At 40.3% G+C, this 70,864-nt stretch overlaps 4 protein-coding genes and 1 pseudogene across 9 annotated transcripts in view; 4 read left to right on the top strand and 1 right to left on the bottom strand.

Moving 5' to 3' along the window:
* Entpd7 (ectonucleoside triphosphate diphosphohydrolase 7) overlaps positions 1-20,659 on the top strand; it is a 31,265-nt gene extending 10,606 nt beyond the window's left edge. Inside the window, exons 6-13 of the mRNA XM_048338493.1 lie at positions 4,439-4,542; positions 5,920-5,976; positions 8,677-8,810; positions 12,442-12,608; positions 14,957-15,281; positions 16,435-16,520; positions 17,572-17,733; positions 19,242-20,659. Of these exons, the coding sequence (XP_048194450.1) occupies positions 4,439-4,542; positions 5,920-5,976; positions 8,677-8,810; positions 12,442-12,608; positions 14,957-15,281; positions 16,435-16,520; positions 17,572-17,733; positions 19,242-19,473 (1,267 nt within the window). The 3' untranslated portion in view covers positions 19,474-20,659. The remainder of the gene's footprint in view (positions 1-4,438; positions 4,543-5,919; positions 5,977-8,676; positions 8,811-12,441; positions 12,609-14,956; positions 15,282-16,434; positions 16,521-17,571; positions 17,734-19,241) is intronic.
* Positions 20,660-26,427: 5,768 nt separating this feature from the next.
* Positions 26,428-60,935, bottom strand: LOC125346174 (cytochrome c oxidase assembly protein COX15 homolog). Of its 4 annotated transcripts, XR_007209878.1 has the most exons (11): positions 60,321-60,935; positions 43,741-43,859; positions 42,331-42,521; positions 38,734-38,856; positions 38,302-38,488; positions 35,021-35,188; positions 33,598-33,679; positions 31,257-31,411; positions 29,999-30,112; positions 27,987-28,294; positions 26,428-26,632 (listed from the first exon to the last, which is right to left on the bottom strand). XR_007209878.1 is itself a non-coding variant. In XM_048338494.1 (10 exons), exons 1-10 carry the CDS (start codon positions 60,346-60,348, stop codon positions 28,163-28,165), a joined length of 1,299 nt encoding a protein of 432 aa, XP_048194451.1. In that variant the 5' UTR covers positions 60,349-60,935; the 3' UTR covers positions 26,428-28,162. The 4 variants fall into 4 exon arrangements, 3 of the variants coding, with proteins under 3 accessions (XP_048194451.1, XP_048194453.1, XP_048194452.1); XM_048338494.1 differs by having other exon boundaries at positions 26,428-28,294; XM_048338496.1 differs by lacking the exon at positions 60,321-60,935 and adding an exon at positions 58,687-58,905 and having other exon boundaries at positions 26,428-28,294.
* LOC125346176 (ribosome biogenesis protein NSA2 homolog) lies at positions 40,841-41,855 on the top strand. Its single transcript, XM_048338501.1, has one exon. The coding sequence runs from the start codon at positions 40,925-40,927 to the stop codon at positions 41,705-41,707; it is 783 nt and encodes a 260-aa protein (XP_048194458.1). The 5' UTR covers positions 40,841-40,924; the 3' UTR covers positions 41,708-41,855.
* Cutc (cutC copper transporter) lies at positions 44,046-67,101 on the top strand. 3 transcript variants are annotated; one of them, XM_048338497.1, is made up of 9 exons: positions 44,046-44,190; positions 46,524-46,595; positions 47,297-47,356; positions 50,146-50,355; positions 51,290-51,325; positions 53,565-53,698; positions 59,100-59,127; positions 65,174-65,279; positions 66,607-67,101. In XM_048338497.1, exons 1-9 carry the CDS (start codon positions 44,130-44,132, stop codon positions 66,719-66,721), a joined length of 822 nt encoding a protein of 273 aa, XP_048194454.1. In that variant the 5' UTR covers positions 44,046-44,129; the 3' UTR covers positions 66,722-67,101. The 3 variants fall into 3 exon arrangements, with proteins under 3 accessions (XP_048194454.1, XP_048194455.1, XP_048194456.1); XM_048338499.1 differs by having other exon boundaries at positions 44,082-44,207; XM_048338498.1 differs by lacking the exon at positions 51,290-51,325.
* A 202-nt stretch (positions 67,102-67,303) lies between these two features.
* LOC125343831 lies at positions 67,304-70,604 on the top strand (annotated as a pseudogene).
* The last annotated feature ends 260 nt before the right edge of the window (positions 70,605-70,864 follow it).

Below are 70,864 nucleotides of genomic sequence, written 5' to 3'. Positions count from 1 at the left end.
TATACCTGCTTCACCATTTGGCAGAATTCCACATCCTTGTCAGCAAGGATTTTCTTGATAGAAACCTTCCTGCCAGATGTGAGGTGGTATCTCATTGCACGATAGTATTAATTTGCACTTCCCTGATGACTAGTGACCATTAGGATTTTTTTTCATCTACCAGTTGAATATTTTGCTTATCTTTGGAGTAATGTCTGATCCAGCCTTTTTTTTTTCTTTTTGTCAGTTGTGGGGCTTGAACTCAGGGCCTGGGTGCTGTCCCTAAGCTCTTGTGCTCAAGGCTAGTGCTCTACCACTTTGAATCACAGTGCCACTTCCTCTTTTCTAGTGGTTAATTAGAGATTAAAGTCTCATGGAATTTCCTGTATGGGCTGGCTTTGAACCACAATCCTCAGATCTGTCTCCTGAGTAACTACGATTACAAGCATGAGCAACTAGCGCCCAGCTGATCAAGTCTTTAACATCATATTATTATTTATATCATATTATTATTACTACTGCTATAAAGCTGTAAGTTTCTTTTAGGTTTTGAAGATTAACCTCTCATTGGAAATGTGGTTTGTTATTTTCATTTATTCTTTGACTTGTCTTTTTGCTCTGTTGATCATTTTATATTGTTGTTCAGAAGCTTTTTGGTGTGATAACCTACTTTTTAGGTCTGCGCTTTTTTTTAACTGTATTTTTTTTTTTTGGTCTTTTCTTTTTTTGGTATTGGAGATTAAACCCAGGATGTTGCACTTGCTAGGCAAGTGCCTTGCCACTGAGCTACATCCCACCCTTGTATGTGCTTTTGATGTCATATTAATGAGATCATTGCCAACATTAATTTTAGTTTTTTGGTGTGTTTTTTTTTGGCCAGTCCTGGGGCTTGGACTCAGGGCCTGAGCACTGTCCCTGGCTTCTTTTTGCTCAAGGCTAGCACTCTGCCACTTGAGCCACAGTGCCACTTCTGGCCGTTTTCTGTATATATGTGGTGCTGAGGAATTGAACCCAGGGCCTCATGTATACGAGACAAGCACTCTTGCCACTAGGCCATATCCCCAGACCCCAACATTAATTTTAGAATCCTGCCTCCAAGAACAGTCATCATCTCATAGGCATTGAGTATTTCTTATTACTTTAAATATGTTCCCTTGGTAAATAATAGTTCCCTTTTCCACAAATTTTAATTTCCATATTTGGCCTTTCCTTAAAACAGTAACATAAATCCCATTCATGTATGTAAGACTTCATGCTTTTAAACCAGTCATATCTGATGAGATACCATTTGACAGTACTGCTTTCAATGGACCTCTTTCCTTTCATGTAGCCACTTGTCAACATGAGATTCTTGCTTATTTCCTCATACATCTTGGTCCTTTATGAAGTCTCATTTTATTTTTAAAACCAAACCTTAAGTACTAAGATTTCAACCTCATTACATCACTGAAGGAAATCTTAAAGGTAAACTAGACCACATTTTACATTCCTACTCCTCAGTCAAAACTGCATCATGATTTTTACTTCTCTTCTGATCTCCTCTCAATAACACATACCCTTATTCTGGGTTTATTGAAATTATTGCTGCCCTAAGGACAAGTGAGTTGTTGATATACATGTGACTATCACTGCAAGAACCTGTTTTATATGATTAATGCTTTACTACCTTCTTAGCATTCGTGAATAATACTTAATATGTGGTTGAGTCACCCAGACTGTATTTTGAGTTTATTTGAACTTGATCTTTTTTCTCTGCCAACAGCCAAGTAGAATTTTCCTACTCTTTGTTTAGTTTTGTAATAGAAACACCCTTCTATTATTCTATTCACAGGATAGTATTTCACTACCCCAAACTTATGATAACTTCAATAGTTATCAATATTTTGCCTCTAAAAGTTTGAAGAATAAATCACATTGAATTTTAAAAATTCAATATGAAGTACATGAAGTTTTGTTTTTACATACTGCAATCATATTATAATACTATTTTGTGACCAGTAGCATTCAACAAAGTATATTGAACATCTTTTTAACTCAACATGTAGATATAAATTGACCTCATTTCTTTTATATTATTTCTGGTTTTCCAATGTTATAGTAAATAATATTGTAGTATTCCTTCTCTTCATTCCTTGGAATGAATTTCTGAAAGTTTAATAGCTGAATCAAATGTTAATAAGCACATTTAACATTTTGAAGCAGTCCTGGAGTATTGCTCTTTAGAAAGGTGGTATTGGTCATTTTCATTGCAAACAGCAATGAAGGCTGGTGACCATTCTTCCCTGTCCTCGTCAGAGTGAACCAAGGTCTCCTGTGTAGGTATTTTGGAAGTACATCTTATCAGAGAGAACACACCCTCTTGTAAGAACTTCTTACAAGACATTAGTCTATGTAACAATGAACTCTTTTAGACACTGTACATGACATATTGGGAAATTATTGCCCCAAGTACAGTTCTCTACTTATAAATGCTAACAACATACTCCACTAAGTCATAGTCACCACTATCTGAGTCAGTAGATTTTTTTTTCCGCTATCAAGACTTTAACCCTCTTGTTCTTGCTCATACATGGCTGGCACTCTACCACTTGAGCCATCCTCTAGTCCAGCTTTATTGCTGGTTAATTGGAAAAAGACTTGGAGTTTCTTGCCTCAAACTACAATCTTCAGATCTCAGACTTCTAAGTAGCTAGGATTATTGGTATGAGCCACTAGTGACTGGCTCCTATAGAATATTTTATAGTGAATAATTTTTTAAATATAAGTAAGTGGTCCTCTCAGGGCCTGAGCACTAACCCTTAGTTTTTTCACACAAAATTGGAACTCTCCCACTTGAGCCACACCACCACTTTTGGCTTTTGGCTGGTTAATTGGAGATGAGAGTTTCAGACTTCATTGCCCGTGCTGGCTTCAAACTATGATCCTCAGATGTCAGACTCCTGAGTAGCTAGGATTATAGACATGAACCACTGGTGCCTGGATGGGGGGAAGAAAAGAAAAAAAATTATTTATTCATTAATTCATTCATTTTTTTGCCAGTCCTGGGGCTTGGACTCAGGGCCTGAGCACTGTCCCTGAGCTTCTTTTGCTCATGCACGCTACCTCTTGAGCCACAGCGCCACTTCCAGCTTTTTCTGTTTATGTGGTACTGAGGAATTGAACCCAGGGCTTTATGCATACAAGGCAAGCACTCTACCACTAAGCCACATTCCCAGCCCAAGGAAACTTATTTCTTATTTGACTAGCTAAACTAATTACTTAATTCATTTATTTAGAATCAAGATCTTATTATGAACCCAGGGTGGCCTAGAGCTCACAATTTTGCCTTAGCCTCCCCAGAGTGCTGGAATTACAACAGGCATGAGCTACCATCACCAGTACTTACTTACTTACTTTATTTATTTATTTGTCAGTCCTGGGACTTGGAACTCAACTCAGGGCCTGGGCACTGTCCCTGGCTTCTTTTTGCTCAAGGCTTGCACTCTACCATTTGAGCCACAGCGCCACTTCTGGCTTTTTCTGTATATATGGTACTGAGGAATCAAACCTAGGGCTTCATGCATGCTAGGCAAGCACTCTACCACTGAGCCACATTCCCAGCCCACCAGTACATTTTCAATTACCATTTCCTCTAGATTCACATTGATACTTGCAGTTTTATTTCTCTGGTTTTTTTTATAATACTGTTAACATACTTAAGACATTAAGAGAAAAACAACCTTAGATACTGTATTTTAGATGTCATCTCTAAATTAGAAATGTTGTTATGCCCTTTGGATTTTGAACCTAATCCGAGTTTTTTTTTAATGATAAGATTTTATTAAGGAAAAAAACAGCTTGAAATACAGAGAGATTAAGAAGTTAATTGTTAGCTTATGTAAAGGATATAGACCTAACAGCACTGTTCCTTGATGGTCATATAAGGCATTGTTAGTGCCTTGTAGAAAATCTGAGGGTGAGATTGTGTGCTTTAGCTTACATCTTTCTTCTGTAGTAGTTAAAGTAGTCACATGTGTTTTGTAGATTATTAATCTGTGCTATAATTTTCTATGGTTTATTCATACCCTCTGAGAGGCACGGAACCATCTCATATTTTAACAGTTTGTATAAGGGGAAAGTATACTCCTATTACCATATTACTCTTTACATAGAAGGTAGTTTAAACCTTTGAAGTCAGAGGAGATACTAAAAAGTAGTAGGGCTAGACAAGTAGATGAGATAGATGAACAATTACATAATAAGAACAAGAGGAAGGACAAGTGAGGCAATTTTTGAGAAGAGAAGTTTTTCTTCTTCATCTTTTTCTTTATGAGATGGGGTCTCCCTGTGTTACATATGTTTAAGCAATCCTACTGCCTCAGCCTCCTGAGTAGCTGGGACTATGGGCTAACTACTTGGTGAGAAATCAGTTAATGATTAACTTGGTTTTCTTTTTCTTTTCTTCCTTTTTTTTTTTCAGGAAGCAGTTGGCTATCTTGGCTGACTTAGTGAAAGATTTACCGCTGGAGTTTGACTTCCTCTTTTCACAGTCTCAGGCTGAAGTGATCTCTGGGAAGCAGGAAGGTACTGGGCCTGGAGAGGGACCTGGGTCACCTCTGAGCCAGCATAGTCTAGCCTCATTAATGGATTTGTGTGTGTGTGTGTGTGTGTGTGTGTGCATGCGTGCACACATATATACCCATAAATATATATATATATATATATAATTTTTAAAAATTTTTCTGCAGGGATTTTTCTTGATTCTGCTTTGCAGTTTCTTTGTATATTCTGCATTGGTACCTGTCAAATCAGCCAAAAAGACTTCTGCTTCAGGATTTAAATGAATTTTTAACAACACTAAGCATCATATTTAGAATATATTAATATTTAGTGACAATTCCAAATAGATTTTTGGTTAGCTGATTGTACTTTTGTAAGTTTAGTAGTTGTATCAAGTTTACCAAGTTCAAGTGTGAGACAAGTTATTAAACTAAGGGAAACTAGTTTCAGGGAATGTTTAGGACTTTGTCATGTCCTGGGCTCTCACTTTATTGTAATTCCTGTGAAGCTTTGATGCTTCCCTAAACACTGACACTATTGGGTTTGTACTTTGGAGTAGACTTGAGTATGTGTTCTCTCATGGCTCAGCTGTGGCCAATATGATGAATCTGAGCTCTTCCAGATTTCAACCTCGTGAGAAGCTGGGATTACAGATGTAAGCCACTAGTGCCCAGCTCCATTTTCTTCTTCAAGTTGTTTTTCTTCTCTCATTCTATCTGTGATTGCTTCCTGTGGTTGCTTCTGTATCCAGGGCCCAGTGGTAGGATGACAGAGAGAAGAAAGCAGGCAGCGTGAGTTGGCTCTCCACACTTGAGGCTATAGCTCCTGTGACCAGAGAGAAGATTTCACACACATCCTTTAGAGTTCGAGGTACCTGACCAGGCTGCACCTCTGGCTTGCCGTAGGCCTGCCTGAATAGAAGGGAACACAGTGAAGGGTTAGAGAGGGGTTTTCCTTCTTTCCTCTAAACCTTTGGAGTCTCCTTTACTGCTCCTTAAGACAAAAAGGAAAGGTCTTAAAAGTTTTTCTTCTTTTTTTTTCCTTTTCTTTTTGCCAGTCCTGGGGCTTGAACTCAGGGCCTGTGCACTGTCCCTGAGCTTCTTTTGTTCAAAGCCAGCCTCTTGAGCCACACACAGCACTACGTCTGGCTTTTTCTGTTTGTGTGGTACTGAGGAATTGCATCCTGGGCCTCATCAACGTTAGACAAGCAGTCTACCACTAAGCCACATTTCCAGCCCAACACAAAGATTTAAAATCCATACACTGAGAATATAAAATAGAATACTGTAATTTCTTTTTTTCCCCCTAGGAGAAAAGAGAAAAAGATTGACCTAGGAGAACGATGTAAATATGATACAGCAGTTGAGAATTAAGAGAGGTTTTTTCTTATTCCTTCCTTAGGAGTTTATGCATGGATTGGAATCAACTTTGTTTTGGGAAGATTTGACCATGAAGATGGTGAGTAATATTGCTACAATTCCTTAAAGATTACAGGTTTAAGTCAGAATCTATCAGTAGTGTTTAAGTGCTGGTTTGGGGATGCTTTTATTTTTTATTTTTAAAAACTTACACTCCTTCATTTCCAGTTCCAGTTTGTTATTTCTTTTACCATTTTTTTTTTCTTTTGGCCAGTCCTGCGGCTTGGACTCAGGGCCTGAGCACTGTCCCTGGCTTCTTTTTGCTCAAGGCTAGCACTCTGCCACTTGAGCCACAGTGCCACTTCTGGCCATTTTCTGTATATGTGGTGCTGGGGAATTGAACTCAGGGCCTCATGTATACGAGGCAAGCATTCTTGCCACTAGGCCATATGCCCAGCCCCTCTTTTACCATTTTGTTTTTTAAAATGTTCTTTTAATATGGAAAGTTTTGCATATTACAAAAGCAAATAGTGAAATGAAATGTATGGATTCGTTACCCAGACTCAACAATTATTAACATTTGCCTTTTTAAAAATCTCTACTACACATTTCCCACCCCCAACTGTACTTCCTCCCTCCCTCTCTCCCTCCCTCCCTTCTTTCTTTCCTTCCTTCCTTCCTTCCTTCCTTCCTTCCTTCCTTCCTTCCTTCCTTCTTTTCTCCTTTCTTCCCTCTTTCCCTCACATCTTTCTTTCCCTCCTTTCTTGTTTCATAGCGTAACCCATGTTGGCCACTTGAAATTCCCTGCCACACCCTGGATAGTACTGGGATTGCAGAATGTGCCAGCATGCCCAGAGTTTCAAAACAAAGGGAAAAAAACCCACAGTGCCATTAAAAAAGTGTATCAGAATTAAAGCAGGGTACTGGTGGCTTACACCTTTATTTCTAGGTACTTAGGCCAAGATCTGAGGATTGAAGTTCAAAGTCAGTGTGGGAAGGTAAGAGTCCATGAGGTTATTATCTCTGACCACCAGAAAGCCAGAAGTAGAGTACAGTTCAAGTGGCACAGTGCTAGCCTTGAGGGGAAAAAGAAAAAGCTGAGGGACAGTGCCCAGACCCTGAGTTCAAGCCCTGGGATTATCGCAAAAAGCAAGTCATATCAGTCTTATATAGGGCTACATGCTTATAATCCCAGTGCTCAGGAAGTTGAAGAAGGATTGTGAAGTCAAGGCTAGTCTGGGCTATGTAGAGAGATCCTGTCTTAAAACATACACATATGCACATGTACCTGCACACACAAAACTAGGTCATTGGATAGACTTAATTAACCACATTCTGGGTTTTGTATATAGGATCTGAGGGTATATTATAGATATGTCCTGCATACTGAAAGTGAGATATAGACGCTTAGTTAGATTTGGACTCCTTTCCTTCCTCCCTCCCTTCTTTCCTTCTTCCTCCCTCCCTCCCTCCCTCCCTCCCTCCCTCCCTCCCTTCCATATTGGAGATTGAACCTGGGTTTCTCACATATTAGGTAAATACTCTACCACCGAGCCATACCCCTAGGTCTCATTGTTGTCTTTAAGAATACCTTTAGGCTCACACCTATCATCCTAGCTACTAAGGAGGCTGAGTCTGAGGATCACAGTTCAAAGCCAGCCTGGGCAGGAAAGTCCATGAGACTCTTATCTCCAGTTAACCAGCAAAAAAGAAAAAACAAAAACAAAAACAAAAAAAACAGAAATGGAGCTGTGGCTCAAAGTGATAAAGTGCTAGCCTTGAGCAAAAACGTTCAGGAACAGGGCCCAGGCCTTGAGCTCAAGCCCCATGACAAAATAAATAAATAAATAAAAAGGAATACCTTTAAGTTTGTTCCTGTACCTTTAACACAATCCCAGTACTCTTGTAGCTTCCCTGCTGGTGACATACGAAAGTATTCCATCGTATCTCACATACTTTCTACCCGAATCCTAGCACCAGCCGTTTTGTAAAGGAAGCCTGGTTCCTTTTCATGGAAAACAACATTTAAAGATCTTGGCTTAGATGCCAGTGATGTTCTTTGCCTCCTTGTGTCATTACTTATGAATTTTTCAACGAACAGAGCTAGAAAACATGTACTTTTTATTAAGGAAGAGAAAAAAATCATGAGTTTATAGTCATATTTTAATCTCATATTTAAGATGATAAAGTTTATTTCACATAAATTTTTTGTGTTTTGTATCCTCTTTTTGCTTAATCTTTGTTCCTAAATGTATTAACGTACTATTTTATTCTAATACATATGTTTAATAATTTAAGAATAATAATACCAATAAGATTAACAATATGACTATTAGAATTTAAGGTATTTGCTATTTTTGTCTTTTGAATATTTCCCACAATGGATATCGATATATCATGTTTAAGTTGCTTGAAATAATTCTCTACTTAGTATATAGCCAATACAATTATGTTGACTTGTTTCTTTTTTTTTTCTTTTTCTTTTTCTTTTTTGTGATCCTGGGGCTGAATTCAGGGCCTTAGCACTGTCCCTGAGCTTTTTTGTTCAAGGCTAGCACTCTGCCATTGAACCACACCTACCACTGGCACCTAAGTCTCATGGACTTTCCTGACCAGGCTGGCTTTGAGCCAGATCTTTAATTCTCACCCTCTTGAGTAGCTAGGCTTATAGGCATGAGTCACTAGCACTCCACTTCTTTTCTGTTTTTTAAGGAAATACTTTAGATTTGGGTTTTTGTTGTTGTTGGAGTTAATTTTGGTTTTTTATTCCTAGAGTCCTTTTGCTCCCTTATCATTTCAGAATCAGATGTTGAGACTTCACAGGAATCGGCAGCAGGACGCAGAAGGACAGTAGGGATCCTGGATATGGGGGGAGCTTCTCTCCAGATTGCTTATGAAGTTCCCACCTCTGCTGCTCTCCTGCCTCCAAAACAGGTATTTTGCCATTTATGGAGATTCAATTAGAAATTTGAGGGGAAAAAAATACATTCAAGAAAGAAAACCACATGTCTTTGGGTTTAGACAAATCTTCCAGAGTCCAAATATTTGTTCAGATATTTGCTGAGGTGGTTTATCTTGAATATGTCTTCTTTCTGAGCTTCAGTATTCTCTAGTGTAAAAAAGGCATAGGAATAATATTTGTCTCATAATGTTTAATAATGAGGTAATACCATGGAGTCTGAAGCACCCACTTAGCCACTTGCCAGTTCATACTAGGTATTTGATACATTTTAGTGGTCACAGTCAATACTATGTATCTCTTTGAGGTGCCTGGAGAGTAAATATGATACTGTAAATCATGGAGCACACTATTTGATACATACTTACTGTTTAGCAAATGATATTGCCTTTTCCTACACTCTTCCTTTGCCAGGCTTCTAATACTCCTCACTTATTAGAACATGAAGAATGTATTTCAAGAAACAAGTATCACTGTGGAGTGAAAAGAAATATTTGAATATCTAGTATGTGCAGGAAATAAGACCTGTTAGGTTTACTGTCTCTCAAAGCTTATAATCTATCAATGGAGACAACCATGACCTCAGGCAGACCATGATAGAGTTGTCATTTGAGCCAAACCGGGATTTTTCAACCTTAGCACCACTGGTATTTGAGGCTTGATAATTTTGTTTGTTTGTTTGCAGATAATCCCCCACTTTTATAGTTATGCCCCCTTTTACTTCAGCTATTTTTTTGGATAGGGCTTCTCATGTGGTTTTTTGGATAGACTCTCATGTGGTTGGGATTACTGACATGAACCACCACTCCTGACCTGTTGGTCGAGGTGAGGCCTTGCTAATGTTTTGCCTGTGTTGGCCATCAATTGCAATACTCTTAATTTCTACCTCTACAATTACCTTGAATTGCAGGCTTGTGGTACCCGGGCTTGGCCAGGAGCCTAATAATTCTTTATTGTGAGTGGCTGTTTATCTTATGATGTTTATCAGCATTCCTAGGCTTTACCAAATGCCCCCACTGCCTCCATTTGCAACATTCAAAAATTTGTCTAACCAGAACAATTCCCACCATACCCACTAAAATGTCCACCTTTCATGCAAGGTGGGGCATATACTGGGCCTAAGATGATAGTAGGAGCTGGCCACTGGTGGCTCATGCCCAAATCTAGTTACTCAGTAGACAGAGATCTGAGGATTGATGTTTGAAGCCATCCTGGACAAATTTATGAAACTGTTATTATCACCACTTAAACAGCAAAAAAGCAGGAAATGGAAATGTGCATTTGCTCAAGTGGAAGAGTGCCAGCCATAAACAAAAAAGCAGAGAGCAAAAGGCCCCAAGTTCAAGTTTAAGTCCCAGTACTAACATGCACACATACAGACAGAAAGAGAGAGAGAGATGCATTTTATGCTTAGTAACATAAGAAAGGAATTGTTTGACATTTTTTTTTTTTTTTTTTTTTTGGCCAGTCCTGGGCCTTGGACTCAGGGCCTGAGCACTGTCCCTGGCTTCTTCCCGCTCAAGGCTAGCACTCTGCCACTTGAGCCACAGCGCCACTTCTGGCCGTTTTCTGTATATGTGGTGCTGGGGAATCGAACCTAGGGCCTCGTGTATCCGAGGCAGGCACTCTTGCCACTAGGCTATATCCCCAGCCCCTGTTTGACATTTTTAAAAAGGATTTAAAAAATTTGGGTAATTCCTGAATACCTAATATATTTTTTGTACCATTCACAGTTGTATAACTATCAGTTTTGAATTCCAGAACATTTTCATTCCACAAAGAAAGTCCATATTCCATAGCAATTATTTTCCCTTCTCCCACCTTTCCATCCCTGACCATAAGTCTGTGTTTTACCTCCATGGATTTACCTACACTGTCTTTCATATCAATGAAGTCATACAATGTGGCCATTTATGTCTGCTTCTTATGTAGCAAAATGATTCCAAGATTCATTGATGTTTAGCATATATCAATACTTTATTGCTCTTGATGTCTAAATCACATTCCATGTGTGATCATGCCATGTTTCTCCTATACACTCATCAGTTGATAGGCAACTAAGCCACTTCCAGTTTTTGTTTTGTTTTGTTTTGTTTTTTGACCAGTCCTGGGCCTTGGACTCAGGCCCTGAGCACCATCCCTGGCTTCTTCCCGCTCAAGGCTAGCACTCTGCCACCTGAGCCACAGCACCCCTTCTGGCCATATATGTGGTGCTGAGGAATCAAACCAAGAGCTTCATGTGTAGGAGGCAAGCACTCTTGCCACTAGGCCATATTCCCAGCCCCCACTTCCAGTTTTTGACTATTATGGATAATACCAACATGAACAACTTTTGTGTAAACAATACATTTTCAGTTCTCTTGGGTAGATACCTAAGAGTGACATTGCACAATTACATTTTTACAAATTAGAAATAAATAGTAGCTGGGCACTGGTAGTTCATGTCTATAACCCTAGCTTCTCAGGAGGCTGAGATCTGAGGATTGGGTTTTGAAGCCAACCCAGGCAGAAAAGTCCCAGTGAGACTCTTATTTCTAATTAACCACTCAAAAACTGGAAGTAGAGCTGTAGCTCAAAGTGGTAGAGCACTAGCCTTGAGCACAAGAGCTCAAGGACAGCACCCAGGCCCTAAGTTCAAGCCCCACAACTGCTATAAAACAAATAAATGAGTAGCTAAGGGGATAAAAATTAAAAGGGCTGGGAATGTGGCTTAGCAGTAGAGTGCTTACCTAACATTCATGAAGCTCTGGGTTCCATTCTTCAGCACCACATACACAGAAAAAGCCAGAAATGGCGCTGTGGCTCAAGAGATAGAGTGCTAGCTTGAGCAGAAAGAAGCCAGGACAGTGCTCAGGCCCTGGGTCCCAAGCCCCAGGACTGGCAAAAACACAAAACAAAAAAAAAAACAGTAATTTTGCAATAATCTATATAGACCAAAGCTGCATATTGCACAAATGAGAATGGTTATGTGGATAAACAGGAATAAACAAACAAATTGAACTTTCCTACTGCTCAAACCTGTCATAAGGAATATTGAAACCTCTAAAATAGTTTTTGGAACTTCTTGAATAGTTTGAGAAAAGACCATAGAATACATCTCAAAATAATGCCTCAAATTGCTTTTGTACTAAAGGAGTTTTGCCCATAATTATGAAAATAGCACATACCCATTGTAGAGAACTGGAAAATAAAGAGAAGTACATGCCAAAAAATGACATCAACTGTAATAATTCTACCTCCTGTAACTATAATGTTTGAACTCTTAATTTTGTGTTTGGTCTCTAACTTGGCCTCTTATTTGTACTTTTTGGTGCAGTCTTATTATATGCCTTGTAAAGTAAAGCTATGAAGTTGAAAGGAAGCTCCTAGGCATTTTAAAGAAGAGTCAGGAAATGAGGGTGTGTTAGAATGCCATAGCCTTCTAGATATCAGTGAAAACCAAAATTTCTTTAATCTTGTACTTTTTTTTTGCCCATCCTGGGGCTTGAACTTAGGGCCTGGGCATTGTCCCTGAGCTTTCTTTTCTCAAGGCTAGCACTCTATCACTAGAGTAACTTCTAGCTTTTTTTTTTTTAATTCCTTTTTTGTACTGACATTATATAACAGGAGGAAGCTGCCAAGATCTTGCTAGCTGAGTTCAACCTGGGCTGTGATGTGCAGCACACTGAACATGTTTACAGGGTTTATGTCACCACCTTTCTGGGGTTTGGTGGCAACTTTGCCCGGCAGCGCTATGAAGACCTTGTGCTGAATGAAACTCTTCACAAAAACAGGTATATTTAACATGGGATCTAAGTTTCTAAAATTGAATGTCATCATACTACAGGTATTAGGAATGAATATTCACATCCAATTAAAGTAGATAAGTCTTTGCATTCACTTTGTTTCTGACAACCATCAAGCTAGTGGGTTAGCATCTCTCTCTTGGAGACCTTCTGTCAGGACCTGCCCGGGCAAGGGTGTATCCTGCTCTTGTTATTAGGACTTGTATAAAGTTATAGCAGTTTATTGTGATCTCTTGCTGGGTCCTACATCCAGACATGGCATAAGGCAAACTAATGAATATCTGATTTTAAAATATGCAGTATAACACCACACCTGGTAGTTCCTTCTTGACAGTAGTGCTCAAAACATGCCTGTTGACTTGTAGTAGAATAAGTCATCTTATACAAGAGTTATGTTAAAATATAATACAAGGCTGGAGGTATGTTCAAGTGGTAAAGCACTTACACAGAAAGTGTGAAACTCTTAAGTTCAAGACCCAATACTACCCCTAAAATCAAGAGCACTTGCTTAGCATGCACAAGACCCTGGGTTCAATCTCTGTTATCGCCACCCCCCCCACCGCCACACACACATACACACACACAGAAAGCATCTGCAAATCTGTAATTTACCTTTGAGGGGCTGAGCATGGTGATGTGCAATTGCCAGCCTGGGCAAAAAGATAAAGAGACCCCCCAACTCAACCAACAAGCTAGATACGCTAGATAGGAGGATCATGGTATAAAGCTAATCCCAGGCAAAATTGTGAGAACCTATCCAAATATAAGTGAGTAGAGCACCTGCCTAGCAAGCACAAGGCCCTGAGTAGTTCAACCCTACAGTATTGTTGAAAGAAACCAGTGACAACAAACACTTTTGTTTATTTATTTAGCCAGTCCTGGGGTTTGGACTCAGGGCCTGAGCACTGTCCTTGGCTTCCTTTTGCTCAATGCTAGCACTCTGCCACTTGAGCCACATTGCCACATTTTGTTGCTTTCTCCTTAGCCACTGTGCTTCCTTTTCCATTTTCTTCCTTTGGTGTTCTACTGTTCTTTTTCTGCCTGTTATTAGGTGCTACCTGCAGGCTTCATGCCAGCCTGCATCATCTTCTCATGCACTGGTATTTTCTGGCTAAGAGTCTAATTCGCCTACTTCAGGAGATTGAGGGGTAAATGGTGAAGCTTGTGTAGCTGCCAATTGACTAGAGAAACCTATACTCCCAGGCATGGTTCTCTCTTAAAAGGATTTTCCAAGTTTTCCTTGTAGTCCATGACATATCCTTAAAACCTTCAGATTGTAGTTGTCCCAAAGCATTCTGTTGAGTTGCTGTCTTCTTATTCCCTCTGCTTCCAGGTATATTTTCATCTCAGGAAGCCCAGACTTCCACAGCTGTTTAGGAGTGGATGAATAATTAACTGCAGTTGCAAATTTATTTGCTCTCCATGTAATTTCCATTGTTGGCTAGATCTTCATATTAATCTCTTTAGTAATGAACATATGAGTACTTGACAAGTGTAGAGTGAAGAACCAGAACCGTGTGATGGCTATGGAGGGAATCAGATCCTGTCTGTCTCCTGCCCACTCAGAGCCTCCGGGTCACCACTCTCCCTGGGGGCAGGTGCTCCATGTGTTCTAACTGGCACTGTTCATTCAAAGTCTGGCATCACTGCTATGCTAGATGTGTTGACTAAGGGGCTAAGTACAGTAGACCACTGACATAGTTCTCTTCTTTGAAAATATTTTCTTATTATTAGGTGAGGTACGGAAGGGTTACAGTTATGTAAGTCAGGTAAAGAGTACATTTCTTTTTCCACACTTCCTCACTCCCAGTTTTCCCCCCTTCCCACCCAAAAGTTTCTAAAGTTTCTAGTGAATACCACTGCTGCATTTGTTCACCCTTTTTCCCTCCATTTTTGTGCCCTCTTGCCTTCCCAAAGACAAATAAATAAACAGACAAGACAAAAACAAAAGAAAACAAAAGCAGCAATGGAGTAAAACCCTCTTGTTTCCATTTCTTGGAATTCATTTTGATAAATATTTTATATAATCATATGCACATAGGTATCACCAGTGCTTTTGTGTTCCTCTCCTACGAATAATCTTTTTCTTCTTGGGGTTTGAACTCAAAACTTTGCACTCACTAGTTAGGTGTTCTACCAACTTGAACTATGCCCCCAGTCCTCTTCTTTCTAAATAGAATTTAAGTTAAATGTGCATATGGTATAACTGCATAGTGACACCTTGTTTCTGGAGATGCCATGAAAAATAGAAACAAGATATATGTGCAAAGCATTATAGTTCCCAAATGAGGTTCAATTCAGTAATCTCATGTTTTGTTTGTTTTTAATTGTGACAGATTGCTGGGCCAGAAGACAGGCCTGAGTCCCGACAATCCATTTCTGGATCCCTGTCTGCCCGTGGGACTCACAGATGTGGTAGAGAGGAACAGCCAGGTCCTGCATGTCCGAGGAAAGGGAGACTGGACCACTTGTGGGGCCATGCTGGGCCCCCTGCTGGCTCGCTCCAACACCAGCCAGGCCTCATTGAATGGCATTTACCAGTCACCAATTGACTTTAACAACAGCGAGTTCTATGGCTTCTCTGAGTTCTTTTACTGCACAGAGGATGTGTTGCGCATTGGAGGCCGCTACCACGGGCCAACATTTGCTAAGGCTGCTCAGGTAACTCAGTAATATAAAGATGATTCATGCTGGCAGCAGCTACTTCTTAGATGCCTAACTTTGTGCCAGGCACTGGACAGAAGGTTTCGAATGCATGATCTCACTCAATTCTTTGCAGGGGTTCTATGAGCCAGTATTTTACAGATGAGAAAGCAGATTTAGACAAGTTAAGGAACCTGATTTGCCAAACTGCCTTCTAATTAAATTAGATTTCCATGGTTGTCGTATCACCCAGGTGTAAACTTGTAATGGCAAGTGGTTTTCCCACTGGCTTTCTAGTAGTCTTGTTTAATGTTTGTGGCCAAAAATTGTCATCTTGTTTTTTTTCTTTGCTGGGTGTCTTAGGTGTAATGGGTTCTTGGAGTTGGCATGTAGGTGGACAAGTTCATTTTCCTTCTCTTGGTTATTAAGAGGCCAGAGTGCTATAGAATCACTTAGAATAGTAGAACCATGATATAGAAAGCAATCATGATAGAAATACTTTTTAAATTTAAAATGGAGGGGTAAAAATTCACTTTGCATGTATGTTGGACTTAACATAGGCTTAAGCCATTAGTTACTTGGACAGGCAAAAATTTAGCCACTTTTCTGAAGCTCCTTGCCTTTAGAGTTTGTTAGTCAAATTTTATTATGAGGCAATAAACACAACACATATGTATACACAACATGTACAATAACATAAATGTTAAATGGGAAAAAAAGCAGGAAAAAGCAATATTTAATATGGGAAGGGTTGTAAGTTTGGATGAGTGTCCATAGCTCAAGCTTGTAATCCTAGCTACTGAGGAGGTTGAGATCTGAGGACTGCAGTTCAAAGGTAGCCTGGGCAGGAAAATTTGTGAGACTCTTATCTCCTGTTAATTACTAAAAAGCCAGAAATGGTACTGTGGTTCAAAGTGGTAGAATGCTACTAGCATTGAGCACAAAAGCTCAAAGACAGTGCTCAGGCCCTGAATTCAAGTTTCAAGACCAGCATAATAAATAAATAAAAAATAAAGAGGCATATGGGACAGTGCTTACTGAATGAATGTGCCATTTCTATTTCCTTGGTCAGCTAATAGCCCACAAACAGCATGGAATAGAGCAGTTGTGACTGAGGGATAGTTAGAGTTTGCTTCTGATTTGGTGTTGTACTGCTCTCTGGTTGTTCCAGGACTACTGTGGCATGGCTTGGTCAGTTCTAACGCAGAGATTCAAAAATGGACTCTTTTCTTCACATGCAGATGAGCATCGACTCAAGTAAGTAGCTTCCTTTGCTATCTTACATGGCCCTCATATGTGGATGGCAAAGTCTACTGGAGAATGTTGGAGCAAGTAGCACACACTAGATTTCATATTGAAGGAGAATTTGATTATTCAGATTTTGAGTTTCCAAGAGAACAGGACAAAAACAGTGAACCAATTTTAGTGAAGCCAACGCAAACCAGTAATTACTTAAGAAAGTTCTCTCCAAGTGATTTCACATTAAGAAAAATAATGTCCTTTAAAAAATTGTAAGCATTGGGCTGGGAATATGGCCTAGTGGCAAGAGTGCTTGCTTTGTATACGAAGCCCTGGGTTCGATTCCTCAGCACCACATATACAGAAAATGGCCAGAGGTGGCGCTGTGGCTCAAGTGGTAGAGTGCTAGCCTTGAGCAAAAAAGAAGCCAGGGACAGTGCTCAGGCCCTGAGGTCAAGCCCCAGGACTGGCCAAAAAAAAAAAAAAAAAATTGTAAGCATTTATATCAAACATGGAAAGTAAATAGAAGAGTAACATATACCTATTGCCCAACTTCAACTCCTTTCTTTGCCAGTAAACCGTAAGTTTTCCTGTTTTGTACATGTACAAAAAAAATAGAACCTGTGTACCTATCACCTAGCTTCTTTACTAACAGTTATTAAATGTTGGCACTTAACCCACATAACCCACAACTGGGTTATGTTGAATTGTATCCCAGACATCATGTAATTACATTTGTAGATATTCTCAGGATACATTTATAGATATTCTCAGGATATTCTCTAAAGACAGATACTATTGGGGGGAAAAAGGAGGGAAAGAAGGAGGAAGGGAAGGAAGGAAGTAAAAAAGAAAGTTATACTCACAATATCATTATTGCTAAAAGATAATCTTTATTTTTTTTTGTTAAGATAAAGTAGACTCAAATTTGGCTCTATCTAGAAGTGAGGGAGATGAAATGGGAAGAGGCAGGTCTTTTGACATCTTGTGAGAATCTGTGGCTTACTGCAAAGTAAAGCATTGGAATTCTTTTTTCTTATTTTTTTAAAATGAATTTGTCGCAACACAGATATCAGTGTTTTAAGTCAGCTTGGATGTACCAAGTGCTACATGAAGGATTCCACTTTCCCTACGACTATCCAAACCTGCGCACAGCCCAGCTGGTGTATGACCGAGAGGTTCAGTGGACACTGGGAGCTATACTGTATAAAACCCGATTCTTACCACTCAGGTAAAGTAAGACTAAGCTGGTCCCTTGAGTTCAGAGGATATTCCCAAATAGACTTTTGAAGTAACCCCTCTATACCCCACAAAGCTAACAGAATCCCATTACTACTTCCATGTGAAACACTACTTGAATGAGGCATGTTGAACCAGAAGGTTGACAATTAGTCTGGAGCCTGTTCATCAGCTTTGCCATTTCAGAGAGTCAGCTTTACTCATTCACCTGTCACCAGTCCATATTTAGGATCAGGCTCATACTAACCACTTCTTTTTTTTTTTTTTTTTTTTGGCCAGTCCTGGGCCTTGGACTCAGGGCCTGAGCACTGTCCCTGGCTTCTTCCCGCTCAAGGCTAGCACTCTGCCTCTTGAGCCACAGCGCCACTTCTGGCCGTTTTCTGTATATGTGGTGCTGGGGGATCGAACCTAGGGCCTCGTGTATCCGAGGCAGGCACTCTTGCCACTAGGCTATATCCCCAGCCCTCATACTAACCACTTCTAAGATGCTGACTGATGGGCTAAAATATCCTTCATTTACTCTGGAAGACATATTTGACTAGAGAGGAGGGTACTTAGGCTCTCCAGATAAATTAAGCTTTTCTAAGGAGTAGAGCCACTCCAGAAATGATTATCAATGTGGGAGGGTTTTTTGGTGGTGCAAAATTAGAACAAAAGACAAGAGATAATTTTTGGTGTGGAGTGTGCTGCCTGATACCTTTTTCTATTTTTAATGTGCTGTAAGATATTTGAGACAAAAAAAATTTTAGATCTTCATTCCCTGGACTCGTACAGATAAATTAAGAAAAATTCTCAGTCGTTGCTGCCTGTTCCTCTAAGCTCATGGCCGTTAGAAGCCTGGCAGGTGAAAGAAATGAGAAGTAGGCTGTTGTGGGGTTGAGGGGAACCGGAAAGCGAGCACCAACTACAGGGCACAAGTGCTGGCCCAGCATTTACCAATTCTCATTCGTCCAGAGAAGGCAATAATACATATTTTATATGAGTGTGGAGATTCACACATTTGAAAAACACTGCAGCGCAAACAAAAGAAAACAGAAATAGACCTAGTGACATGTGTCCTAGCCAGGCCCCTTGAATAACATTTCTCTGTTGCTTCCCAGGTTGTAATACAATTGAGGAAATGCAGCAACTTAAAGAAATATCTGTTCTGATTTCTTGGTTGTTGAATTCAGGGACCATCCTATTTTTATTAGTACTATATAAACTGCATTTTCAGGTTTATGTGAGAGATGATTAGTCTTATTTTCCTGGGTTTTTGTTTTGTTGGCTTTTGTTTCAAAAACCTTTTGATTGCATTGCTAGATTCTGGAGTGTCTGAGCATGCAAGGCTCCTTCTATGGAGGGAAGAATTGCCCATCATCCTTAGCACTGGAAACATTCTTCAGCTGCCTAGCTGCTGTGTTAGAATGTCTTCATGGAAAGATTAGATGGGCCCCTTTAGATCGGAGGAAGTGTTTCTCTCTGAAACTCACCGTTCTTTCCAAACCCCCTTCCTCCCAGGGATCTTCGGCAGGAAGGTGTCCGACCAGCCCATGGCAGCTGGCTCCGTCTCTCCTTTGTCTACAACCACTATCTCTTCTTTGCCTGTATCTTGGTGGTGCTACTGGCCATCATCTTGTACCTTCTGCGAATCCGCCGAATTCATCGCCGACAAACTCGCACCTCAGCTCCATTAGACTTGCTGTGGATTGAAGAAGTGGTGCCAATGATTGGGGTACAGGTGGGGCCATGAGGTTGGACCAGGAATGGAGAAACTCCAGTACCCCCAGAGTTGCTGCTCAATGAATCCCTCCCCATTTTTGACTGGCCTCAGATGCTGCTTTGGCCTTGAAATTTCTAGTTTAATTTCCATGGTTAATTCCTTTAGAGCATCAAGGACCTCTTCTCAGAGAGAAGTTGTAATTTAATCTGTGAGGAACTGAATGGTGAGAGACTGGGACACCGCAGTTCAGTTGAAGCATGCTTCTTGCGCGTATCTCATCTGGTGTGTTCCTGGGATTCCACCGTTTTCCCCTTGCCGAAGCATGATGTTGGCATTGGGCAAACTGGAAGCCTGTCTGAAACCAAACATGGAGCATCCGATACAAAGCCAGAGGCATTCTAGCAAATGCAGAAGCCTCTTCTTTCTCTGTAACAGAGATATTATTTATGTGGAGATCCACAACCTTTAATAGGGATCCAAGATCTTTGCACTTAGGTGGACCAGATATGAATTTCCAGGCAACCAAAATGATATAGCTTCCTTGCTCACTTGACAAGCCATTGTGGGTGTGAGCCAAGATCCCTGGCAATGTTGCTGATGTTAGTGTATAATTTTAAAAGATTAGAGCCTCTTCTAAATAGACGGTCTATTGGAGATTTGACAATATTTTATCTGATACCTGGTCTGACCAGGACAGAGATTTTTTCCATGTCTATGTGCCTCACGTGCTTTGTAGGTATTATTGTTGCTTCTTTGAGCCTTAAGTGTGCTTGTAGAATGGAAAAACAATGACATGGTTTGGGGACCTGGGCTAGTCTAGATTTCAGGTCACTGACCCTATGAGTATTTTTAATATACAGGAAGATTCAGGAAGGAGTTCCTTCATTTCACTGTGGAGGTCAGTATGTACTTGTGGAAAGGATATATTTGGGTTGTTGAGGAAAGGAAAAAATGAGCAAAGGCAATAAAATCAGAGCTCCTTATTTATTAATATATTTTTTTGGAAATAGAAATTTTCTCAAGCTTATGACTCTTGGAATATATGAAAGAGAGAAAAGTCTAAACATTGGAATAGGGAAATCTGCTAAGAAGTCATTTGATAACTTCTAGACCACTGTTAAGAAACTGCTCTTGAGGGGCTAGGGATTTAGCTCAGTGGAAGAGCACTTGCCTGGCAAGTGCAAGGCCCTGAGTGCAGTCCTCAGCTCTGGAAAAAGAAAAAATAAATAAATAAACTGCTCTTGATAAACAGCAATTCCATTGAGGAAGAGAGAGGAAAAGCCATAATTACACCTTCATCCACTGCCCTTCAGGAGCTTTGCTTCTCTACAATGAGCCTTTCAATTGTATGAGAGTTTACTTATCCACCAACTCCCCCTGCTCTGTGGTGTCTTCTTTTTTGTCTTTTCCTATGTGGGAGAAATGCTCAATTCTGTGTGAGTGTCCTGCCCACAAAAATGCTCACAGAATTGAAGTCACTTTCTGTCAAAAGTGTTTGATTTTTAGGAATAGATGAATAGAAAAAAATTCTGAGACTGAACTCTTCAAAAGTAATTCCACACTGGGAACAGAAGGGTATTAAGTGCTTCATCAGAAGAAAAGAAATTAAAATCCTCCTGTGGATAAACTGGAATAAAAATTAAGTATATTGATTCTTTTAAGTATATTGATTCTTGACAAAAGGATAGTGAGCCTTGAATTATTCTGCCCACCCATCCCCACTTCCTCCTCATTTTGGGGGGACAGTTTCTCACTATTGGGGCCCAGGTTGGCCTGGAATCCTTTTGTCTCAGCCTTCTGAGTGCTGGAATTATAGGTGTGCACCATACTACCCCACTTAGAATTCTTTTCAAATTAGCTAGGAATGGATCTAGTAAAGACCTGTGTAGTTTCCTTTGGAAAGGTCTTTTACTGTTTCATTAGGGCTACTGTCATAGCAATTTCATTTAAATTTTAAGATTTCCCAATTGTCTTGGGCTTGTGTGTATGTGCATGCACACTTGTGTGTGTGCTGGCACCATGGCTTGAACTCAGGGTCTTTCTCATGCTCTAATTTGGCTTGCTTGCTCATTGATGGTGCTCTATCACTTGAGATACACTTCTTGTCCAGAATTCTGCTAGCTCATTGGAGATGGAGTCGAGGTTTTGTCTGCCCAGGCTGGCTTAGAACCATGATCCTCCAGATCTGTTTTCTGATTAGCTAGGGTTACAGTTGCAAGCCACCCTCACCCGGCTTGCTTTCATTTTCTTTAATTACTGTTTTTATGTTCTGTGAGTGAGCCCTGGCCTTATGGATGCTGCTTATAAATACTGTCAGAATGTTTTTTTCTAGCCATTGCCTACCCAGGTAACTTTGTTTTCACTTTACCTTGATTTCCAAATACCATCATGGTTTTCTCAAGACATCTAGTATTTTTGTATGTTCAAGTTGAAATTGAAGTAGGAAGGCAGTGACTAGTTTTTAATCAAGCATCCTTCATCCTTGTAGCAATAGCAACCATTTGTTAAGCAATCACTATGACTATTTTTATGAGTATTATTTAAGCATTATACCCTTTCAGATCAATAATACTATGTTCTTCATATAGTTCAGAATCTCAGGATGCCTACACCTGTCATTTTTCAATATAAATTGTATTTCTTAATTTATTTTAATTAGTCTGAGTTGTGTTATATCCTGCTTATTATTTTAATATCTGGAATCTAGGCTTCTCTTTCTGAAGTTCCATAGTTTGAAAAGAAAGGAAAATTATATCCTTCAGAAGAATCAAGTATTTGCTCTTGAAATTGGTCCCTGGGCTTCCTCCATTGCTTCTAATTAGTTGATGTTAAGTGAGTTCTCATTAGCTAGCAACAGAAGCAATCCATTTGCTCTTTGTTGAAGCCAATTACACACATATGTGCATGTGGACATATATGTGCACACATACATGTACATGCACGTATTACTTCCTCTTGCTTATAGGAGCAGAAATCAGTCTTACCATACCTTTTTATCTTCTTTTATCTTCTAAAGATTTGTTTGCATATCTGCATGCTGTGCTTCCTCTGGAAGATAATTATGGTATCATAAAACTGACATTCCACTGCTTCCTTTCAATCTTACCAACCACTGTGGATAACAGCAACAATGAACCTGCACTCTCTAGTACTTGTTATTACTGAGATGGGTCACAAATGTCAAAATTGGAGTCAGTGGCTTATCGTAGTGATGCTTTGTCTTGTGATGGTACAAACCATCATTTCCCCTTGAATTCTTGTCTCTAGAACATAATGAAAATATGTATAATACCCACTTAGATGGCATTACATTCACTTAAGTTGCAGTTAACTCTAAGCCAAATTATACCGTCTTGCTCTCTGCTCCTTACCTCCTTGAACTGGATTTCCTTGGTCTGGGAGATTTTAATCACTTTCTGCCAATGTTGTATTTATTCAACAATGCAATCTGAAGTATTCTCTCCCTCTCCTGCCTTTCCCCCACAGCTTCCTTTAACTTCAAGGCCTTGGGTAGTGATTACTGAAGTGCTGTAGACTGGGCGCCTGCCATGCCTTCACTAAACTAGGCTTTTTAGGCATTAACATTTACCCTCACATCTATATTTACATTTTTGAAATAAAATAACATACTTCTCACTGGTATTATCCAAACAGATGCCTCTCTCCCACCCCCAGTCTCATAGTTTTGTGTTTTGTTTTTCCTCAGGTAAAAGGCAAGTGGCTGGCATGATTTAAGGCAAGGAGCACTGTACTTAGTGGCTAGTCGGCTTTGTCTCTAGGATTGGCTTTGTAGTTCACCAGCTTTGATATCCCAGCGGGTCACTTGTCCTCTGCACAAGATAAGGGACTGCCAGTAGAAGACAAAAGGTTTTTTTTTTGTTTTTTTTTAATTCATGTGGATTCAAGAAGAGGGTGTTGGCCTTTGATTTCCAAGACCAATGCTACTCTAAAGAGCATCCTATTTTACCCTTAGCTCCTGACCCTAAGTTAGATGGAAATAGAGTTTGAAACAGCCATCACTATAAATAAACATGAGAATATGAGCGGGTTTATTTTATCCTTAATTTATGAAGGACAAAGATTTGTTTAGTTCAGGGTTCTGGAAGCTAGAAAGTTCCAGAGCATGGTACTAGCAGCTTCTTGACAATTGGTAAGTCTTGTAGTATCTTAATACAGCAGAGGTGTCCATGATAATTCAGGATCTTTTCTTTTTCTTTTTTTTTTTTTTTTCCAGTCCTGGGGATTGAACTCAGGGCCTGCTACTATCCCTGAGCTTTGGTGCTCAAGGCCAGTGCTCTACCACTTAGGCCACAGCGCCACTCCTGGCTTTTTCTGAGTAGTTTATTGGAGTCTTATGGACTTTCTTGCCCAGCCTGGGATCTCAGCCTCCCGAGTAGCTAGGATTATAGGTGTGAGCCATCAGTGCCCGGCTGAGGCTTTTTTTTTTTTTTTTTTTTAAGCTAGAATTTTAGAGGTCTTCTGGGCAACTACTTGGTTTCATAAATTGAGGTCCAGAGCAGTTACAATTTGTGCAGATCACAATGAGCACCCTCTCTAGGTTTCTCTGTAACACACAAACACTCCCCCAATTTGACAGCTACAACAGGATGTTCCTTAACACAATCTTTCTACAAGTGTTATTTCAATAGAATCTATTCTTTATAGTATAGCTGACTGCGACCAACTGTGCCCAGTCATTAAAATAGCTTCTGATCATCATTTGTGGTAGCATTGCTTACACTTAAAAATACACTGAACCATTTTAATTTCTGTATTCCTTCCAATACTTCAAAATTTTGCATGTCTCTAAGCAATTTGCTTAATTTTGTACAATTTTCTTAATGACAGCCTCCAAGCAATAAATATGGTGAATTACAATCTAAACAAAGGTTAGAGTCTAAATGAAGGTTAAAAATGACTACTACCTCACTAAAGAACTTGGTTGTAATTCTTGGGCGGTTTCCAGATTTCTTATAGAAACACTGCTGGGACTTTTGCTGTCTTTACTTTTCAAAAATAATTCAAAATCAGTATCTCATTTCCCTTTTTGCAGAGAGGTGTGACTTCACTTCCATTAGGGATTAAGAAAGTAAGGGACTGGTAATGGCTATTTCTGATTCTCCCAAACTAGTCTCTTGGTTAGGTTCGCCTCAGATCTTGCCACTGGAACAATATGCTTCTGAAACTTGTGAGGATTTTGTTGGTGTTCTATTTTTTTAATTACTGTTGAAAAATGACTGAAAACCAAATCTTAGCTCCTTTAACAATATCAAACATTTTTACAAACAGTAAATATATCTGAAATCAAATACTGTAAAGTAACGTTCTGTATTTTGTGGTTCTGTCCCTGGTTTTCTCTGCTCTGACTTGGATCTGCTCTGAGTTGAAATGTTGTTAGCACTGTGTTTGGGTATCTTGTGATTCTTGTGGTTTGTTTTGCAGGTGGCTTGTTAGAGCTTCATTTGAATTTTCTATGTCTACTTTCTCTCTTTTTTAAAAAGTATCCTAATAGACTATATTATTAGCATTTTTGTTTCCCCTAGTATTTTGTTATTGCCTAGTCTGTCAATCCATAATTAGAGGGAGAGAGAAGAAATAATATATCAGCTCACTTTTTGTTTTGTTTTTTGGAAATCTGATAGTATGTTTTTCTTTTTCTTTTTGGGCAGTCCTGGGGCTTGAACTCAAGCTTCTTTTGCTCAAGGCTAGCACTCTACCACTTGAGCCACAGCACCACTTCTGGCCTTTTCTGTTTATGTGGTGCTGAGGAATTGAGCCCAGGGCTTTATGCATGCTAGGCAAGCATTCTACCACTAAGCCACATTCCCCGCCCCATGGTTTTCATTTTTTTTTATGTAATAAAATTTCTTCACCGTTTTTATAAAGACCAAAGTTGAAAAATCTTTTAAATTGTAGGATGTTTATAGCCATGCATGCATGATGTCAGGCAAGTCTGGTGACAAGTCTGCACCTGAGCTACCTGTCAAAAGTAGGGCAGCTGCCTTCCTCACCCTCTTACCACTCCTCTCCACTTGCATCAGTCAGCTTTCCATTACTTTAATGAAGTACTTGAGACAATTATGAGCAGAGGTTTATTTTCACTCACTTCAGTGGGTTCCAGTCCATAACTAAGTGCTCCCTTTTGCTTTATTGTGGTGGGAATGTGTGATAGATTCAAATTGCTTCATGGCCAGGAAGTAAGAGAGGAAGGAGCTAGAATCCTACAATTTCCCTTAGGGATAGACTCCAATAACCTATAGATCTCCTACAAAAATATACCCTTCAAAGGTCCTAGTACCTACCAGTAGTGTCATTCTTGGGACCAAGCTTTTAATACATGGACCTTCTGGGAACATTCTAAATCCAAACTTGCATAACCTAAGATAGTCCTGGTACTTTCCCAAGCAACTGCCCCTATGGACCACCCACCCACCAGAGTTTGGTCCCACTGGTGGTCTTTCTTTGCTACCATAGATCCCAGACAAACATTCTGTATTTGAAATTCTCATTTTATAGTTCCCATTTAGCAGAAGCTCTGAGGTATATATTATGTTTCTACCTTAATCACCCTGCAAAGTATGCTAAAACACAACTTTTTGTTATGATCCACAACTATAGACACTCACACCTAGAAAGCCAAAGGCTAGCTACATTGCATCGCTTTGGGGAGGGGTATGAAGACTTTTTCTGCTGCTTCACCTTAAATAAGAACAATTTTGGAGAATATTTAAAATTCTCACCAGTAAACACCGAGTCAAATATTGAGGAAAACGTGCAATGTATGGTAGAGAGGTGATGCAGGGACATGGCCACAGACAACCCACCATTCACTGCAGGACCAGAGCTGCAAGTGAACTCATTAGCCGAAAGTCATGACAGTTAGTGTTGGCAACTACCACCACTTCAGGCTGTTTTCAATCTTTATCCCTGGCAGTAGACAGCATATGTCAGTGTGGGGTCAAGACAAAAAATTTCTAGGCTGACTGATGAAAATGATTGTTTTAATTTCCTTCAACTTTAAAAACTTCCCAGAATTGTGATAACTCTGAAAAAATTGAGGGAAATTCATTTAATCTTTAGAACTGTAATGACTTTTTTTTTAAAGAGGCCTTTGGGACATTATTCAATAATCTTCCATTTTCCATTAGCTCATGCACTCCATTCAATATTTAGTATGTTACTGGTAACACTGAGAAAAGGCAAATACAAAAATAATTAAGACAGTTGCTACTCATCAGGAGCTCATGGGAAACATAATACAGTTAAATAGCTAAATATGAGGTCTGTTTGATCAAACTTATTAATCAACTGTAATAAATAAAAATGAAGTAAAACATCTGAAACATGAACTTACCCAAGAGTTGCCATTTTCTGAGTGAACTGTTTGGAGTTAGATCATACTGCCCTCTGCTGTCTGTTATTAGCTAAGGATCAACTGGGTATGAGAGTCTGAAGGTGATGGTATAGGAACCTGTCAGATGACTACAATCTATCTAGAGGGGATAATAACCTACAGTCATACAAACAAATCAACATAGCATCTTAAACAAGATAGGGAGGGTGGGTGGAAGTTTGACAGTTTGGTAAGAAACTGTATGTACATGAGGCATGTGAGGAACATAAAATCTGGCCAAACCCCTGCTCCCAGAGGTTGGGATTCATTGGTGTGGGGCTTTGAGATTTTTTTGTCCTGTACTGGTAATGGGACTTTAACACAGGCCTTGAAATCTCCCTTGGCTTTTTCTTTCAAGGCTGGCATTCTATCACTTGAGTTACACCTCAGCATTTGGCTGATTAGTTGGAGATTTGTCTGCCAAAGATGGTTTCAGACTGAAGTGTGATCCTCAAAGCTCGGTCTCCTGAGCAGCTAGGATTACAGATGTGAGTTACTAGTGCCAGACTAGGCAATGTGGTTTTTAAAAAGATCTTAGTATGAGAAAAGTTGGGACCTGCGCCTAAGCTTCAGCCTACTTACCAGGGTCTGGAATTTCTGGAAAATAAATGACAACTGGCTACCTTGGTTTTGCTAAGAACATCTGAGAATGGTATAAGAGAGGTCACACTAAAACATTCAGCATATTGTAGTAGAAAAGGAAATGATACCATCTAGTTCAAAAATTGCTAATGGGAAGCCTCAGGTCATAGATGGCTACTACACATTAAGTGGGCCTGACATAAAAAAGCTTGACTTTCCAACAGTTAATAAGTCTAGATTTCACTTTTTTAAAAAATCTAGACAGTCTAAGGATGCTGGAAGTTAGCACAAGGCCAGCACTCAGTCGGCTTACTGGCTGGTTTGGCTCCTGAGCTGGGGCAACTGCTCTCCAGTCTGTCACTCTCCACAGTTAATGCCAGTGGTCAGTACTTGGGAGCACAAGGATACAGAAGTCATACATATAACTAAGATCTTACTAATATTAAAAGCACCAAAACATAGCCTATTAAGCAGCAGCAAATATTAGACATTGCTTTTTATACATGAAACCTGATTGTCAACATAAAAAATTAACAGATTTAGAAAGGAACCTTCAGTGTAACCATACTTAATAACACTCTTGATTCAGTGACCATCTCAAAACAGGCAAAGAGTTTTAAGTAAGTTGGCCAATTTGGAAACCACTTGGCATGCCAAGGTCATTGTAGAAAACGCCAAGTCCTTGAGCTCTCTGATGTGTTCTCGAAGCACAGTTTCAGTCTTGGGAAGCTGATCTTCTGAGAATTATTTTGGGACTCTTCTGAGTTCGTTCATGAGCCAAAGGGCACCACTAAGCAAAGCCAGGGAGCCTGACTGGTGAGTGGCGGCCAAAGGAGTTGGAACATACATCAGCAGAGTGCTAATTCCCAAGGCTGCCTGTTACCAAGGAAAGTAAGCAAGAGAAAAAGTAGTCATCACAAATTCACACTGAAAATGAGTGCACATAAATAGCCAGATAAACCTCCACCAGCGTGTGTGCACGCACATACACACATTAAGTATACTTAGAATGAATGAAATCTGAGCAGAATGTATAAACCTAAAATGTCCCTTAATTATCCTCTCCCCCATTCCAGTTTCCCAAAGATTTTTACTGTTACCAGTTTCTACACACTTGCAATTTTGAATATGTTTACAGAGATGACACAAATTTTATTCTATTAAAAATACACTGTTGCTGGGTGCCAGTGGCTCACACCTATAATCCTAGCCACTCTGGAGGCTGAGATCTGAGGATCAAGGTTCAGAGCCAGCCAGGCAGAATATTGTATTGATAGTCTCATTATTAATCTTTTAACCTATTATAATACCAACTTTATTTTGGGCTATCCTCAGGCCAAAGAAAAGGGCTTATACCTTTGTATATGCCAAAGCCAGCAAGACTTTTATACCCAATTAACCACCAGAAAACTGCAAGTGGCCCTGTGGCCCAGCAAGGTAGAGTGGTAGCCTTGTGCGAAAAAGCTCAGAGATGTGTCCAGGCCCTGAGTTCCAGCCCCGTGACCAACAACAACAAAAAATAAAATACATTATTCTTTGGCTGGACACCAGTGGCTCACACCTATAATCTTAGTTATTCAGGAGGATGAGATCTAAGGACTGGCTTGGAAGCTAGCCCATGCAGGCAAGTCCATGAGATTTTTGTTGTTGTTGTTGGTCATGGAGCTTGAACCCAGGACCTGGGTGCTATCTCTGAGCTTTTTTTGCTTAAGGCTGGTGCTCTACCATTTTGAGCCACAGCTTCCACTTCCAGTTTTCCAGTGATTAATTAGAGATGAGTCTCACAGACTTTCTTACCTGGTTGGCTTCGAATCATAATCCTTGGATCTTAGCCTTCTGATTGGCTAGGATTACAGGCATGAGTCACCAGGGCCCAGGAGTCTAATGAGAGTCTTATCTCCAATTAACCAGCAAAAAGCTGGAATACAGCCATGGCTCAAGTGGTAGAGTATGAGCCTTGAGCAATAAAGCTCAGAGACAGTGCCCAGGACCTGAGTTCAAGCCCCAGGTCTGGCATGTGTAAACACACACACACACACCTGTTCCTTAAAGTCTTACTATTTTAAACTGCTGTTTAAAGTTGTTAAGTATTTCGATTGTTTCCAGATTTTCACCATCACAATCCTATAATGAGTTTCGTTACACAAAGCTTTTTGTCTATTAGCATATTTTTAAGGCAGATATTAATAAGCCAGTTTTCTGGGTCAAAGGATTACCTGGTTATTATTATGAATGATACTGCCACATTACCCTGAGAAAAGTGATACAAATTCATGCTCTTACCAAGAGCATGAGGTATCAATATTTGAAGGCATCCATTTTCCTGTATCCATCCCAATGCCTGTTTATCTTCCATCATTTTTTCCTCCTTTATTTCTTCCAAAATTGACAGGCTCAAAATGGTGCTTTTAATTCACTTCTCCGATCATGAAGCATCATGAGTGATGCTAAAAAGCTATTCATGTTTATTGGCCATTCATCATTCCTTGTGAGAATACTATATTGATATTCTCATTATTAATCTTTTTAAAAACCAACTTTATTTTGGGTTATCCTCAGGCCAAAGAAAAGGGCTTATACCTGTGTATATGCCAAAGCCAGCAGGGTTATCGCTGCCATCTTGGTCCTTCGAGGAAGGGGGATTCTTCGGGAGAGGAAGTAGAGCACTGTAATGGCAGTGACTGAAGTGATTCCCTGGAGGGAAAAAAAGACTTATATGTGCTATGTTTTTCTCACTTTATATGTCAAGAACCTAGCTACTGGTTCCATCTACCATCTCTCCTCCAGAACCACTGAGCAACTCTAAGTACTTGCTGTGCTAGTCACAGATAACCACCCTGTAGTCCCACCCCAATTACTTCTCAGTTGAATCCACAGTCCTCTTCTGCTTAAAATGGTAGAGTTATCTAGGGCTCCACCTAAGTTTTTGTGTGTTCTCCACACACACTGTCAGTAATCTCATCTACCTTCAAATGTGGCTATCCCAGGTATGGTCCTTATTTTGTAAATCATTTGCACCCTCATCCCTAATTTTATAACAACACAAGGTAATGTGTCCTTGTCCCAGCCCCCTCTGGACCTCTCTGGATGTACCGTCATCACCTCATCTCAACATGTCTTGCTCTAATATCATCTTTTAGTCTCTAGCTCAAAACGCATGCTGGTGATCTCATTTCTGTTAGGAGTGTTTTAAGAATGACAGGAGAAATGTTAGGATCCCCTTTGATATTTCTTTACCTTTATTCTTAACAGCCAATCTTAGTTTTCTGTTCCTTTAAAACCTCTCAGATTGACTGTCATCTCAAATCCATCCCCCAACATGCAGCCTTGCCCCTCTCACTCTGCTCTGCCTCACTACATAGCACCACTGCTTTTCCAGGCTTCTGTGCTACACCAGTTCATCATGCCCAGGCTATCCAGCCAATCTTAACATGGACCACAGCCCCTCAATACCTATCAACCTAAACTGAGAAGTATTGATGAAGTCCCTGCTCCTTGGAGCTCTTTGATAATTATCTGATTGGCAGCCAGGCCTCTGCACTCTTCTCTACTCAATCCCCTTTCTGTTTAGAAGACAATCTAGATAGAGGATAATCTAGAAGGAAGTTATTTCTGGCCATCTGGTAAAAGGCATATTTAAACTTTCAGAAGCTGGCATTATCCTGAAAGCCAGGTGTGAGGAATAAGGACAAAGACATTACCAGATCAGAAAAGTGGCCCTAGAATTTCTTCCAAGGTAGAACAGGAAACACAGTTGCTGCTCTGCTGTCTTTCACTGACCCTCCACACTTGGGTAAGGCCCTTCATGCCCAGCAGCAGGACAACCAGCCAAACTTACCAGAACCCGGTGATCAAACTGAACCATGGTGGGATTCTCAAAAACATTCCTCAGGATGGGGGAGAAGGTAAAGAGATCTTCTGGAATCCAAGATTCTCCCATTTTGGGGAAGGAGTTGTAAACAAGTCCAGCATCTAGCCCTGCCACAAAAGCCCCTGTATGTCAAGATAAATGGAAGACAGGAAGGGCCAAATATTAGTTTTGAACACAGAAAAAGCTATTATTCCAGAGTTAGACAAAGAGACCAGGTAGAGAATAATAAAAAAATGTGTAGTAAGGATTCTCAAATGTGGAATATATATCACCATCACGTTAGGAACTTAAACATCTCTGACTCCTTCACCTGCTCCCACCCCAATATTTTTGCTTAGAGAGGTAGACTAGAGGCTCTGGAGGGAGAGGCATATTAGTGTAGAAGGGAGAAAAGAAAATGATTATGATGTCTTCTCCACCCTTCACAGACTCATGCTCATTTATTTTGGAAATTCTACGCATCTGCAAGATTTACTCCCTACTTCTTCAGGTGTCTACTCACATGTCACTTTACCAAAGACATCTCCCTGGTGATTTTATATAAAATGGCAGGTACAGGTAGGCAGTGGTGGCTCATAACAGTAATATTAGCTACCCAGGAGGTTGAGATCCAGAGGACCTTGATTCAAGGTGAGGCAGAAACTCCACATCCAAAATAACCAGCAAAAAGGTGGACTTAGAGAAGGGGCTTATGGGTATAGCACCAGCTACACAAGCAAACAAGTACAAGGCTCCAAGTTCAAATCCCAGTGCCAGCAAAAAACAGAAAATAGCACTTGCCTACCCTACCTCTGACTAGTCCCTGACCTTGCTTTATTTTTTTTCATAGCACTAAATATCACCTGACACATTTGCATTTGTGTGTGTGTATGTGTGCGCACGCATTATCTCTCTTCCCTAAGTGCTCAATAAATATTGGTTGAATAAGCAAAGAAATTAGGAGAAAAGAAAATTTTAGAAACAAAATTCTGGATAAACACATAGAGTAGAGAAGGCAGTCAACTAATGGATGACTCATCCATTATTTATGGTCAAAAAGGATTCAGAGAAATTTGGATCACATTCCTCATTTTGTTGAGTAGCTCCTATAATGACAAAATTCATGCTCTTTTAGTAATAAAAAGAAAAGGAGGGGGGAAGAAAGGTGTCTTGTTGGTATGAATCAATATTATTTTCATTCTTGAGCAGAATTTTCCAAAAGAAGTTTCAATGATAATAGAAGTATTCTTTATCTTGTTCCATCCAGTATGGGTGTCAAGAGCCACACGTGCCTGCTGAGCACTCAAAATGAGGTGTGATGTAAGAACAAAATTCCAATTTTTATTTACTATTAATTAAATGAATCGTAAGCGTTGTTTTTTTTTTTAATAAATAGGGTTTGCAGGTACCTTTTGGTATCCTGACTGGCAATCTTTTTCTTTCTGTCTTTCCTTATTTTCTTTCTTTCTCTCTCTTTCTTTCTCTTTTCTTTTTCCTTCCTTCCTTCCTCCCTCCCTCTCTCTCTCTTCCTGTCTTTCTTTCTTTCTTCCTTCCTTCCTTCCTTCCTTCCTTCCTTCCTTCCTTCCTTCCTTCCTTCCTTCCTTCCTTCCTTTCTTTCTTTTCTTTCTTTCTTTCTTTCTTTCTTTCTTTCTTTCTTTCTTTCTTTCTTTCTTTCTTTCTTTCTTTCTTTCTTTCTTTTTTGTCAGTCCTGTGGCTTGAACCCAGGGCCTGGGCACTGTCTCTGAGGTTCTTTTGCTTAAGGCCAGCACTCTACCACTTGAGCCACAGTACCACTTCTGGCTTTTTCTGTTTATGTGGTACTGAGGAATCGAACCCAGGGCTTCATGCATGCTAGCCAAGCACTCTACCACTAAGCCACGTTCCCAGCTTGAATCTTAAGTTTTAATCATATAGGGGAACTGCACTTGTACAGGTGTAAGTAAGTTCTAGACAATGGAGGAACCTGTACTGGTCTCTCTGCTGCAATGAGCCCTTCCTCCACCTCTGCCCACCTTTGTGAGCAGACCTTTTCTGTGTGACACATCTTGGTGTAATGTCATAATGTTTCTGTAATACTAACCGTGAGCACTTATATAGCCTTTGCTAAATGCCAGGTACTGGCCTGAGCACGTCATACATGTTACTCATACTATAGTCATCATATCCATTTTGTATATCAGATCACTCAGAGGTTCCATAGCTTGGCAACTACAAACTTGCCACAACTTGCAGCTCACAGGTATAGAGGGAAATAGAAAGATGAAGAAGGAAGGACAAAGCATGTGACAAGAAAAGGAGAGCAGGCCATCTCTTATAAGAGGAGTCCTACCTGAGAGAGCTGTAAGAAACACCAGACCTGCTGTTCCACCAGCAAATCGTCTCAACCATAGGAGTTGGCGGGTTTCAGGCAACTAAATTAGAAAACAACAACAAAAACCCAAAACACTCAAGTAAGCTATATTGCTAGAACTAAGAGGCAGCAAGATCACCAAAGAAAAACCCAAGTGATACTTTAAGACTAGATCTTTTCTGGCCTCCAGACAAAGCTAAGTACACTCAGCAGATACCGTGTTAATGCACTTCATGTTTCATTTTACTTTTTTTCCCTATATGTCTTTCCTGCTAACCTATGAGTTTTGTGAGGGCACAAACTGCTATTTATTTTGGTAACTCATAGTCATCTAAGGCTTAATATGAAGGTACTCAAACATGTATGCATTTTTTGATAACTGAAAGGTGTAGGAACAAGGGTTACTAATATGTGGCATGTCTATTATGACAATGTTTCATCCATCTGGCTTTCCCATAATATGATTGCCAAGTTAACATCTCCAGTCCTTACTAGAAAAGTCACACCTGTTATACCAAATACCTATTGATTGATACCATTTTAGAATGCTATGTCAGCTCAGTGCCAGAGGCTCATGCCTATAATCTTAGCTACTATGGAGTCTAAGAATGGAGAAATCAAGGTTTGAGGCAAGCCCAGGCAGAAAAATTCTTGAGATCCCTTCTTAACCTACAGCTGGATTTGCCAATGTTACATGGGAAGCAGAGAGTGGAAGGATCTTAGGCCAGGCTGGACAGGAAGCAAGATCCTATCTCAAAAATAACCAGTAAAAAACAACGATGGAGTCATGACTTTGTAGTAGAGCACTTAGCTAGTCCATATAAGGTTCTGAGTTTAAAGCCCAGTACTTAAAAATTCATCTCCATGATTTAATACCTAATTACCAGTATTTAAGTTTTTGAGACAAGGCCTTGAACTTGTGATCCTCCTACCTCTACATCCTCAGTGATTGGATTAAAGCATGTGACACTATGCCTGGCTTAAATTATGAGTGTTTTTGCAGTGAGTTGTTTTTGCAGTGCTTAGAATTAAACTCAGGGCCTATACAAGCTAAACAAGTGCTAGAACACTGAACTATATATAGCTAGCTCACTAGTGATCCATAGTGGTGTGGTATCTTGACACCTCTATTATAAACGAGGGCTTCAGAAAAAGTTCTCTCTTGCTATTAAAGCATAAAAGTCATAGTTTCCTAAAGGAAAATCAGGTTTATTATAGTGTGAGACTTGAATGGTAAGTCCCCTCTCAATGTACAACACAGCATGACCCATATATAACACCATAATTTCAGATTTTGCCCTTGTTCTGGTCTTCCTTGCCTCACCTACCTTCTGAGAACCAGAACTTCCATCCCCCTGTCAGCATGTGTGCAAATGTGCTAACAATCCAGACTGACTTTTACCTTGTGCTGAGGAAGTAGCAGTGACAGCGAGGTCCACAAGCTAGCACAATAAAGAACCAGGGCCGATCCCAGATGGGCAGCAAGGCGGTACTGACTGACCCGAGGGATGTCATAAGAATCTGGCTTTTCTTCCAATCCACTTTTCACCATGTACCACCCTAACAGACCCTAGAATTCCAAAGAGAAGGGGCACACAAAGCCAAGACTAGTTTCACAGAGGGAGTATGTCACTGATCAGCAGTATACTCTACGACCTTCCCCACATACCCAGGGTCCCAAGGCTCAGAATCTCTCCACAGTTCTTCACCAGCACCATTAGCACAATACAACTATTTACATTCATGTTTTACTGAAGTATAGTCCAAACATATAAAAGTACAAAGAAGTTTACTCACATGAAAAACCTTACAAATACTTGATATAATTTAGTATTATATAAGCCAGTGAAACATAATAAAAAGAGTCGATTCTATAAAAAACAGGTTGCATGCTTTAGAAAAGCTAACTAAAGACAACTGCTTAAAAACAATCACTGCTGCTGAGTGTGGTGGCTCAAGCCTGTAATCCTGGCTACTTGGGAGGTGGAGATGGGATTGCAACTTGAGGCCAGCCTGGGTATAAAAAGTTGGAGACTCCATCTCAACTAATGGCTGGGTGTGGTGCTGTGTGTCTGTCATCCCAAGTTACAGTGGATGCGCAGTGGCTGAGTATATTGGCATGCCTCTGTCATCCCAGCAAGAAAGGGAAGCACAAACAGGAAGATCACAGTCCTAGCCAGTCTGGACAAAAAAGTAGGCCCTATCTCAAAAGTGGTTAACAGAGTGGTTCAATTGGTAGGGCATCTGCCTAGTTAGTATTGTTGTGCAAAGTCACAAGACAACCACCAAGAAGGCCACCGAGACTCAGACGTTCCGAAATGCAAAAGCAAGGCAAGGCTTTATTCAAGCGAGCTGCAACTCGGGCCTTGTCCTACCCACCAACACAGCGGAGGTTAGGAGGGAGCCCCGAGCTGTGATTACACAGGGCTTATAAAGGCAAAAAACAAAGTTACAACAATCAGGTGTTCAAGCAAGCAAGATTAGGACACAGGTACAAATCTGATTGGCTCAGGGCTCGAGGCATTCTGGGGTCAGTCAGAGTTAAGCATTCCCAGCGGTTAGAGTTCTAGACCTACTGGGCCCTAATGGGCTTGTCCTGGGTTTGCTCACAGGGCCTGCTTATCTCAGGTTCGTGTGGTAAAGTGGGGTTCGTGGTAAAGTGGGGCCTGACTTCAAAGTCTGGCACTTCAGTATGAGGCCTTAAAAGTTCAACCCCAGTACTGACAAAAAACAAAACAAAGATTCTTGTCAAGTTAGATGAGATAAGATAATCACAAAGGTTTGGGGGAAGTCACACAAATCTGAAAGGCTCTACATACAGATTGTTTTGTAAATGTCTAAGTTCTTGCTCTTCTTTAAGGAAAATTTAACTGGAAATCATAGTTGATGTGAATTCAACAGACATAAAGTTAAATTCCAAACTTATATGCAAAGAATAATTAAAAGAGGGAAAAGTCAATAATGAAAGCATATATTTAGGTTTAGAAGTGTACGGTATCATACTTTATGAATCTGTTTTAATTGGCTTTTTCAATTAACCAAACAGTATCAGTCCAAATCATATCAGATAAGGCAGATTTTTTTTTTTTTTTGCCAGTCCTGGGGCTTGAACTCAGAGCCCAAGCACTGTACTTGGCTTCCTTTTGCTCAAGGCTAGCATTCTACCAGAGCCACAGCACCACTTTGGCTTTTTCTGTGTATGTGGTGCTGAGGAATCGAACCCAGGGTTTCATGAATTCTAGGCAAGCACTCTACCGCTAAGCCACATTCCCAGCCCAAGATAGAGTTGTTGTTGTTTTTTGTTTTTTGACCAGTCCTGGGCCTTGAACTCAGGGCCTGAGCACTGTCCCTGGCTTCCTTTTGCTCAAGGCTAGCACTCTGCCACTTGAGTCACAGCGCCACTTCTGGCCATTTTCTGTATATGTGGTGCTGGGGAATTGAACCCAGGGCCTCATGTACACGAGGCAAGCTCTCTTGCCACTAGGCCATATCCCCAGCCTATTTTTTTTTTTTTTTTACTTCCACCTTCTGACAGAACCAGGTCAAAGAGATAACATTTTCCCACTTCTAAATATATGCTTCTCAGAAAATCTGTCTGGACATTTCCTCACCCTTTCAAGATTACTTTGGCTGTTCTAATTACCTTAGTTTCATCTGCATGAGACATTGGAAGGCAAATGTGTTGACACTGTGAATCACTGTTATTTTCTTCCTCACATAATGCTATCTGACATCTTAAATCTCCTCAAAACTCCCTGGACAAATATTAATGTTTATTAATTCTATAATATTAACTTTCATTTTCTTCCATGTAATTAATGCCTCCTAGTTACTACTAGGCTTTTATTAGTGTTTAATGTTTTACTCTTTCTATTGTCTCTTTAATTCCTCCTAACTGGTTCGTCTTACCAGTTCTCTGTTAACTAGCTTCCTTGAGATCAAATTGAGTTCATTTTGGGGGCTCTGATACATTCCCCTGAGGATCTTTATTGTTTGACCCATATACTTCTAGGTATCTTCTTTCATAAGTCCTTTTCTTGGCTCTTTATCTCCATTTCTTTTAAATGTTAATTGTTATGATAAAGGTGATATACAGAGCAGTTTACCTCTGCTTTTAATGTGGGAGTCTTTCAAAGCTCTTTTTCTTAAAAGTTCAGCTTACTTGATTTTAAGTGCTATTTATACTATCAGTTCCATCTATATTCTAAGATCTTTCATTTCACAAAATTCTTCTTTCTTTTGGAGTTTTCCTATTTGCCTCTGTAGCCATTCAAGTAGCCTTGTATACAGCAGGAAAGTTAGAAAAAAGGAGGAGAACCAGGAAGAGAATTATAAGGGGAAATAAACTCTACTTGCAGCACATGAGAATGTATTTATTCAGTTCTTACTCATTCTAGGCACTCAGTGGTTTACATGCATTATCCCATTGAATATCCACACAATCGTTAAGTGATAGGGCACTATTATTACCCCTATTTACAAGTAAGGAATTCATAATTTACAGAAATCAGATACCTGTGGTCCTACTAGGTGGTAGAGCTAGGGCTTGAAGCCAAGTCTATAACACTAAAATGCATTCACTTACTCATTGTCAGAGTGTCTCACAGATGACTTCCTCAAAAATAATGCCAACTAGGTTGCTCCTAGAGCACCTGTGGTTTCCTAACTTGGAGTAGATCTTACCTGGAAGCACACGAGGCTACAGAGGGCAAGAACACGTCCTTTCATGCCATGGCTGAGCCAGCCCTTTCTCCAAAAGTAGGCAGCAGGCAGGATGTATGCAAGGCCTACAACTCGACCCCACATTCGGTGTGAGTACTCCATGTACCAGATGAATTTGAATTCTGCCAGTGTCATATCATGATTCAAGCTGGGTGGAAATGGGAAGTCAAAAGTGAAAAAAGAAAAAATATCCACCAATTGTTATTTCCCTATGGAATGCAGAAACATTCTTAGCTGTGAGCTTGGTAGGCCTGCTCTCTATCTGCAAACTCAGGATGCAAATAGACTAGGCAACTCACTAAATGTAACTGAACCAAATAAAGGGGTTTAAGTAAGCAAAAGAATGAATCGGGCTAATGAGATGTTTACCTGATTTCTCCCCCTAATACTTACATTTTAAATTCTGGAAATTGTTGGTATTTTTGGAATTCTGCTTCCCATTCTTCTTGGCTTGTAGGTGGCTTCATTTCCTTTATTAAATGCCAGTCTACCATTGAGAGGCCAGACTCTGTCAGTCTTAAGGGAGGAAATAATATGATTTTGGATTTATGAATAGTTTGTAGCAACAAGTAGATAGGAATTTAACCCCACTAAAGACATTATTTCGTGGGTTTTTTTTTTTTTTTGGCAAATTTCTCTCTTAGTGCATGGAATTTTGTAAGAAACAGCTGCTATCAGGTACAAATTTCTCTTCCTTCCTTCCTTTTCTTGTTTGTTTTTGCAGTATTGGTGCTGGGATCAAACTCAGGGCTTTGTACATGCTAAGCCAATGCTCTACCACTGAGCTACACTCCCAGTTTCTAGCCCTTATTGCTTTACTCTTCTATTCTCTCAATCCTTTCATTTTCTAACTCTCCTCACTTAATTATTTACTTATTTATTCTGAGACAGGATCTTGCTCTCCTCAAACTTATCCCTCCTGTATGCTAGAATTAGAGGTGTGTGCGATTGCTTATGGCTCCTCCTTGATTTTTTCCCCCACTGGCATTCAAAAGCAAAACCAACCCTTATACCAAGTAATGCATATTAAATGCATAACCAACATTCTTGGTTTTCTGATGCTAGGTCTTCCATACACTAAGTGCACACAAACTACTAAGCCATACCAGCAGGAACCAACATTCTTTATATGGGAAAAAGAGATTCACATATAGGTTCTTCTGTGAAATTGAAGACAATACAACTGGAATGTGTTTCACTTTCTCATAAAAAATCTTATGTAACACATACAGTAGTTTGAAATAGTTACAGAGACAACTGGAAGAATATACATTTCACTAAAACTAGAAAACAGATTTCACCAAAAGGACTCAGGGGCCAGGTGTGGTCGTATACACCTGTAATTGCAGCTACTTGGGAGAAGGATCAGTATTGCAAAAATGAAGGAAAAAAAGTCAAGATTTCTAAATCAACAGTTAACTTTCAGCCAGAGATAAGAAATATACAAGATGAGTCTGGAAAAAATTTTTTGTCAGTAATGGAGATATCAAAGGGCCCTGATAAGACTTGGAATGTGGCAGGAGAATTCTGGGTTGGTGGCTTTCCTGGCTAGTGAGTTCTAGAGTAGCCTGGATGAGTAGCCAGTCACAAACAACCCTGCCAAAGAGTCATTAAATCCAATTTAAGAAACTTAAGATGGGACAATTTAAGGAAATCATCACCATCACCATCATAATAAAATAAAGCATATCAAACTTAAATTGATAAATTCAAAATATTTAAAATTTAAATTATTTGTCATGGTTTTGGGGTCTTGAAAATTGGAAAATAAAGGCAAAGAATCAAGTTTTTATCCTCTTTTTTGTATAAAAAATATGGTTGTGGGTCATCAATTTGCTGAAGAGGCAACGTTTCTCATTAGTTGAGCTAATAAAGCATTGTAGTTTTGTAAGTAATGAAATAAATGGATCTAGGCAAAAGTTATGGATGGCTGCTGAAATCTCTAATAGACACCAGATGTTCTTAAATGCTCTAATCAACTATGAAGTATTTTGCCTACCCAATGATCAAGCAACTACCCACTTACAGAACTTATAAGGGGACAATCAGCAAATATATGCAATCTAGACTAATGCAATCTCTATGAAATCTAGCAAAATCTAGACTGTAGTCTAGGACTACAGTCCTAGGAAAAATGTTTTATTTTTAAAATGTCTACAATAACAAACACCTGCAAAGGACAGGGTAAAGATGCTAAATCTATGAAGTCTTGTAGAGCTTTTATTTTTGTGCCAGTCCTAGAGCTTGAACTCAGGGCCTGAGTGCTGACCCCTGGACTTCTTTTGCTCAAGCCTAGCACTTTAGCACTTTAAGCCAAAATGCCACTACTGGTTTTCTGGTGGTTAATTGGAGATGAGAGTCTTACAGACTGTCCTTCCTGGGTTGGCTTCAAACTGCAATCCTTAGATCTTAGCCTCCTGAGTAGCTAGGATTACTAGCATGAGCCACCAGTGCCAGGCAAGTCTATAGACTAAGAGACATAAAATATACGTATGGGGTGGCGGCTGGCGAGTGCCGGGACCCCCGACGCTGAGCGCGCCTTTGTCCTCCGGGAACTGCGCCCGGCGGGCCCGCGGCTTCCGCCATGCCACAAAACGAATATATTGAATTACACCGTAAACGCTATGGATATCGTTTGGATTACCATGAGAAAAAAAGAAAGAAAGAAAGCGGAGAGGCTCATGAACGGTCAAAGAAGGCCAAAAAAATGATTGGCCTGAAGGCTAAGCTCTACCACAAACAGCGCCATGCTGAGAAAATACAAATGAAAAAGACCATCAAGATGCATGAAAAGAGAAACGCCAAACAAAAGGATGACGAGAAGACTCCTCAGGGAGCAGTACCTGCCTATCTGCTGGACAGAGAAGGGCAGTTCAGAGCAAAAGTGCTGTCCAACATGATTAAACAAAAACGGAAAGAGAAAGCGGGAAAGTGGGAAGTCCCTCTTCCCAAAGTTCGTGCCCAGGGAGAAACAGAAGTATTAAAAGTTATTTGTACAGGAAAGAGAAAAAAGAAGGCATGGAAGAGGATGGTTACTAAAGTCTGCTTTGTTGGAGATGGCTTTACAAGAAAGCCTCCTAAATATGAAAGGTTCATCAGACCAATGGGCTTATGTTTCAAGAAGGCCCACGTAACACATCCTGAACTGAAAGCCACCTTTTGCCTGCCAATACTTGGTGTGAAAAAGAATCCCTCATCTCCACTTTATACAACTTTGGGTGTCATTACCAAAGGGACAGTCATTGAGGTGAACATGAGTGAGCTGGGCCTAGTGACACAAGGAGGCAAAGTTATTTGGGGTAAATATGCCCAGGTTACCAACAATCCTGAAAATGATGGATGTATAAATGCGGTCTTACTGGTTTGACAGACACCTCATACAAGTAACTCCTTACAATTTTTGAAGACTACAAACCAATCAGGAAAACTACCATCACTGTGTTGTTTCTGAGTGCTATCAAACAGCCTTACTTAGCTGAAATTAAAAAAAAAAAAAAAACTAGTTACTAAATTATAAAAAAATGTATTATAAAAATATATTAAAATGGCCTGTTTTTTACAAATTGGTATTTTGGGGGGAACTGTTAAGAGTTTACATGTTAATAAATTTGAATGATTGAAAAAGCAAAATAAAATAAAATAAAATATACGTATGGACCAATTGTGATGCATTGAACTCATTTGGATTTAACCCAAACAAACTGAGAAAGGTGTAAAACTGAATACTGATTGGAGGGAAACTGTACAGAAACAATGCACAGCTACTAACGAGGGCTTAAACTGAACTTTTTAATAGGCCCTTACTAATAAAACACTAGCCTGTTCTAAGACAGAGCAAGCCATAAGATATACTCTGTCTTTAAAGGCTCAATTTCTCCATCTGTAAAATGAGAGAGCTACCCTAAATGATCTCTAGTCTCTTTCCCTTCAGTCATCCAGAGATTCTGCTGATAACCCAAATATCTAACTTCCTAAGAGCAAATTACTCACCTAGTTATTCCACCAAGAATAACTGCTCCAGCCACAGTTCCACTGCACACAAGGAGCCATCGGCCCACTGCCCGCTCAGCAGCCTTTGAAGGAAGAGGCACTGTACCCTTTCCAGGCTGTAAGGCCACTTCAGTGATGGTGCTGTGTTGCCTTGGCCTCAGAGGGCGCCTAATGCCACAGCTGCAACCACACTGAGGATCAAGACAGAAAATTACCACCGGAGAAACAGAGAAAGGCTGCTACCCATCCTCAACCCCAGTCTGCCTAGGGTGAAGGACCCCCCATATGGTTGCATCTTTACAGCGACTACCCTGTTTAGACGTTTATGTGTTGTGCGCCCATAGTGGGACTCCAACTCAGGGCCAGGGTGCTGTCCCTTACAAGGCTGGCAATCTATGACTAGAGCCACAACTCCACTTCCAACATTTTACTGGCTATTTAGAGACAAGAGTCTCTTGGATTTATCTGCCAGGGTTGGCTTTCAACTGCCATCTTCTAATCTGAGTCTCCCGAACAGCAAGGATTACCAGCTGTGGCTCAGTCACTTTTCTTTTCTGGGCCACTACGTCCACTTTGCACCTCACTTTTCTATCTAGAGCCTGACATCACTCCAGCCCACTCCCACCCTGCCTAATGGTCCTTCCTCTGCATACTCCCCTCCACACACACACACACACACACACACACACACACACACACACACTAGTCCTACAAGGGGTTCTATTTTCTCCCCTGGGTCTTTTAAATGGTGATTTTCTCGAGAACACTTCCTGATAGCTAAGTGCAGTCCTCGGGTTCATAGGTCGCTCATTCGAGGGAGTGTCCAGCTGCCCTCCCGCTCACAGCTCTGAATACAATCTCATGCCTTCAGGTTCACCTGTCTGTTTCTCACTAATCTATGAGCTCTGGCCAGCAGTCGGGTCTCAGCCTGACAAATAATGCTTTCCACTGCAGGATGGTCCCCGTGGGAGCCCTGCGTCCTAACCTATAACATTGAACTTTTTAACCAAAGCTACCATTTTGCCACTTTTAATTAACTGAGTAACTTTAGACAAGCAAATCAAGCCCGGTTTCCTTCTCTGTAGAATGGGACTGCACAGTCGTTTCTGGCTACTTCTGCTTTTGCGCATGTCAAAATATACAAGTGAAAATCACGATGTGCTGAGGGGCTGACGTTTATTAACTTGGTGAATACTCCTTGCCGCTCTATGCAGTATGTCTAGCTATCTCCATTTTACAGGAAAGGACAACTGAGGCACAGAAGGGGAATAACCCACGGCTAACAGCAAGCAGTACGTCTAGATCCGAACTCGGGGGTTCCGGATGCAGGGAAATAACACCGTGCAATGAATGGACGGCCTTCTCACGCCAGCCCGTCTTCCGCGGTCGGAGGCCTCGGCAGTGCGGTACCTGTGCTCTCGGGGCCGCCCTTGGAACCAAGAGCCGGACACACGGATCCCGGACCAAAGCCTTCAAAGGCGGAAGGAGCAGCCGCTGCATCCTGACAAGAGCGCCCTGCGCCGCGCGCGAGCGCAGACACACATACACCAAGCTCCAGAGGCCTCCGCTTCCGAAAAGAAAACCACTTCCGGGCCAGGCGCCGCTTCCTCCGCGGGAAGCCGGCGAGTGCGCAAGCGCCCGCGACTCCGCTCCGCGAGGAGGGGCAGTGGAGGAGGAGAGGGGCGTGGCTGCTGGGAGTCCGGCGTCGAGGACGCGCTGGGGCGCGCGCCTGTTGGGCCGCGCGCGTCGGAGCCGGGGCTCGGAGTGGAAACCGTAGGCGTAGTGGGGAGGCGTGGAGCATGAAGAGACAGGGGGCCTCCAGCGAACGGAAATTGACGCGGACGTCCTCCGGGAAGACCGGTGCGGAGAGGAAGAAGGTGGCGGGGCTGGGGCCGGGGTCCGGGCGGGGACTGAGGCAGGGGCGGGGGCCCGGCCTGTCAGGGTTCCCACCCGAGGACCTCTCTCCCCCGGCGCCTCACGACCCCTGTTGGAGGCGTGCGGGGCGGGGCGGGCCCGGAGCCGCGGGCGGCGGTGGGGACTCCCCGCGGCCCCGCCCACCGGGGGGGAGAGCCGGTCACCCCCTGGCCGCCGTGGGACCTCCTCACAAGGGGACGCCTGGGCCGTGCGGCGCGGGGTCGGGGATGGGGGTGGGGGGCACCGCTCGGCCCCCTGCAACTATCGCGCTTCTCCAGGAACGCCGGGCTCTTCCAGCCACAAGTTCTCGACAAGTTTTCTTGTATTAGTTTATTCTTTAATTATTATGTGTGTGAACATGTGCACGCGCGCGCGTGAGCCAGCCCTAGAGCTTGAACTGGGAACCTCAATGCTTTTGCTTGTGAGGCTGGAACCCAGCGTCTGGGCACGGGCCCTGAGCTTTTCTGCTCCAGGCTAGCATTCCACCACAGATGTGGGCCACTGGCACCTGGCCATTCAGTATTTTTTTTTTAAACCCAAAATAAGTTACATGCTTAACATACTGAAAAAAACTCAAAAGTGTTTATATGGGGCTGGGGATATAGCCTAGTGGCAAGAGTGCCTGCCTCGGATACACGAGGCCCTAGGTTCGATTCCCCAGCACCACATATACAGAAAACGGCCAGAAGCGGCGCTGTGGCTCAAGTGGCGGAGTGCTAGCCTTGAGCGGGAAGAAGCCAGGGACAGTGCTCAGGCCCTGAGTCCAAGGCCCAGGACTGGCCAAAAAAAAAAAAAGTGTTTATATGATCATTTTCTTGGCTGGGGAGATTACTAAAGATAGACTTTAGGGAGTTGAGTTTCCTAGATAAATAAATACCACTTGGGTTACATCCCCAGCTCTACATTTTACTCTTTAATATCAGTGTATGAATTAGTAATTATTCAGATTTTAGCAAATATTTGAGTGGAGAGAGAGAGAGAAGCAGACACTTATTAAGTATAGAGCTAGGAGCTCACATCTGTAATCCTCCCGACTCAGGAGACCTGAGATCTAGAAGGTCACACACACACACTAAAAAAAAGTCGTAGAAAGTAATGACTGTTTTAATGAGAAACAGCTTTTTAAAGAGGAACATAGGACACCTAAAAAAGAGTTATATGAGTTCCTACTTTGGGAGAGAAAAAAAGCCCGAAAGTGTGGCTTGACATAATCTATGGAAATTGTAGAATTAAAACATGAATCTAGAAAGATTTTGCTAGCTGGGGAAATGTTTTAAGCAACAGCAAGGGTGAAGATTGAAGGAACTTGAGGCACAGACAGAAAAAATATGTGATTTGTTAACGATAATAAGTATTTTTGAATGCCTAGTGGTCATCATATCTTTAATATGGATTACCTCATTTCATCTTCACTACTCTGAGGTAAGAACTAAGATCTACCCCATTTTAACGTGTCTAGGGTCACACAACAAATAAGTGATAAGGCCAGGATTTGAAGTTCATATTTAGCTTTTAAACATAAATTCCTTAAAAGTTTAAACATTAAAGCACTGAGAAACATTCAGTATTTTTAGTTGAAAGTATTGAGCTGAACTGAATGGATCTCAGGTCTGTCATCTAGGAGGCAGAGATCAGGTGGTCATGGTTCAAGGGTAGTTTAGACAAAAGTTTAGAACACCATCTCAACCCATAGTTAGGCACATGGCCTTGTACCTGTCATTCTCTGTGACATAGACCCTCCCTTGAAAATAACCAAGACAGGGAGTGGGCCAGAGGTTGGCTCAAGTGGTAGAGTGCTTATCTAGCAAATGTGAGACCCTGAGTTCAATTCCTAGTATGGCCAAAAGCAGGTAAAAAAATTCACTTGTGATGCAATGATGATGTATATGTTTTAGGAAAATTAAATTGACATTCATTGTACATTTTTCTCAGTTTGATTTCTTATGGATATGTCTATGTCTACTTCATAGTCCAGAGACAGCAATTTTGTTTTGTTTTTGTCAGTCCTGGGGCTTGAACTCGGGGCCTGAGCACTGTCCTTGAGCTTCTCTTGCTCAAGGCTAGCACTCTCGCACTTGAGCCACAGTGCCACTTCTGGCTTTTTCTGTGTATGTGATACTCGAGAATCATGCATGAAAGGCAAGCACTCTACCACTAAGCCACGTTCCTAGCCCCCAGAGACAGCAATTTTATATATTACAATATTTAATGGCCCTGGTCTACATCAGTCTTTATGAATATCTTACTTTCATGAGTCTATTGTTCTCCATGTATTTTAGGAGCAGCAAATGGGTTTCTCATGGAAGTGTGTGTTGATTCAGTTGAATCGGCTGTGAATGCAGAAAGAGGAGGTAAGAGAAATTAGAGAATAAGTGACATTTAGTAACACTTAAAGAGTACGAAGCTGGGAATATGGCCTAGTGGCACGAGTGCTTACCTCGTATACATGAAGCCCTGGGTTTGATTCCCCAACACCACATATGTAGAAAATGGTCAGAAGTGGCGCTGTGGCTCAAGTGGCAGAGTGCTAGCCTTGAGCAAAAAAAAAAAGTCAGGGGCAGTACTCAGCCCCTGAGTTTAAGGCCCAGGACTGGCCAAAAAAGAGTATGAAAATGAACCTTGGTGTCTTCAGGGTTTCTGGCAAAGACTAATATATTCAAACAGCCACACAATGCATATTTTTAGCTTTGCTGGACACATTTCTTCTTTGTCACTTGCCCTTCATTTTCATAAAACTTTAGAAACTAAAATCAGTGGTTGTGGGATAATTTTAAGCAACCTAATACCACTGCAGTCTCTGACAGACAGGTATTGGAATGACAGGTATGTACGACCACAACTAGTTAACTGTATTTACAAAATTATAGGAGACTATTGACAGTCAATAGTACAATGTAGAATGCAGTTGAAATTAAAAGTATTTTTATAATTTCTCTTAGCTAACTTTTAAGGTTTTTCTACATTTGAAAAAAAAGATAAACAGTTTGCTATTTAAGAAGCGTTTTTGAAAGTTGTGTTGAGCAACACTTTTGTTGTTGTTTTTAAATCATAGGTGCTAGTAGGATTGAATTATGTTCTGATTTATTAGAAGGAGGAACTACACCCAGCATGGGTAAGTGTTTATTTTTCACAAATATCTCCTAGGTGTTTTATACTCTGAGGCACTTGATTATCAGTTTTGTAGGGATCTTTTACTACTGTCATGTTAAGGAAATTATACTAATTTGAAATGCCTCCCCGCTGCCTGCCTGCACCTCTCTCTCTCTCTCTCTCTCTCTCTCTCTCACTCACACACACACACACACACACTTTCTCTCTCTTTCTCTGTCTCCCTCTCCCTCTCTTTTTCTTTCTCCCTTCCCTCCCTTCCTTCCTTCTTTTCTATGTGTGTGCGTGTGCATGCGTGCGTGTGTGCATGCCTGTGTGTATGTGTGTGTGCATGCATGCACGTGCGCACACTGGTCCTGGGGCTTGAACTCGGGGCATGGGCACTGTCTCTAAGCTTTTTTGCTCAGGACCAGACTCTACCACCTGAACCACAGCTCCACTTGTGGCTTTTTGGTGGTTAATTGGAGATAAGAGTCTCACTGACTTTCCTGTTTGATCTGGCTTGGAGCTGCAGTCCTCAGATATTAGCCTCCTGAGTAGCTAGAATTATAGGCATGAGCCTGTAATCCCTAGCCTAGCCCTTTTAGTATTTTTATGTTTACATGATAGTATACCTATTATGATTATCTTCCTTTATAGCATACATTAGCTATTCAAGGAGAAATTTTATTGTGACATTTCCACACATATAGTCTAAGCAAACCCCACCACTATCATTCTCTCTCCCTCCCTTCCCCGCCCCCCCCCCTTGCTCTCCCCTGCCTCCAAGCATGCCTGACTTTTGAAGTTTTCTTGCTTGGTTGGTTAGAACTGGCATGGGTACATGACTAGCATATTATTTATAAGTGTTTGATGGTTCTTTCTCTGGCCTTGTAGTTTCTCTGCATGTACACCAAATTCAGCTGAACATTAATGCAGAGTAGATCTGCAGTGTTTTTGTTCTTTTTATTACTTTCTTTTTTTTCTTTTCTGCCAGTCCTGAGCCTTAAACTCAGGGCCTGAGCACTGTCCCTGGCTTCTTTTGGCTCAAGGCTAGCACTCTGCCACTTGAGTCACAGCGCCACTTCTGGCCATTTTCTGCATATGTGGTGCTGGGGATTTGAACCCAGGGCTTCATGTATACGAGGCAAGCACTCTTGCCACTAGGCCATATCCCCAGCCCATGTTCTTTTTGTTACTTTCTTTTGCAAGTTATAGCTACTTTGGACTCTCAACTTTGTCTCTTCAAATCAAGGAATTTTTAGGCTCCACTTAGGAGCCCTATTTTTGGCATTGTGACCTGCAGATTCTCAACGTAATATGTTAGATCAGTAATAGAGCACACTTCACTCATTTCTTTTATGGGTCATTGTCTTTTGTTGTTTGATGTCTGTTTTGTCCATTTTTAGTTATTTAGGAAGGAAAAATAAATCCAGTCCTATTACTCTGTTCTGACCAAATGCAGAAGTCCCTAGGTGAACTTTTGACTCAAAATATGCTAATCTGAGATTGATGATAATATTATATCTCATAGAAGGTTTGTATGTCTAACAGGGCTTCTGATTCTTCTTGTTAAAAGAAAGGAATCCCTAGCTATTCTAAAATTCCTAGACCATATCTGTAAATTTGAGTACAATCAATTTTTTACAATATCAGTCATGATTTATTGCTTGATATTGACATATTGCTGTCCTGTGCAAAATGGGGGTTATTTTAATAAGGAAAAAGAAGAACACTCATTGGATAAACAACTAATAATGGCGTTTGTCATATATCTTGTACTGCTGAGGGTTTCTGAACTAGTGTTTTTCATGTCATATGTAAATATTCTTGTTCATATATCTATATAACATCACAATCACAAATAGATGAGCTTTGCTCTTCCCTTTCCCCTCCTCCTCCCCAGTACTGAAGATGAAATCCAGGCGCCATAGGCTCCAAGGCCCCATAGGCTCCATATATCTCTTTCAAAAAGAGGTTTTGCTAAATATCTTACCCTTCAAAGGGACATAAACTTCATAAATGCTTAACTAAATCCTATTCTTTAGAGGGATGGTAATCAATTAGAAAGGAGAGCTGGGTGTGGTGACACATGCCTATAATTCTACATTCAGGAGTTTGGTATAGACTTCACAGTCAAGTACCACCTGATCTGCATAGCAAATTCTAGGCCAGCCTGGGCTGCATCTTTAAAAGAGAAAAAAATAGAAAGGGGAAACTGGATCTTGGGGCATAACTGGCAGACATTGAGCCTGGTAGTTAATACACTTTCAAATGTCACATATCCGTTAAAGGGTTCTGAGTCATTGGACTTTTGTTGTCAACAAGTGCTTTTAAATTTAATTGTCGTTAATTTTTAAAATTGCTCTTTTTAACCCTTGATTTTCTTTTCCTTTCTTTTATTTTATTTTATTTTACCAGTCCTGGGACTTAAACTCAGGGCCTAGGCACTGTCCCTGAGCTTCTTTTGCTAAGGCTAGCACTCTACCACTTGAGCCACAGCTCCACTTCTGGCCTTTTCTGTTTATGTGGTACGAAGAATTGAACCCAGAGCTTCATGCATGCTAGGCAAGCTCTCTACCACTAAGCCACATTCCCAGCCTTTGATTTTCCTATTACTTGCCTGACACCGTACATAACTTTTTCTTCTCAATCCCCTCCTTTTATGTCATCTTTCTCTGGTTTCCTCCACTAACATTTCCTTTCCTTTTGGAAATATTACATGATAATAGCTGTATATGATTGTAATATTGCACTGAATTCCTAGGGCTTTTAGCTTACATTTGAACTTAAATCTGCTTTCTGTTCGTGTAGGTGTCCTTCAAGTAGTGAAACAGTGTGTTCAGATCCCAGTTTTTGTGATGATTCGGCCACGTGGAGGTGACTTTCTGTATTCAGATCGTGAAATTGAGGTAATGAAGGCTGACATTCGGCTTGCCAAGCTTTATGGTGCTGATGGTTTGGTGTTTGGGGCATTGACTGAAGATGGACACATTGACAAAGAGCTGTGCATGTCCCTTATCGGTAAGACTTTGTATCTGAGATTTATAGGCCTCTAATGATGGTTGTATTTATGTTTTCAATAAAGAAAAACATAATCATTGAATTGACTTTTCAGTTATACCTGCAGACACTTTACTACCCTATCCATTTTAAACAGTTGGTATTTAGGGCTGAGGGTGTGGCTCAAGTGATAGAGCACCTGTGTAGCAGTACAGGGCCCTGAGTTCAAATCCCAGAACTGCCAAGAATAAATATAAATTTGAAAGTTTCCCCAAATAGTAGTTAGATGTTTGTTGTAGATCAGGTTTTAATACTGTTCTTTCAGGGCTAAAGGGAAATTTACCTTGGTCCCTTTAGCCACTGCACCAAACTTCAAAAGCTTTTTTACAGTTGATGACAATAAAAGCTAGAGAGGAGAGAAACAAGCTACCTATATTACTAGGCTAAAGTGCCCCCCTCTCTCTCTCTTTCTCTCTTTTCCAGTCCTGGGGCTTGAACTCAGAGCCTGGGCTCTGTCCATGAGCTGTTTTTGCTCAAGGCTAGCACTCTACCTCTTTAACCGCAGTTCTACTTTGACTTTTTCTGTGTATGTGATACTGAGGAATTGAACTCAGGGCTTCATGCCATGCTAGGCAAACACCCTACCACTAAACCACTAAGCTGGATTCCCAGCCAAAGGTATTTTTTGAAGCTCTTAAAAGAAACAAATGATAGCTATAATGCTGTTCTTATAGGTGCCAGGTCATATAATTTTTATCTGATACTTAACTAAATTTTACATAAAAATTGAAGTTTAATGGAAAGATAGGATTTTGAAATTGTGAAGCTGCTATTTTATTATTACTAACTACTACCTTAAGAGAAAAAAGTAAAAAGTTTCATATATAATGGGGATTTCTATATATAGTAACCAATGATGACCTCTTCATTCATATTGTTATGTAACTTTTTATAGCTATTTGTCGTCCTCTGCCAGTCACTTTCCACCGAGGTGAGTCATTTTTATTTTAGAAGTTCTGTTGAATGGCTTCAGTTTTCTAATTTCACAAGCTGCCACAACCTTTCTCTGGAACACTGTTCCATACTACTTAACTGCTTAGAAAGTAAACCAGTATGTAGAAGTTGTTAACTTTAGAAAGTTAACAATGCTAGCACAATATCTTAGATGTTGGGATGAAAAATTACTTACTTAGAGAAGTATACTTTTCTAAAAATTTTGAAAGCTCAATTATGAAAAGTTGTTAAAAGTCCATGATAGCAAAACATAATAGAGTTTCTGTAAGCATTGCTTTAAGTGCATGTATTCATCCTACTAACAGTCTTGAGATACACTTAAATTGGATCATGTTAGGTTACCTGCATTCCTAAAAAGAATGAATCACTTTGGCCAGTGAATTGGTACATACTGCCTGGTATATATCAGACACAACTGGTCTTGGAGCCAGGAGGTGATGTCATCTTTCTCACATAGAGGGTTCTTTAGGGAAGAGACAGTGGATATATATTAAGAATTGAGCATTTTTAGGAAGGAGGAAAAATATTAAATATTCAGTGAACCAGTTACTTCCAAGTGCTGTTAAATTTCAATGTCCTTAATTTTCTAAGTTATGATACAGAATTACTTTTTATGATTGGAAGCTTATCCAGACTATATAAAGAAATCCTTCCTGTCTGTAAATCAGGTGGTTACAGTTCCCATATACTTTGGCTCAGCCTTGACAAAATTGAAGAACAAGTATCACTTTTGCCATCAGAGGGTACATACCTGCCATTATAAAAAGAAAAGTCCTTAATTAAAAAAAAGATGTTTTTAAGTTGATGATATGCTTGAGAAGTTGTTTAGTGTTTTTCCTCCTTTTAAGTAAGCATTCAGAGATAGATTAAGAGAAATTGAATCTAAGTAACTGAACTCATTTATAGAAATTATAGATAAAAAGTTTGGGTTTTTTGTTTTGTTTTGTTTTTTGGTGTTTTGTTTTGATTTTTTTTGCCAGTCCTGGGCTTGGACTCAGGGCCTGAGCACTGTCTCTGCCTTCTTTTTTGCTCAAGGCTAGCACTCTGCCACTTGAGTCACAGCGCCACTTCTGGCCATTTTCTATATATGTGGTACTGAGGAATCGAACCCAGGGCTTCCTGTATATGAGGCAAGCACTCTTGCCACTAGGCCATATTCCCAGCCCTAGATAAAGAGTTTGGTAGCTGGGTTCTTTTGAAATAGACAAGACAAGAAACTATTCTCTTTGACTTTAGCTTAACAATGCTTTCTATATGGTAGCAATAACACAAAGGTGTTAATGTTGCTCTAAAAGTTGATATCTTAAAATTAGCCACACATCAAAAAGGTTTTTAGTTTATAGACTGGACTTTTCTGTTCTTAAACTAAAAATGAGTTCAAATTTCTATTTTTTCCTCTACTTAATCTCAACAAAATATTTTCATGTTTTGAAATTTATAGAAATTTTACATTGTCCTAGATTCCACTTGTTTTCCAACCATTTATTTAATGAAATAGTATACATCCGTAGTCACTGGTGAGAAAGTGCTGCCACCAACGAAGGGAAAGCCTCTGTGGTAGACTCATCTGCATGCATACACTAAAGTGCAACAAAAGAGATCTGTTCCAGAAGTCTACTAGTATCTAATCTATCCTGAACTTGAACTTTGTCATATAGCAGTGCTGAGAACCAAAGCAGGTCATTTTTTCTCTTTTCGTTTGGTGGCACTGAGGTATTATAACTCAGGAGCTCTCACTTGCTTGGCTTCCTTGCTTAGCTGGTACTCTACCATTTGTATTCTCCTTTTCTACCCAGTGTGGCTGTGATTAATGAATCTCTGGATCTCACCCTCCTTAGTAGTTAGCATTACATACAAGTTTGAGCCACTCTGGCCCAACTTATTTTTTTTTAAGTTACTACACCTATGTGTGCTGATAAAATGATAATACTGCCAGTAGTATGAAAACTGGTGTGCTGGTAAAATGGCTCTTGGGAAAAAAGGAGTGATATTTTGAATTATGATTTCTGTGGTTTAAATTCTTGACTAAGTTTTAAGATGCCCATGGGTTAAAAATGATTTGTAAAATTCCTGAATATTTTATAGTTGGCTCTTGTATAAGCTAAATCTAGCAGAAGGCGCTCTCTTTCTCTCTTCTCTCTATAGATAGTACATTTAGAAAAAATTGCATTAGAAGATTTTTGTTCAAAAAATCAAATCAGTTTTATTTCTTTCAGCTTTTGACATGGTTCCTGATCCAGTGACAGCTTTGGAAACCCTCTTAACCCTGGGATTTGAACGAGTATTGACCAGTGGATGTGATAGTTCGGCACTCGAAGGGTTGCCACTGATAAAACGACTCATAGACCAGGTCCAGCCATTTTGTAATTCTGTTGGCTACTCCTAAAAGTATTCAGCCAAGTTGTGAAACTAAATGTTATTGACTTTGTGATTATTCCTGAGTATTTTTAATTATCAAAGCTCTTTAAGTCAAATTATAAACAATGCCTAATGAGTTGATCTACTTTGGATAAACACGGCAAATTTTCCCTTTTCCATTAGCCTGGCCTCTTTGTAAGCCACATAATTTCATTATAATGCTGTGTATATTTAGAGGGTGCTGTACAAGATTTATAGAGTACTTATCTACAGGCACGTTCAAAACTAAAATTATGTTTTCGTTTTTCTCCATCTGTCAATATATTTTTTTTCTTGTATTAGTTCTGAGAAGATAGCATCATTGGTAAGAGCAGTCAGGGATGACTTTATAATTGCAGCATGTCTATTTTTTCTGACCAGTTCAGAGGCATTCTACGTTAGAGCACCAACATTGAAATAAATGAGCTCTATGTTTGAAACTCAGGTTGAATATTTATTTACTTCATAAAGTTGATTTAGTTACTAATCTTTAAGCTTATATTTTCTTCTATATAAAATTCAAATGAATTTAATTCCCCCTCATAAGCTTTTTCTGAGGCCCAGAAGAGATATACTTAAAAGCTTAAGCACAATGCTTGGTGTAGATCTAGTTGCATGCTAGTTTCTATGTTATTAATACTTTTATTAATAATATTACTTAAGCATTCTCATATTGGCATCTTACTACTTTTTTTTTTTTTTTTTTTTTTTTTTTTGGCCAGTCCTGGGCCTTGGACTCAGGGCCTGAGCACTGTCCCTGGCTTCTCCCGCTCAAGGCTAGCAAAGGCTAGCACTCTGCCTCTTGAGCCACAGCGCCACTTCTGGCCGTTTTCTGTATATGTGGTGCTGGGGAATCGAACCTAGGGCCTCGTGTATCCGAGGCAGGCACTCTTGCCACTAGGCTATATCCCCAGCCCCCATCTTACTACTTTTGATAACCACGAAAATAACTTGTATATAATCTGGTGTGACTTTGCTGTTCTGGAACTTGCTGATTTTTAAAATATATATTTAGTATATTAAATATATATTAAGTATATATTAGTTGCAGAGTATTTATGCTGTGGTGACCAAGGAGTGTTAAGAGTGCACATGTGGGCTGGGGATATAGCCTAGTGGCAAGAGTGCCTGCCTCGGATACACGAGGCCCTAGGTTCGATTCCCCAGCACCACATATACAGAAAACGGCCAGAAGCGGCGCTGTGGCTCAAGTGGCAGAGTGCTAGCCTTGAGCGGGAAGAAGCCAGGGACAGTGCTCAGGCCCGGAGTCCAAGGCCCAGGACTGGCCAAAAAAAAAAAAAAAGAGTGCACATGTATAGTCACTACCATTATAGTCTAACTCATAACAGTTATATTGTAATAGAGTACTGTAGATTAAGAAGGTGCTATGGGGGTACACACTGAAGAGGAAGTAACTCCAGATTTAGGGAAATGGAGGTTGGAAGTAGTTAGGAAAAGCTTTGCAAAAGAAAAGACATCTAAACAGCAATGTTTTACTCATTTGAAGAATCGTTGAACATTACCATGTAAAAGTAGAAGGTCAAGAGAATGAGGGAATTGTTCCTGTAGAACAAATATATGTAAAGGCCTGGGGGGGAAATAAATATTTAGGGGCTGGGAATGTGATTTAGTGGTAGAATGCTTGCTTAGCATGCATGAAGTCCTAGGTTCGATTCCTCAGTACCACATAAACAGAAAAGGCTGGAAATGGCACTGTGGCTCAAGTGGTAGAGCACTACTAGCCTTGAGCACAGAGTGGCTCAGGGGCAGTACCCAGGCACTGGCAAAAAAATAAAAATAAATTAAGTAAATAAATATTTAATCTTTGGTACGCTTGAGGAACCTAAAATGTTGGTAAATGAGGTTTCCAATTTTAAAAGTTTACCCAGATAAGCAGTAGATAATTTATGTACTTTCCATAGCTATGTTGTGCATTTGGAAATTTCTTTGTGTTTACATTTGGTTTTTAGGCCTCAGGCCCAAAGTCCAGTAGTCCCAAATGAAGTCCAGCCACTGCCCCTTATTCCAGATAAAGAGATGGCGAAGGGCAGAGAAAGATTTATTGCATAGCAGTCATGGGAGCATAGCACTTTAGTACATGTCAATAATCTTTAGAGGTACAGATATTGGCTTCAAGTTAAAAAAGGGAGAATTGGGGGATGAGAAAGGTATGCCTAGTTAAAAAAGTCCCAAGTTAAAGGTATGGCCTAGTTGACCATTAGCTCAGTCTCTGGCTCTAGAGGAGTTCTGAAGAAGTTATTACTTTATTACCAGAACAGAATAGGAGCAAGATGACTTCCTGAGTTTTGGACTATTTGCTTTAAGATGATAAGACATTGCCTGTTTGCAAGGCAGTTTGCCTTTCATACAGTTTGCTTATCTGTGAATGTGTTCTTTCTTGGAATCCATGGTAATTGCAAAGTTGACTGCAACAGAGAATAATAGATTAAAGAGCACAGATTCAAAGTTGAGAGTTTTAGTCAATTCACAAGACCCAGAAAAAGCATCTTATAAGTTGCCTCTTAGAGCTTCTGTGTTAATTTTTGGTTGATAGGAAGAGTTGCATTAAGTATTTTCATGTACTGACTTTATGTCTTAAAGTAAGTACCTAGTGTCATAATCTATTAGTTAAAGCATAGGCTTTGGGATTGAAATTTTGGTCTAGATATCAGTTTGCTAGTCATTTTACTCATCTGCAAAATTAAATGATAGCAGCACATATGTTACAAGATGTATTAGTTGGATTTTCATGACACACCACAACTTAAAGGGAGGGATTATTTATTTTGGCCCATGGTTTCGGAAGTCTTAGTGCATAATCCTTGGCTCCATTGCTTATAAATCCTTGGTAATGCAGAGTGTCGTGTGGCAGAGGTTACTCATCTCATGGTGGAGAGAAAGCATAGAGAAGGATAACAGGAAGAGACAAGGGCAAGAAGTAATCCCCTAGAACATATGCCCAGTCACCTACTTCCTCCAGCCAGGCCCCACCTTCCACAGGTGTACCACTTCACAGTAACCTATTCATATTTTGAACCCATCGATTGATTAATCCATGCAGGAAAGCAGAGAGCCCCTTATGATTCAGTCAAAAGGAGCTAAGAACTCTTCTGCTAACAGTCTACCCTATTAACAGTGTGAGCTTATGGGGGACACTTCATATTCAAACCCTAACACCTAAGCTTACTTAAGAAAATTATTGACAGCTGTTTTATCAGTCACTTTGGTCATTTTAGGTAAACATATAATTCTAAATATTTTATGAAAGGTTAAAGTGATATAGTGATGATTGATAGGGTTTATCTTTTCAAAATACCATTTGTCTGTATTTTGGAACACCTTTATTTGGGAGCAATCAGTAAATGTGACCTTTTCTCCCTTCTAAAACCATTTCAGCTATGTAAATAGTAAGTGCTTTTGTTTTATGAATGTTTTGCTTTTACACATTTGAGAATGTGAAGCATTCTTGTTCTACTTAATCTTTCTAACATTATTAAGTTATATGAAATAGCCCCTTCTCTGTTTCATTATTTTATTACTTGCTTTAGCTTTTTTCAGTGTACTTATTGCTATCTAAAATTTTATTAAATATACCTTTTATTGTCTGTGCCATAAATATGTAAACTCCATAAGAATAGGAATTTCTTGTTTACCATGTCAAAAAGGAGAAAATATGGGCTGGGGATATGGCCTAGTGGCAAGAGTGTTTGCCTCGTATACATGAGGCCCTGGGTTCAATTCCCCAGCGCACCACATATACAGAAAATGGCCAGAAGTGGCGCTGTGGCTCAAGTGGCAGAGTGCTAGCCTTGAGCAAAAAGAAGCCAGGGACAGTGCTCAGGCCCTGAGACCAAGCCCCTGGACTAGCCAAAAAAAAAAAAAGGGAAAAAAAATTTCTTCTGCACTCCTATGTTTTGTTCCTAGAGGCCTGAAAAATAAAACTGGCACAAGATACTCACAGGAGAAAGATACAGATCTGAATTGTAAATAGATGAAATATGATTCAAAAAAGGATGGTTAGAATTTGAGGCTTATATACTATGTAAGGATGAAGGGAAAATGACTCCTAGAAAGTTAAATAGGCCCTTAGGAAAACAGATGGAAGAAGAAATACTCATAAGAATTTCAGGGCTGGGAATATGGCCTAGTGGCAAGAGTACTTGCCTCACATACATGAAGCCCTGGGTTCAATTCCCCAGCACCACATATATAGAAAACGGCCAGAAGTGGCGTTGTGGTTCAAGTAGCAGACTGCTAGCCTTGAGCAAAAAGAAGCCAGGACAGTGCTCAGGCCCTGAGTCTAAGACCCAGGACTAGCAAAAAATAATAATAATAATAAATAATAATAATATTTTTATTCTCTATCTTCTAGAATTTCCAGAAATTAAATTAATTTCTATAGTCCCAGTTAAAGTTATGGTTTTTGTTAAATTGGTATGATAAACTAAGGAATGTAAGAATAAAAGATTTGAGTATATTTCTCTTTTCTGCTAAAATCTTTTTTAAATTCAGCATTTTATATACTATTGCATAACAAGTCTGAATTGGAAAATCCAAAAGAAAAAAAATGTGTTATATTTCCTTCTGGATTTTTACATCTTTAAATACTGTTGATGACAATAACTTAAATTCCAAAAGAAAAATGATACTCTTAAGGATACAGGGTCATCACATAAAGACAAGACACTAGAGCAGAGAAGATCTAGAACTAAAAACTGGTAGCTGGGGCTGGGGATATGGCCTAGTGGCAAGAGCGCTTACCTCGTATGCATGAGGCCCTGGGTTCAATTCCCCAGCACCACATATACAGAAAGCGGCCAGAAGTGGCGCTGTGGCTCAAGTGGCAGAGTGCAAGCCAGGGACAGTGCTCACACCCTGAATCCAAGCCCCAGGACTGGCAAAAAAAAAAAACAACTGGTAGCTAATTACAGACAAAACAGATACACACACACACACACACACACACACACACACACACACGTATAACTTTGGATAGAAAGGTTCTGTGCTGGACATCTTTCCCAAAACTCTGTTTCCAAGTAGATAAGATCTATTAAAACTTAGATATCAGGGCTGGGAATATGGCTTAGAGGTAGAGTGCTTGCCTAGCATCCATGAAGCCCTGGGTTCGATTCCTCTGTACTACATAAATAAAAAAAGCCATAAGTGGCACTGTGGCTCAAGTGGTAGAGTGCTAGCCTTGAGCAAAAGAGGCTCAGGGACAGTGCTCAGGCAACCCCAAGATTGGTAATACATATATATGTTGTATTTTTAAATTTTTAAAATCATTTCTAACTGCCTTATCTCCATTAAGAGAAAGATAATAAAATTTGCTTTTCTTTTTCTTTTTTCAGGCAAAAGGCAGGATTGTGGTAATGCCAGGTATTTATCTCTCATTTATTAGCATAATACTGAACTACAGTTAGAGAGCAAAGGAGACAGGAAAACATGAGGAAAAGTACTAGGACATGAGAAAAATAATCTTAGGAGAACTGTGCTGGAATTTACAATTTGATTAGCTCAGAAGAGCTGAGGAGGAAGTAGATTCGGATTGGAGTTTCTCCATGTTTGTTTTCCCACAGCATAAAATATGAGCTTGCCAAAAAGAAAATATGAGCTTAGATGTTTATCTTTGCTGAGGCACACCAAGTTTAATGCCTTACTGTGTTAAAGAATATACATGTATATTTTTGGATGATTATAATAAGTACATAATGACTCATTAGAAATGAACTGAACAATTTTTAAATTGGATGAGGTGAGCTGGAATCAGAATGAGACAAATATAAAAGCAATCTTAATTTTTTTCTATTTTCTCGAACATTAAAAGTAGCAAGTAACCTAATAGTCATATGCTCATTTCCTAGATTTATCATTTTGCCACATTTGTCTCATATTTTTAATCCAAAAGTATTTAAAATTTTATCTTTATGCATCTCCAAAAATGTAAGGCAATTTTACTATAATCACTATATTATTTTTATTAAAATAAACACTAATTCCTTTAATAATAATTTAATACCCACTCTATATGTGTTCTTCTCCAGTTGTCGCCAAAAGATTTTTCATAGTTGATGTGTGCAACAAAGAAGCAAAGCAGGGGCTGGGGATATGGCCTAGTGGCGAGAGAGCTTGCCATGTATACACGAGGCCCTGGGTTCGATTCCCCAGCACCACATATACAGAAAACGGCCAGAAGTGGCGCTGTGGCTCAGGTGGTAGAGTGCTAGCCTTGAGCAAAAAGGAAGCCAAGGACGGTGCTCAGGTCCTGAGTTCAAGCCCCAGGACAGGCCAAAAAAAATAAAAAATAAAAATAAAACAAGCAAAGCAGGCATTTTGCCAGGCTCACTCCTGTAATCCTAGCTACTCAAGAGGCTGAAACCTGAGGATCATGGTTTGAAACCAATCCAGGCAGGAAAGTCCATGAGACTTTAGAGATCAGCTAAGCAATTAAGCACCAAAAAAGCCAGAATTGGAGCTGTGGCTCAAGCTGTAGAGTCTAAGCCTTGAGCACAAACGCTCAGGGATAGCACCCAGGCCCTCAGTTCAAGCCCTAGGACTGGCATGTACACACATACACACACACACACACACATAGAGCATTTATATGGTTATTTTTCTTAGTGTCTTTAAATATAGAAGTTTTACTTTTTCTGTTTCTTACTTAGAAGAATGACATTTTAAAAGTTTGGACCCCTTACTCTGGAAAATGACAGACTCTGAAGATTTATTAGATTTTATTTTGGTTAGCTTGTTACTCCGACCTCTATTTTCTATAAACTAGTAGCTAGATCATATGGTTTGACTAAATTCTACTTCCATGTGTAGGTAAGTAAAATGTGTGACTCTATGTTACCTCATGAGATCACATCAAAGGCAGTTAGTTTCTAGTTCATCTCACTATTACTGATGCCAGCACTGACTACGGTTCATAATGGTGATAGCCAAACAAAGGCCAGCTTTTTAAAAGAGGCTAAGCACATGGATATTGTTAGAAATAGGACTCTGACTTGTAGTAAATCTTTGAAATATGAGCAAATATTATCTATCAAATTGAAACTATAGAGTAATCAAGGAGTATTAAAGGAATAGAATCTTGATGCCTTTGAGACTAAATAATACCCGAGGTAAACAATTAATGACTTTTTTTCTTTTGATATGGCCCTAGGACTTGAACTCAAGGCCTGGCTGGGTACTGTCCCTGAACTTTTTTGTGCTCAAGGCTCTATGACTTGAGCCACAGCTCTACTTCCAGCTTTTTTTGGTAGTTAATTGGAGATAATAGTCCCACAGACTTATCTTCCCTGGCTGGCTTTGAACTGTTATCCTCAGACCTCAGCCTCCTGAGTAGCTAGGATTACAGGGGTGAGCCATCAGTGCCTGCTAACAATAGTTTCTGTTTGTGTATGTGTGTGCCTGTGTGTGTGTGTGCACGCATGCCAGCCCTAGGGCTTGAACTCAAGGCCTGGGTACTGTCCCTGAGCTTTTGTGCTCAAGATTTATGCCCTACCACTTGAGCCACAGTTCCACTTCTGCTTTTTTGTGGTTAATTGTAGATCAGAGTCCTCAGATCTCAGCCTTTTGGGTAGCTAGGATTACAGGCATGAGCCACCAGTACCCAGCCAGTTGTTCACTTTTTTTTTTTTCTGCTAGTCCTGGGGCTTGAACTTGGGGCCTGGTTGCTGTCCCTGAGCCTCTCTTTGTTCAAGGCTAGCACTCTTAACACCTAAGCCACAGTGCCACCTCCGTTTTTTTCTGTTTTTGTGGTGCTGAGGAATCGAATCCAGGGCTTCATGCATGCTAAGCAAGCACTCTACCACTAAGCCACATTCCCAGCCCAGTTGTTCACTTTTAACAGTGTCTTTCCTTAATAATAAGTTGCCTACTAATCCAAGGCATCACTTGGAATTCAGATTTATAGAAGAAACTATTTCCTGAAGAAGCTGACATTCCTATTGATCATGCTTGGCACAAATAGGCAAAAGTATTTGTGCCAAGCAAGTGTTAGTTGCATGTCAATCATATTTAGTAAATGTATATAAAATATGGTAGATGTGAAAATAAAGTAGTCCTGCTTGAAGAGCTCTCAGACTAGATTTCTATTTAAATTATTGCAATTTCATGTAAATAAGTACCAACAAGCAAAAAACCCTACGTAAGTCTATCTGAATGAATAGTCAGGATTGAGAAATAAAGATAGTTATATTAATTGCCTTCTAAGAGATTTTTATAATGAAGCTTATAGCATATTTAAGCTCTGGTTTCTGTAAAGAGAGAAATATTGAGAGCTGGACAAGGTGGCGCTTGCCAGTAATCCCAGCTATTTGGGAGGCTCAGGCAGGAAGATCATGAGTTCAAGGGCCAGCCTTGGCAGCACAGCAAGACCATATCTCAAAAACATAAAATAGATTTGGGCACTGACAGCTCATGCCTATAATTCTAGCTATTCAAGAGGCTGAGATCTGGAGAACTGATGTTTGATACCAGGTAAAGTTTGCTAGACTCCATCTCCAAAATAGCCAGCAAAAAGCCATGCTGGAGTGTAGCTTATTTAAATTGTGGAACATCAGCCTAGCAAGTGTGAGGCCCTGAGTTCAAATCCTAGTACCGTAGGTAAGTAGGTAGGTAGATATATAGATGATTGATACGTATGTACATAGACAGATGATTGGTACATAGATAGGCAGGCAGACAGATGATTGATATGTATATAGACAGATAAATGGTTAATACATGCATAGACAGATAGGCAAGCAGACAGACAGACAGAATAGAGGAATATTGCACTAGTTGATCTTTGAGGTCATTTTTAATTGTCAACCTACATTATTTTATGTTTGCAAAATAATGTTGCCTATATACCAAAGTTGTTGATAACTGAGTAACGTGTTTCAGTACCCAGGTATTTTATTAGAAGAAATTAATATACTTGTTCCTTAATCCTTATAATAGACTCATGAGGTATTCACTATTTTTTATTAGTGAAAAGTTGAAGCATGGGGACTGGGAATATGGCCTAGTGGTAAAGTGTTTGCCTCATATACATGAAGCCCTGGGTTCAATTCCTCAGCACCACATATATAGAAAAGGCCAGAAGTGGTGCTGTGGCTCAAGTGGCAGAGTGTTAGCCTCAAGCCAAAAGAAGCCAGGGACAGTGCTCAGACCCTGAGTTCAAGGCCCATGACTGGCAAAAAAAAAAAAAGTTGAAGCATAACAGATTTAATCATTTATCTCATATCACACAAGCTATTTAGAAATACAGTAGTGAAAACCAAGATTCAAATCTAAATCTTCATTTCAGCGTATAGTCTATTTGTTTTTTAAGTAAACAGTCTTATTGGATAGCCCAAGTTGGCCTTGATTTTAAGATTTTCCTGTTTCAGTCTCAAGTATGTACTACCACACATCGTTTGTTCTTTTTTTTTTTTTTTGGGGGGGGGGGGCAGTCCTGGGCCTTGGACTCAGGGCCTGAGCACTGTCCCTGGCTTCCTTTTGCTCAAGGCTAGCACTCTGCCACTTGAGCCACAGCGCCACTTCTGGCCATTTTCTGTATATGTGGTGCTGGGGAATCGAACCCAGGGCCTCATGTATACGAGGCAAGCTCTCTTGCCACTAGGCCATATCCCCAGCCCCACATAGTTTGTTCTTTCTCCTTAGGATTAAACATTATGACTAGTGCCAACAACAACAACAGAAAAGAACTGTTGAGTTTCAAAGAGAATAATTAAAAAGTAGTTATTTCAGCAACATTCTGAATAACAAGGTACAAAATACATGATTAATGTCATCTAAAAATAGGTGTTCAATATATCTTCTATATTAGGAGATAAGGATATAAAGATGAATAAACCAGTTTTATATTTATAACAACTGATACCAATTCAGAATGATTATCATATAAGGCAAACTAAAGATTGTATATAAAACAAATGTCAACATAAATGAAGTACTTGGTTGTGTGAATTCCTGTTTTTGGTGGTATGGGGTTTGAACTCTGCCTTATGGTTGGTGGACAAATGATTTATCACGTGAATGAACCCTTTTAGCTTTATTTGTTTGTTTGTCTGTCTGTTTGTTTTTAGTAGGATATTAAGGGTTTTGTCCAGGCTAGCTTCAGGTCAGGATCCTACTACCTATGCCTCTTGCATAACTGGGATTATGTCAGGCATGTTACCAACATGCCTGGTTTGTTGGTTCAAATGAAGTCTTGCTAATATTTTGCCTATGCTTGCCTTGAACCTCCCAATTTCTACATCAGGTTACAGTATATATGACTATATTCAGTCATTGTGCTGTTTTGATAAAAACCACCTTCTTCTGTGAAAGAAAACAGAAGTTGATGTTTTTGTGAATAAATTGTAACCACTGCTTGTCCCCATTCTAACAGTCAGTTCTTTTCAAACCAAGGTTGGAAAGAACCTTTCAGATTCTCTTTCAGATATGTCTCTGAGATGCTTTTGCAGGCTTTTCCTCAAACTGGCCCTTGACTTTCATTTTTAATTGGATTTTGCTTAAATTGGAAGGAGATCACAGATGAAAGATTGAATAATTTTCATTATTTAAGAATAGTTTTCTGAGCCTGACTCCCATGGCTCACGCCAGTTATCCTAGCTACCCAGGAGGCTGAGATATGAGGATTGCAGTTCAGAGCCAGCCTGGGCAGAAAAGTCCATGAGACTCTTATCTCCACTTAACCACCAGAAAACCAGAAGTGGCATTGTGGCACAAGTGGTAGAGCACTAGCCTTGAGCTGAAAAGCTCAGGGACAGTGCCCAGGCCCAGAGCTCAAGCTCCACCACCAAACGAGGAAAGAAAAAAAAAAGAATAGTTTCCTATGGCTATTTTGTTTGTCTTAATTTAAAGTCAGTAATGTATAGCCCTTTTTTTGTGGTATTTGGGGTTTAAACTTTGGGACTTGCGCACAAGGCAGAGCACTTTTGCCACTCACTGAGCCATGCTTCCACTCTTATTTTCTGCTGGTTATTTTTGACATTACTTCCTTCCCAGTTACATGCCTGGGCAAGTCCTTTCTGTGTTAGGCTTTCCATTGTAGTAGGTACTACCCACCACATCTAGCTCTCTGTTAAGGAATCTTGGGAACATTTTCTGCTCAGGCTGGCCTCAAACTTCCATTCTCCCACAACAGCCTCTCAAGGAGTTAGGGTCAACAGTACCCAGCTAGTAATATGTAGCAACAAATCAAATGCATATAAGAGATTCTGTCATACAGGTACAATGTCCTTATCAGTCCTCTAAACTCTGCTGTATAGACTTTTAAATTATTTCCTGATCCCATTCTAAGGGAGAGAATAATTCAATTTTTTTAAAAATTCAGAATGGAGATTTTAAGTAGATGAGCAGTTATTCTTACTGAAGTTTTATCCAGCCTTTTTCTTTCTCTTCATGTGTTACTTGTTCTTTTCAACAGGAGGTGGCATAACAGACAGAAATCTGCAAAGGATCCTTGAGGGTTCAGGTGCTACAGAATTCCACTGTTCTGCTCGGTCTTCCAGAGACTCTGGAATGAAGTTTCGGTAAAAATATATTCTTTGATTCATACAAGAAGGGATGAGCGAATCTTTACTTCTTTTAATTTTTTGTTTTTTTGGTTTGTTTTTTTATTTTTGGCCAGTCCTGGGCCTTGGACTCAGGGCCCGAGCACCATCCCTGGCTTCTTCCCGCTCAAGGCTAGCACTCTGCCACTTGAGCCACAGCGCCGCTTCTGGCCGTTTTCTGTATATGTGGTGCTGGGGAATCGAACCTAGGGCCTCGTGTATCCGAGGCAGGCACTCTTGCCACTAGGCTATATCCCCAGCCCCTACTTCTTTTAATTTTTTAATTGTTATTATAAAGGTGATGCACAGAGAATCTTATTTAAATAAGAAAACTTAAGTTACCACAATGCCATAATTCGTGAGTATTGTTATTAGTATCTAGGTACTGTAGTCATTTTTTCGGGTTGCAATGGTTCTTTTTTTTTGGCCAGTCCTGGGCCTTGAACTCAGGGCCTAAGCACTGTCCCTGGCTTCTTCCCGCTCAAGGCTAGCACTCTGCCACTTGAGCCACAGTGCCGCTTCTGGCCGTTTTCTGTATATGTGGTGCTGGGGAATCGAACCTAGGGCCTCGGGTATACAGAGGCAGGCACTCTTGCCACTAGGCTATATCCCCAGCCCCATGAAATGGTTCTTATTCTGTGGTAAATAAGTAGAGTCTTCTGAATATAGATACGTGTTTACATATTCCCAGTTTAAACTTGCCAGTCATTGCCACCACCAAGGCTAAATATGGTCAGTGATGCTTCTATAGACTTTGTTCATTCAGTAGAACTGATTGCCTAACTACAGCATTGTTGAACATAGGGCAGTTAATAATAAACTACCAGCTTTTACTAAACTTCAGACTAGTCACAATAACAATTTCCTTTTCCCCTAGGCTTTTTTTTAGCAAAGCTAATAACATATAAGGTTGGAAGAGTTCTAGCCATTTTCATAGCCCCTACCATTAATATTTAGTCAGTATTGCCTCACTTTTGCTCTCTAAAGTCATTTTGAAATTACATAACAGTTGTGGAATTCAATTTTTCTTTTAAAACTTGAGAGAATTCCTATAATTTAATAGTTGAGTATTTCTGTTGTGTAAAAAAAAAAAAGAGCCTTAAAATTTACATTTCCAGATATAAAATCAACTGTACTGCCTGATACATTCAGCTATCAGATATTTCAAATAATTGCTTATTAAGATTATGGGATGTAGTAGTCCAGAATGTTCAACCTTTCCTTATTCTTACAGCATAAAACAGTCTGTAGGAGGGCTTATTTAACAGCTTATGTAATTATCTGCTCATTTGTTTCTGTACTGCAGAAATTCATCTGTTGTTATGGGAGCCTCACTTACTAATTCAGAATATTCTCTGAAGGTAACAGATGTAACCAAAGTAAGGACTTTGAATGCTATTGCAAAGAATATCCTGGTTTAGTGATATCTCTCCAGGAGACGTGGATATTGCACAATGAAGGCAGAAGTGTAAACAACAGTTCACTGTGACACAGCTTTAGTCTTCTCTTACTAAGACAATCGGTCTTTGAGTTTCACTTGGTCATGGAGAGTGTTTCTGAGAAGAAAAGAAATTGCAACAGATAAGGTCGCTTTGCTTAGTCTTGCCAGCCACTGTCAACATCATCATGATTAAATGCAGTCTGTGCTTCTGCCACAGAGAGGGGCTTCCTTTTCAATGGATTGACTGATGAACTGAGAAAATCGAACTGCAAGATCTAAATGCAGAGTATGGTTTCAGGGTCAATTCAGTAGTAGGATTTTGTCTTTTCATTTGTAAAATAAAAAATTTCATTCTGTTATACAGTCTCTTATTGTTATACTGGGTATAGTCTGGCAAAGTATGATGGGAAGAATATTTCATTTTGCTTTTATCTGTAATATCTCTCTTTGATGTGCTCATTGGATATGTTGCTTTGGAAAGGGTACAAAAATCAGAGTGAACTAGTACAGCATAAAATTCCTAGTCTTGGGCATTTTTTAGGCTTCTGTGTTGTCAGAAGCTATGATCAACTGTGCTGACAACACAAGTGCAAAAAATCTAAGTATCAGGTAATCTACTCCAAACCAACAAATGTTTTTATCCAAGCTATTTTAGTTTGGGCATAGTCTTTATTGGAGCTCTAATACAATTAGGAAATTACTCATTTCTAATCTAGGACTTGCTGTCAAGGTTTCTTAGCAACCTTCATAAGGGCTATTAACTCCTAAAGCTGTACATATATCAATTGCAAAAGATTGTCTTTGAGGGGAAAAAAAAAATCTTACTCGTAAGTCTCTTGGCTTTGACTGAGTTCAAAAATGTGTAACTCGGGCTGGGAATATGGCCTAGTGGCAAGAGTGCTTGCCTCATATACATGAAACCCTGGGTTCAATTCCCCAGCACCACATATATAGAAAACGGCCAGCAGAGGCGCTGTGGCTCAGGTGGCAGCCTTGAGCGGGAAGAAGCCAGGGACAGTGCTCAGGCCCTAAGTCCAAAGCCCAGGACTGGCAAAAAAAAAAAATGTGTAACTCAAGTCTTGCTTAAGTCAATCAGAGTACAGTCTTACAGAATGTACTTTACACCTTGAAATTGCTCAAAAGACAATCATTACTTTTGTGAGGATAGGACACCTATAAATGAGTCCTTTGTTTGCTGGTCATTTTTCAACTTGTTCTCAAAGGTCCCTTTATAGGCTAAAAAGAAACAAAATCTCTTATGTAAACAACATAGTTTTGTCTCATGTCAAAAGTCATAATTAGGAAAATGGCATATTTTACTTAACTAAGCTCAGATTTATATACCTCGCATTGTACTTGCTGTTAGATGGCTGCACCTTCATAATTCAAAGTAGTTAAGATTAATAATTATGGGTTAAGATATTCCTAAGTAAAATAGGGCTTTTATAATATCAAGCTTCTTTTGTAAATTACCACTCAACTATGTCCCCAAACAACTGAGCTAACTGCTAATAAAAGCACTCCCCAAATTACTACATACTGTGTAAATATACAGATACATGTTTTACAGTGGTCTTGATAGAAGCCTTAAAGATATTTGTTTAGCAAATTTTCTTGGACCTGCTAATTTATTTTTTATCATTTTTGTAGAGTTGATATACAGAGGGGCACAGTTACATGATTCATTTAATGAGTACAATTCTTTTTGAACCATGTCTCCCCTTCCATCGCTCTTTCCCAGTCTTTTCCTCCCATTCCCACTCATAAAATATCCGGTTCATTTTCCATGGTGTCTAGTGAGTATCGTTGTATTTGTTCATCCTTGTTCTACCTTTTATGTGCCCTCCTTTACCCTCCTAAATACAAAATAACAAACAAGACTGTCCTACTAGTTTAGTCATTTCCATGATTTCAATTTACATTACTGTCTATAGTAATAATAGTCCAACCATAAATTATAATAGTCATTTGCTAATATATGAAACATTTATAGTACAAAGATCAACATATGATAAAATAGTACTTTTCCTTACCCAGATTAAACAATAACAATAGGTCAGCTTTGGCCAGGCATCATGGTATATACCATTCAGAAATATCAAGTCCCAAGCTAGTCTGGGCTACCCAGAAAGACCCTGTCTCAAAAAACAAAATCTAGCTTTATCATAGCAGTAAGTTGTTTTGATCAGAAACTTTTTCTGGGTCGGTGCCTGCCACTGTGGCCCACGCTGGCCACGGCTGCTGCGTCGGACCCCTGGGCCTCGCGCCAGGCACAGGACACACTGAGGGTCAGACAAGCACTGGGTGCCAAGGATCACTTGTAGAGTTGAAGACAGCCCTGTCCCCCAGGAGGATGGCCGAATGGGGCCACATCAGAGCTGTAAATGGAAGCATGGAGATTGTCTTAGGAGCTGCTGGCAAAAAGGCGACTGAAGCCTGAATCTCTGAGGATTAAGATTCACATAAGACAATGTCAGACTGACAGTGAAGGAGCCCCCCTCCTCCAAGTCTGAGGAAGCCAGTGAGTCCAGGTTGGGGAGCCCAGAGGGACAGAGCCTGGAGAGTTTCCTCTCACAGGGAGAAGGCTTCGAGCAGGGGACAGTGACCCACTGGAAAATCCAGACAGGAGGGACAGCCCAAGTATGTGCTAAGTCAGGAAGAAACTATTCTGAACTCAAACCTTATACTTCAAAGGGATTTTATAGAAGGTAAGGTGCATTCCTGTGGCATTTGTGGTAAAAGCTTCCTGTTCAGTTCAGATCTAGTTAAGACATCAAACCTCTCACACTGGGGAGAAGCCTTACCCACGCAATCCACGTGGGAAAGGTTTCGGTCAGATGTCGCCCCTCGCTGATCACCAGAGTGTCCACACAAGAGACAGACTGTATGTGTGTGATGTGTGTGGGAAAGACTTCACTCACTATGCCAGCTTGATTAAGCATGAGCAGGTTCACGCAGGAGAAAAGCCGTTCAAGTGTTCGCAGTGTGGACAAGTGTTTTGCCATAGTTCCGACCTGCTCCGGCACCAGGGGATTCACACCAGAGAGCAGCCTTTTGAATGCAAAGAGTGTGGGAAAGGCTTCAGAGCTCCTTGCTTATCCGCCACTAGAGAATTCACACCAGAGAAAGACCCTATGAGTGCAACGAGTGTGGGAAGTCCTTCATCTGGAGCTCCAGCCTTATTCTCCATTACCAGATCCACACCGAGGTGAGGCAGTAGAGTGCAGAGACTGCGAGAAGGCCTTCTGCCACTGCTCAGACCTCATCGAGCACCAGAGGATCCACACTGGGGAGAGACCTTTTGAGTGTTACGAGTGTGGAAAGGCCTTTATTCAGAGCTCAAAGCTTATTCAGCATCAGAGAATCCATACCGGAGAACAGCCGTATGTGTGCAATGAGTGTGGCAAGCGTTTTAGCCAAACATCCAGCTTTACCCAGCATCAGAGAATCCATACAGGGGAGAAACTATGAGTGTAACGAATGTGGGAAGGCCTGCCTTTCTGAGTTCCTACCTTATCCAACACCAGAAAATCCATGCTGGTGAGCAGGTGTATGAATGTAAGGAGCATGGGAAGGCTTTTTTGCAGAAAGCCCACCTCACGGAGCATCAGAAGATCCACACTGGGGATAGACCTTTGGAGTGCAAAGACTGTGGGAAGGCCTTCATCCAAAGCTCCAAGCTGATCGAGCATCAGATCTTCCACACGGGAAAGAAGCCCTATGCATGCAGTTACTGTGGGAAGGGCTTCATACAGAGGTCCAGCTTCCTTCAGCACCAGAAGATGCACACGGAAGAGAGGCTCTAGGAGTGCACTGCGCGGCCCCCACCCCAGCCTTTGTCCAACAGGAAAGGCTTCCCCTAGGCGAGGCTGCCTTGCATTTGAGTCACAGATCCAGAGGCTCTTGTGGGCAGCTTAGAAGGCAGCCACTCCTCAAGCCAGGGATTTGGTTGGGAACCGGGTGGGCTCAGCCTGCCCCCAGGGCCGGCGCAAGGGACCAGTTAGCTTACCTTGAGCTGAAATGTGAGGCTAGGGGTTTGCAAGAACAGGTTTTTAGATTTTATTCACAATGACAGAGCACTCAAGTTGAATGCTGCAAGGCAGAACTGTATTTATTCTTCCTG

The sequence above is a fragment of the Perognathus longimembris genome, chromosome 2 (assembly GCF_023159225.1).
Source record: "Perognathus longimembris pacificus isolate PPM17 chromosome 2, ASM2315922v1, whole genome shotgun sequence".
Lineage (NCBI taxonomy): Eukaryota > Metazoa > Chordata > Mammalia > Rodentia > Heteromyidae > Perognathus > Perognathus longimembris.
This window is presented reverse-complemented; position numbering and strand designations above follow the sequence as displayed.

Bases quoted from the DNA above. Each gene is read 5' to 3' on its own strand.
- LOC125346176 (XM_048338501.1), top strand. From the start codon at position 40,925: ATGCCACAAAACGAATATATTGAATTACACCGTAAACGCTATGGATAT.
- Cutc (XM_048338497.1), top strand. From the start codon at position 44,130: ATGAAGAGACAGGGGGCCTCCAGCGAACGGAAATTGACGCGGACGTCC. The intron at 50,356-51,289 runs GTAAGACTTTGT...AACTTTTTATAG, and splicing joins GCTGTGCATGTCCCTTATCG to CTATTTGTCGTCCTCTGCCA. The intron at 53,699-59,099 runs GTCCAGCCATTT...TTCTTTTTTCAG, and splicing joins TAAAACGACTCATAGACCAG to GCAAAAGGCAGGATTGTGGT.
- LOC125346174 (XM_048338494.1), bottom strand. From the start codon at position 60,348: ATGCTCTATGTGTGTGTGTGTGTGTGTA. The intron at 42,522-43,740 runs GTACCGCACTGC...CTTGATCCTCAG, and splicing joins GGGCGGCCCCGAGAGCACAG to TGTGGTTGCAGCTGTGGCAT. The intron at 30,113-31,256 runs GTAAGTTTGGCT...TTTTCCCTCCAG, and splicing joins AGTTTGATCACCGGGTTCTG to GGAATCACTTCAGTCACTGC.